Source organism: Zingiber officinale, chromosome 4B (genome assembly GCF_018446385.1).
Source record: "Zingiber officinale cultivar Zhangliang chromosome 4B, Zo_v1.1, whole genome shotgun sequence".
NCBI lineage: Eukaryota > Viridiplantae > Streptophyta > Magnoliopsida > Zingiberales > Zingiberaceae > Zingiber > Zingiber officinale.
Window position 1 is genome coordinate 127,435,692 of NC_055993.1, and position 72,089 is coordinate 127,507,780.

Genomic DNA, 72,089 nt, shown 5'->3' on the forward strand with positions numbered 1-72,089 from the left:
AGAAATGACTTGATTTCGTGCAGTATACCTTTATTATCACTCGTAAGCAATATATCATCCACATACAGAACAATTATAACAAACTTGCTCGTATTAAACTTGACATATATGTACTGATCAACGGGGATAACCATTTGATCAAATTTTTTTTACCATTGTCAGGATGCCTGTTTTAAACTATAAATGAACTTATTTAATTTACAAATTAGGTGCTTTGAGTCCTTACCCTCAAAGTTCTCTGGTTGTGCCATATATATAGATTCTTCTATGTCTCCACTGAGAAATGCAGTCTTTACGTCCATTTGATGTAGCTCCAAATCATAATGAGCTATAAGTGTCATGATTATCCTAAGGGAGTTTTTCATCGACACAGGTGAGAAAGTCTTCTTGTAATCAATGTCTTCCTTCTGAGTGTATCCCTTGTCAACAAGATGAACCTTATACTTTTTGATATTGCCCCTTGAATCCTGCTTGATTTTAAATATTCATTTGCATCTAACGGGCTTCTTACCTTCAGATAATTCAACAAGTTTTCAAACGTCATTGTCTACCATAAACTTCAACTCTTCTTGCATGACATTAATCCACCTTTCAGGATTAGAGCATTGTTTGACTTCTTCATAAGATACATGAACAGTTTCAAACCCTATGTCAAAATCATACTCTTGAAGATAAACATAATCATGAGAATTCATGGTTCTCCATTCCCTTGTAGATCGCCTTAAAGACACTTGCGTTTGAGGTAGTTGAGATACTTGCTCATCAATATGATATAATATCTCAATTTAGTGGTAGACTCCTCTAATTGCATTGGAGATGTCATGAGAGTATCTTGATTCACTACACTCACTAGATGTGCAATATCCATAATGTGCGGTATGGTAACTAAACTACTGATCGTACTAATAGTGACCACAAGAGGATCACCAACGCTTTCCTTAAAACATACTTCATTGGCGTTTTCCATTTCAAAGAAGGATTTCTTAGAGGGATCGTAAAATTTATACCCACTTGATTTCTCAGAGTAACCCACAAAATTACAGCTAACTATTTGTGAATTCAATTTACTTTCGTTAGGCCTGTATGGCCTAGCCTCAATGGAAAAATCCTAGACCTGTAAATGTTTAATGCTAGGTTGTCTATCTATCTACATCTTGAATGAGATTTTAATTACTGTCTTAATGGTACTCTATTGAATAGGTAAACTATAGTTTTGAATGTCTCACCCTATAAAGACTTTGGTAGAGAAATGCAAGCTGATTATTCTTAACATAAATATATGTCTACCAATACAAAATACACTAAACCTACTTAAAATATCTTCTTTTGGGCCGATATAATAGTTCAACTTAGTAGTATGTTATATTGATAAATCCAAGAAAACACTAGGAACTTAAGCCTAGCAGATAATTACTTAATGAACCTTAATAATTCTAAATTAGGCTTATCAATCGATTGATATCATATGACAATAATTTAGTTTTACCCAATTGATTTAAAAGTCTACTATATACGACATTATCATATATAGAGTATGCCCAAAAGAAGCTAAAGTTTTCTTTTTAAATTCTATAATTTAATCATTATTTAATACTAATTAATTCATTGATGGATCACTATTTAATATTTAATTCTACATGAAAATCCCATCGATTGGAAGGAATTTTAATCGCCAAAAATAATGAACACAATATATGGGAATCGATTAAGTCATCACGATTTGGTCTAAAATTAGGTTAATCGTGGCGGTTCTTCTCGAAGACAACAGTGGTTCACCACTGTTCTTCGTGTTCATCATGAAATACTTGAACTGTTAGGACCAGTTGAGTTAGAGGAGGGTGAATCGCTTCGATTTTTTGATTATTTTGATTGCGCAGCGAAAACTTAGAAGCAATGCTAACTCCTTGTGTTTACTTGGTATCTACCTCTTTGAGGTGGCTAATCCAAGGATCCGACCCTCTCTTATACATACACTATGAAAGAACTCCTTCTCAAAAATAATCTAAAGGTGGAAAAGCTTCGTACAAACTCACACATGAAGAAATACAAGAATAAGAAGATGAGAAGCTAATGCAAATGAAAGCTTACAAGATTACAATAATGAAACCCTAGCTTGCTCTCTTCTTGCTTGGAAACACCTCTTGATTAACTTGGAAATGTAGCACTTCACTCTAAGTCTCTAAGAACTAGCTATGTGTAGTTGAGAAATTGTGAGCGAGAGAGGTATAAAATAATGCTTGCGTCAACCCTTTTCTAAGGCTCTTCGACCACCTTTGAATCACTTAAGATTCTCCTTAAGCAATTACCACCTCTACAACCTACTCAGAATGACTATATTTTTAAACTTAAGTGACTACCTCAATCACTTAAGTCATGTTAAATCGATTTGCCAGATCGATTCAACGTCATTCTGTGCTTTCGCGAAAAACAGCTCTTAAGCGATCACCCTGATCACTTACCATGTTTCAAATAGAAAGTTTCGTAAGCGATTGCTCCAATCGCTTATGATGTCCCAATCGATTACAGTAATCAATTTGGAAACCTTTTGTTTCGAACAGAAGGTTTCTTAAGTGATTGTCTTAATTGTTTAAGATTTGTTGAATCCTTAACCTAAGGGATTCAACACCTCATTGGTTGATCTGACTATAAGCTCTCAAGTGACTAAGCATAGTGCTTAATCGCTTAAGGTCTACCAAATCGATTGTCATAATCGATTTAGCAGCCCTAGCTCCTAACTAGAGTCTTAGGGTTCCTTACCCAACATCTGATCAACCGTGACCTATTGGGATTCCTCATCGCCTAGCATCCGGTCACCCTTGATCTAATGGGACTTCTCTACCAAGTGTTTGGTCAATCCTTTGTCCCACTTGGACTTTTCTCTTCGTTCCAAGTGTTCCGTCAACCTTTGACCCACTTGGACTTATTATCTCGTGTCAAGTATCTGGTCAACCTTTGAACCACTTGGACTTTTCAATCACCAGGTGTCTGGTCAATCGCTGACCTACTTGGACTTTCCAATCACTAGGTGTTTGGTCAATCGCTGACCCATCTAGACTCTCCATTGTTTGACTTTACTCACCAGAGCTTCCTATCTATCTAGTTTCACTCACCAGGATTTTCTCACTGCTCGACTTCGCTCACCGAGACTTCCCAATTATCCGACTTCACTCATCAGGACTTTCCAACTGACCGACTTCACTCACCAGGACTTTCCACACTGCCCGACTTTATTCACCGGGACTTTCCATCTGTCTGGCTACACTCAGTAGGACTTTTCATCTGCTTAGTTTCACTCACCAATACTTTCTTCATTGCCCGACTTCACTCAACGAGACTTCTCACAACCTAACTTCACTCACTAGAATTTTCCCACTACCTGACTTCACTCACCAGGGCTTCCTAATTTCTGCTTTACTCACCAGGACTTTCTCACTGTCCAACTTCACTCACCGAGACTTTTCACACTAAGTGTCCGGTCAACATTGACCCACTTAGTTTTTGTTCTTCTGTCAACCATCCTATTGGGCTTGCTCTTGCCTAACCTCCAGTTAGGACTTTCCCAGTCAAGTATTCAATCAACCTTGACTTCCTTGACTACTCTCTCACTTCAAACTGGCCAACCTTTGACCAGAGGAAACTTGCACTAACATTCTCCCTAATAAACAATTGCACATACAATCTCTATATATTGTCAAACATCAAAACTCAAGCTCGAGCCAAATTGGTCAACTTTGACCTAGAGACAATTGTACCAACATGAACAACATGAAAGATCAAATCTTTCTTAGGTTTTCTTATCAAAAAATTTCGACGATCAAACATGGTTCATACAAAAACAACTGTACCTAGCATGAACACAACAAATCGAAGAAAAACCTAAACTGTATTGCTATAAAATTGAAGAAATAGAGCCTTTTCTCTGATACCAATTGATAGAACTCGTGTTTTCTTTTAACCGCATGAATTATAGGAATGAAATAAGAACTCAAATAGAGAAAACACAAGACATGATCTAGTTTCATCGAAAGCATGACACAAGAAAGTAAATACATAAACTATAAATTACAAATAACTTGAGTGCATGCAGCGAAATTGTCATTGTTCTTCGTGTAGTTCTTGTCAATTCGGCGATCCTACGAAAGAAGAAGGAGAAGAAAGGTTAATCTTCCGAAAGAGTTAGGATTGACGATGCTAAAAACTTTCTTGACAATGGGGGACAAAGAGTATGTCAAGATTATCCTAAACCCTTGGAGACCTCCTCCAATCCGTTATCAGCCCATAAATGATAACGGCTTGCGGCTAAGGGTTTCTACACATTGAATCCATATTCAATAACCCGAAACTCAATAAGCATAAGTTAGATCACTTTAAAAAGTTTAAATTGTATTAACATGTTCAACTTACATATAGATCCTCCTAATAGGGATAATAAAATCTAACATTGAAAACATACACAAATCTTTGTCGATGTGTTTGAATTTTCATGTTAAAACCCTTGGGTGCTCGACATACAACTCTCAACAAGAAAAAGAGGAGGGGATCGGGAGGGTTGTAAGTCCACATCGAAAACATAGTAACTTCACCTAGTCACCAGCTAGACCTTATCAGCCAAATCATCTCAGACCCAAAGTCGAATATTCGAGTGCGGTTGTTGACATCCTAAATAACCTCGCATACCATCTGCAAGCTCTTTTAGGGTGCGTTTGGTTCAAGTTATCATGTATAACCTTGGTTATGTGATTACCAGAAAATCACATAACCAATATTATGGGGAATAAAATATAACCAAATATTGTTTGGTTCAATGTAGGTAATGTAACAAAAACTTATTTGTTTGAAGATTTTAATGAATAACCTAGTTTAATATTTTACTATATTACCCTCAGTTACAAAACCAACTATACTTAACTATACGTTTTTTTTTACTTTTTTTTTCACGTTTTTCTTTATTTAAATATATATATATTATTTTTTTATTTTGTTTTTTTTTATATTTTATATTTTATATTTTTTCCATTTTTTTATTTTTAAGGTTTTTTTACTTTTTTTTTATTTTAAAGTTTTTAAAAAAAATTTAATTTTTTTACGTTTTTTTTTGTTTTTTTCAAATTTTAATGTTTTTTTTACATTTTTTAATTTTTTAAGTTTTTATATATTTTTTAAAATTTTTTATGTTTTTTTACATTTTTCTATTTTTTTTTTGTTTTTTAACGTTTTTTTATTTTTAGTTTTTAAATTTTTTACGTTTTTATTTTTTATGTTTTTATTTTTTATGTTTTTAATTTTTTTTCTCATTTTTTTAATGTTTTTTTCTATTTTTTTAATGTTTTTCTATTTTTTATGATTTTTTATTTTTTATGGTTTTTTTTATTTTTTATAGTTTTTTTATTTTTTTTTAATTTATAATTTTATTTTTTATATTTTTCTTTTTTTTCTTTATGCTTTTCTTTTTTGCCACATTTTTCTCTTTCCAAGGGTATTTTGGGTAAAAAAAATTGTTAATCCCGGAATCAAGAAAAATCTTAGTTTTTAAGATTTTTCGATTCCTGGTTGCATACCTCTTTTGTTGACGTGTCGGACATGAAACATAAAATTATCAATTACCTAAATCAAATATGATTTTAGCCTTGGATAGATAACCAAAATTATCCAAAATAATCCCTAATCAAACACATCCTCAATGTTTTTATTCGACGTCAAAATATATTTATCGATACCAAACGTGATGTTTCAAAAATTCAATTGTTCGTGAGGCCTATCATATCGATGGAGGACATTCAAAAATTCAGGGCAGCACTCGACCGTCGCGAAACCATGCCAACGTCCTCGTCACGTGCCCCTCGGCAATAAACCAAACGAAAACCATGCCAACGAATATTTTCAGTTATTCTAATTCATTATGAATATATGCAAATAATATCTTTATTTTGGGTTAAATCTTGAGGCAGTATTAATTGCGGTTAATATTTATTATTAATATTGCTAATTAACTGATTCAAATATTTATTACATTTTTCGTGTTTAATAATAATTAAATAAACATAGTAACTTTTTTTTGTGCTATAAATATTATCCCTCGTTCGGGATAAGATTTGAATAAGTCTCGGCTAACACTTTAAAATACAAAGAGAGGCAAATAAGATTTGATTAAGTCTTAGCAGTTTAAGGTATAAAGAGAGGCAAACGTTCTATTCTTTGATTCATTGATTTCTCTGGCGATGGAGGATGATGGTGGGATCCCGCTGGATACGGCGCGAGCAGAGCGACCGGTGTGGCTGTTGAAGTGTCCGCCGGCGGCGTCGAGGGCATTGCAGTCGGCCGCCTCCGGCTCCGTCTCCTCCACCTCCCCCAACCCCGTCGTCGCCAAGATCGTCCACACCATCGATCTCTGCAACCTCGACGATCCCTCATCCGAACAGGTAATCGCATTTTCTCTTTAATTATGTATCTCTTCTTCCTGCTTCTTTTTCTCGTTCGTTCAATTGCCTAGCTTGCCGCCTGGGATTAGGGTTAATATTTTTCCAATTTACAGTTTACCTTGGAAATGGTTCCAAATGATTCTGGTAATGCGCCGAGGAGTTATAAACTGAATGCGTCCAAAGATTTTGTTCCGATGTCTACTTTTTCTGAGTCTAATCAAGGTAAGCATGTCTTTTCATTTCTTTTTGTCGGGACTAAAATTGGGCATAAAAACACTGACTTCAAGTGCTCTAATGCCTTTTAGAATTAACTATTAGCCAAACTTTGGCAATTAGTGAAGCATGTTTACACATGTTTTTTTTGGTGAAGTCTAATCACAAAAGTAATTGTTAATGTAGGAAAGCTCTCGGTGGAGGGGAAGGTAAAGTATAAATTTGACATGGAGCCTCAAAATTTCAGGGATTATAGTAAAATATGTCGCGAAAGAACGAACAAGTCTATGATTAAGACCAGAAAAGTCCAGGTTGATTTTATTTTTTGCTTTGTCAACTTATTTTATTACTTCTTCTTTGTTCTATGTCCAAAGTTAAATCCTTATTATTATTTTTTCCTTCCATAATTTTAGGTTATCGATGATGATCATGGAGGGCTTATGAGGCCGATGCCTGGCATGGTTGGCCTAATTTCATCTGGTTCAAAGGTGATAGTTTTTTATCTGTGTAGCAATTCATATCAATTGCCATTTAATTAGTTGTCAATTGACTTAGGGAGTGTTTGGTTAGATGATGGGAATGATTATGGATATGGATTTGATAGTAGGGTGGAATAGGAATAGGAATGGAAATGAAACCCATCAAGTTATATGGGTTTGGTTGATTCCCATAAATCTGATAATCATTCCCAAAATGTGACTCCCAAACCCACAATCCAAACATTATCTTTTACTATCATTCCATTCCCTCATTCCCAAACTCATCAACCAAACACCCCCTTAGTGATAATTGTTCATATTCAATTGTCATTTGATGTTTTGACAGGACAAGAAAAAAGTAACCCCATCTAAAGGATCGGATGCAAAGAGGACCCGCAGGGACAAAGGCGAAATGTTGAACATTCTCTTTAAACTGTTTGAAAGACAACCAAATTGGGCGCTGAAGCAATTGGTCCAAGAGACTGACCAACCTGAGGTACTACTAGCTACTTCAATAATGCTGATTTTTTCTGCTCGGTTTTTCTTAGTTGAAAATTTTATTTTGAACAGCAATTCCTAAAAGAGATATTAAACGAGATTTGTGTGTACAACAAGAGAGGACCGAATCAAGGAACCCACGAGCTCAAAGCGGAATACAAGAATTTTGGGGGAACCAACAATGAATGATGTGGAAGGTAAGAAGTTTTGTTCTTCATGTTTTTTCTTCTTTTGCTCAAGCAAACATCAGTTTGTATCTATGCACTTTATGGATTCCCTCGTGTTTAGATAGATAACAACACATGCCGGTTTAAAGAAGAAGATCCACGTGACAATTTTTTAGAAGAAACTAAATAGAAAAATAGGGGTAAACGTGTCGTTGGCTATGCTTTGTGTTTATTTTGAAGCATCAACATCTTTAATTTCATCTTCGATTTAATCAAAATTTATTTATTTATTTTCAATTAAAGTGACAACCGTAAGCATAAAGCTGACCGACTTTTGCTGTTTTAATTTGTGCAGCTCTCCACTGTCATTCCAAAGTTGCACCTGCTACTGCTAGACTGCTTTCGCTCTTTAAGAACAAGACCACCCAGCCTCTCTGCAAGCTACAAAATAGAAGTGCAATGTTTATGTATAGTTCTTTTAATAATGGTGCTCGTATGATTTCAAATTGTGTTTTTTTAAACATTGATTCATGGGATTTGAATTTTGCATTTTGATAGAAAATTTTTAGATTGCTTCCATAGTACTTTTCTTTTTTTAAGAATTTTCAACTGATGTGGCATGCTAAAATTTTCCTTGTCTTTTGTTTAACTTATAAGAGCAGATAACTGTAATAATTTTTCTCCCATCTACATAATTCAAAACTCAAGGAAAAATATTGAGTAGGTCGAGAGGATTCAGTAGGTAAAAGAAGGCTAGCTGGATGTTAAGCAAAAGATAGAAGCCCGTACCCAAGTGATAACGGTTAAGATAGCTTAAGGAGGATTATATCCTTGCAATGAAAATTTCTTTTGATAGGGACTATCTGGGGTGACAGTCAAAATTAGAGATGTAGTCAGGGTGTACGTACTCAGACAGACCACTTACCTTTGGGACTTAACTTCATACTCTTCGAGAACAAGTCTCCCAGGATACAGTACCCTAAAGCTGGTCGGACTTTCCAAGACTTAGCTCCCCACTTTTTAAGGGCAAGTCTTTAAGTATATAATCGGTCGAATCACCCTAGACTTAGCTCCCCACTCTTTAAGAGCAAACCTCTTAAAATATAGTCGGTCGATCCCAGCGCCTGTCGGACCTTTGAGACTTAACTTTCCACTTCTCCTGTGTAAGTCTCTCAACATATAGTTGGTCGGCCCCAACGTCGGTCAGACCTTCTAGACTTATCTGCCCACTTCTCTTGTGCCAGTCTCTTAGTATATAGCTGGTCGGCTATAGCGCTGGTTGGACCTTTGCGATTTAACTCTCCACTTCTCATGTGCAAGTCTCTTAGTATATAGCTGGTCGACCCCAGTGTCGGTCGAACTTTTGAGACTTAGCTCCCCACTTCTCCTATTCAAGTCTCTCAGGATATAGTCAGTTGGCCCCAGAGTGGTTCGGACTTTCGGGGCTTAGCTCCCCACTTCTCATGTGCAAGTCTTACAGCATACAACCGGTCGGCTACAGGGCCGATCAGATTTTCTCCAGGAGATAGCAATGTTAGAGAGTTGTAACATCCTGGCAGACAATAACAGTTACTCATCAAAGAATATTCTGCTATCTTGGCATATGCACGCAATGGAACCTTGTCCTAAGGGTGATCATACCTCTTCCTTTACTTGACATATTCTGACACTAGACATTCTATAACGCCTCATCATTGCAGAGCTTATGAGGGTCAGTATAAAAGGGGTACTCTCCGTTGGCCAGATATGCAATACTACACACACATACACTTATCTACTTTACTATTCTACTGTTAATCTTTTGCTCCATTTTTTGCTACAGTTTTGACTTAAGCGTCGGAGTGTCTGCGCCAGTGACCCTTTCCCTGGTTCTCGTTCTAATATTTCCATTTACTCTCTCTGGTATTACTATAAAAAAATCAGGAATACCGACGGGTATACAGACAAAATCTATATTCTATTGGCAATACTTTTGTTTTTCTGATGGAAGAAAGATTCCATCAAAAAATACCGACGGAATTCTAATTCCGTCGGAAACCCCATTTTGTTTAGTGTTTTTGTCCCGGGGTTACCGAAGGAATTCTAATTCTGTCAAAAAGCCCACTTTGGGGTTACCAACGAAATTAAGATTCTGTTGGTAATGCTGGCATAAAAACAACCTCAGGCTCTTCGCATTTTTCCATGCGCAGCAGCCCTTCTCTCCCGTTTTTCTTGATCGTCAATAAACACTCCTCTCCCTACCTTTCTCTCCCTCTTTCTGATACAAACGGCCTCTGTGGCGGCTGTGGTGGCCGCCAGCTGCCTGCTGGCTGCTGTGTCGACCGCCAGCACCTACTGTGCTGGAAGCTATGCTGGCAGCTGTGCCAACCACCAACACATGCTGTGTTTGTCGGCCTGTGCCGGCCGGCAGCAGTAGTTCCTGCTATGAACTTTTCATTTTTATGATAAATTTAAGTAGAATTATTTTTATTATGTAAACAGATAGCATTTGCTGCTCTTCTTTGGTTGAACTATACATCTTCAAGTATAATTTAGTAAATTGTACTTTATGTTATTTAACATGGTTCAATTTAGGTATATGTTATGTTAGTATGTTAATCTATAACATAATATAGTCTTTTTATTTGTTTTGTGTTAGTATGTTAATCTAAGCTAATTTTTAATTCTCAGTTTATTAGTTTTAGGTGAAAATGTCTATAAACAAAGTTTGGATGTACAATCGATTACAAAATCGATTTATTAGAGATGATTTTATTGTTGAAGTTGAAGAGTTTGTGAACTTTGCTAAGAGTCATCCAGAATGTATGAATGATGTTGAGTTACGATGTCTGTATAATCATTTGAAATATAGGAATAGAACCTTCCATGATGAGAATACTGTGAAAGAACATATATGTAGAAATATTTTTTTGCCAAATTACTACAATTGGTATTGTCACGGAAAGCCTTATTTGTATAAATCAATTGAGCCTTCTGGTGGTTCATCATCTGTCACAACTTTTATTGTGCCTGAATTATCAACTAATGATATTGCAATATAATCAATGGTTCATGATGTGATGAATGTTGCAATTGATTATTCCAATATAGATAAAACATCAACACATGAATATCTACAACTATATAAAACATTAAAGGTTAGTAAAAGAGAAGTGTGGGAAGACATTCCCTCTGGTCATTCCTAACTATCAGCTACTGTAAGGTTATTGAATATGAAAGCAAAACATCATTTTTCAGAAAGATATTATGATGACATATGCCAATTGATGTCAGAATTGTTTTCTGCTGATAGCATAATGACTGATAATTTTTACAGTACAAAGACATTGGTTAAAGGTTTATGTTTGCCTGTAGAGAAGATTGATTGTTTTATAAACAACTGCATGATATTTTAGAATGAAGACAACAATATGAGTGAATGTAAAATCTGTACACACCCTCGTTATAAGTATGGTACTCGCATACCAAGGCAGAAGAAGAAAAAAATTGCTTAGAAAATGATGTATTATTTTTCGTTAATTGCTAGACTTCAACGTTTGTATGCATCTGCTGCTACAGCTTGCCACATAATCTGGCATTATGAGCATGAGCATGATGGAGGTATAATGTATCATCTGTATGATTCTCCTGCATGGAAATATCTTGATGTTGTTTTTCCCTCTTTTGCAATGGAACCACGTAATGTGAGATTGAGACTTTTTGTAGATGGATTTTAGCCATTTGGTCAGTCAGGCAATAATATTCATCTTGGCTAGTTATATTTGTAAGTACCCTGTGGAGGTTTTGATGTGATCAACCAAGTCAAGTTAGGTCCTGTTGTCTTTTGATGTCTTGTGTCTTAGTGAGCAGAAACTTAGGAGCACAGGAAGTCGAGCGAAAAATGTAACTAGCGAGAAGGATGACATGGGAGAGAATCGATGGGTTCGGTGCGTCCGAGAGACAAGGCGCTGTGAAAGAGTACACTAGTGGACGAGAAGGAAGAATGCGACATTTCCGAAGGACTAGAAGCTGAAGTGGAAGATTGCTTGAGGAAAAGGTCGGAAGATGGGCTCGGGTGAGCCCAATTACCAAATGATCGAAATCACCCAGGCGAAGCGGAGCCAGAGTGGAAGCTCGGATAAAAAGTCAACTTGCTATTGACTTTGGTCAGGGTGCCTGGAGCTATTCCAAGCTCCCGGAGTTCAGGTGCTCGGAGCTGGTCGGGGTGCCTGGACCACTTTTGGCGCCCTCGACAGCGGATCAAGTTTAATAGGGTCTGAGCACCTGGAGCGAGTCCAAGCACCTAGAGCGGGTCCAGGCGTCCGGACCAGAAAACTTATCCCAAAGTCAAGTCGTCACGATCCGTTACGATGCAGATAAACTTTTATCCATGCCCAGGTGCCCAGTTCCCTTCCAAGTGCCCGGAGCAGGGATGTAAATACAACCTTGATCTCAGTAGTTTACAACAACACTTGTAAACAAGTTTTCTTTCCGTTCTACTACTCTTGTGAGTTGTCAACGTTGTAAGAGGCTACTCCGCCCAAAAGAGATTTTAGTAAGCTTCATTTGTCTTGGATTAGCAATCCTCTGATTAGTTGTCAACGTTGTAAAAGGCTACTCTGCCTAAAAGAGATTTTAGTGAGCTTTATTTGTCTTGGATTAGCAATCCTCTAATTGCAAACCAAGTAAATCTTTCTTTCCTCTATCTCTATTTTATGAATTTATTTTCTGTTATTATACAAGTGTTTATCTAACTTAGTTTGAAAAGTCGAGAAAAGATATTCATTTATTTTTCAGGACTATTCACCCCCCTCTAACTGGCCTCCAGGGGACCAACAAGTGGTATCAGAGCAAGGATGCTTCAAAAGGACTAACCGCCAACCGAAGCAAAGAAATCAATGGTCGGACCAAGCCTTATCCCGCCAAAATTTGAGGGGGAGTTCCCACACTGGAAATGTCGAATGGAGGTATTCCTATGAACTGATTTTTAAATTCTTTTAATAATAAAATATGACTTTGTAGTTCCTAAGGATCAGCAAGGTGAAGAAAAAGAGGAGTACCTTTGGACGAAGATGGAACAAAGTGATTTCGTCGCCAATATCAGAGCAGAATATCGCCTAATAAGTGTATTACCACCTCAAGAAGTAAATCGCATCGGAAGCTACACATCGACCAAAGATGTCTGGGAGAAATTCGTGGAACTCCATGAAGGCACATCCGAAGCGAAGCTCGCATAACGGGACATTCTTCGGAACAAGCTAACGAACATTCATCTAGAAAAAGGTGAGAAAGTAACCAAATTATACGCGAAGATCAAGGAGCTGATCACTAGACTGGTCAACCTCGGCAAAATACTAACCAACCGGGACTTAGTACACTATGCACTTAACGCTTTTCTCAGGACTCCAGAATGGACTTCGATCATAGACACCTACTACATCTCGAAGGACCTAGAGGTTAAGTACCCTAAATGAACTTTTTTCGACTTTGGAATTACTTGAAACTCGATGTGTAGGTACAACAAAAGTGTCAAGCCAGAACTTGGCACTAAGAGCCACTAAGAAGGATGAACCTGAGTTTGACTCAGATCTAGAAGCTGACCAAGAAGCTTATATGGTAAGGATGTTTAGGAAGTTTTTTAAATCTAATAAATTTAAAGAAATGCATAATAGAAAAATTCTAAGAAATAAAAGAAAGGTTCGATGCTACTAGTGTCAAAAAGAAGGACACATAAAGGAGGACTACCCAGATCTCAAAAAGGAAAAAGACAAGGGGCCAAGCAAAACAAGCACAAGAATCTCAAGGTCATTTGGGACGAAAGCTCATCCGAGTCAAAAATAGAAGCATACGCTAGACTAGCACTGATGACTAGTCACGAAGAACAAAGCACCACAGAAGCCAGCATCGATGAAGGGGGAGAAACATCAGATGAATGTAGTAAGCAGGGGGAGAATCAAGCTTCATATTCGACATGGTAAGTGAGGTATGACTCTTACCTCCTAATCAAATGTATTTTAATATAAAATCCATATCTAAATTAATGTGCAAATTGAAAACTAAAAATGATAAATTAAAAAATAAAAATTTAGAAAAAAAAATCTCAACAAAATCATGCTTAATAGAGGATTTTGATAAATTAAAAATTAAAAATGCTAACTTGAAAGGAAAAAATTTAAAATTTATAAAAGTCTGTATGTTCAAATTTTACTACTTTAAATTCTAGAAATTATCAAGGATTAAGTTGGTATTATAGATTCAACAAAGGTCAAATCAGATAAATAATAAAAAGGTTTATTCCTAAAGAGTACTTGATAAATCCAGTAATAAAGAAATTATATTGGGTTTCAAAATTATGCTTAGATTAAGTTTTTATGCATGTCTTACTTTTAAATTAACTTAAATTGACTAACATTCTAAATAAATCGTTTTGTTTAATTTCTGCTCCAAATTAATTGGACATTAATTTTTTTAGAAAAAATAACTTCATTCTTTATCTATAGAATTTTTTTTTTATCAATTTCTGTTCATTATATTATTTCTTATAAAATTTCTAACAAAATTAGTATTTTTTTAATTTAATTTTTTTCTTTGCAGAGTTATTATGAAAAAGTTATTTTTTATCCATGCCTAGGTGCCCAATTCCCTTCCAAGTGCCCGAAGCAAGGATGTAAATACAGCCTTTATCTTAGTAGCTTACAACAATACTTGTAAACAAGTTTTCTTTCTGTTTTACTACTCTTGTGAATTGTCAACGTTGTAAAAGGCTACTCCTCCCAAAAGAGATTTTAGTAAGATTCATTTGTCTTAGATTAGCAATGCTCTGATTAGTTGTCAACGTTGTAAGAGGCTACTCTGCCCAAAAGAGATTTTAGTGAGCTTTATTTGTCTTGGATTAGCAATCCTCTAATTGTAAACCAAGTAAATCTTTCTTTCCGCTATCTCTATTTTATGAATTTATTTTCTGTTATTATACAAGTATTTATCTAACTTAGTTTGAAAAGTCGAGAAAAGATATTCATTTATTTTTCAAGACTATTCACCCCCCGGAAGCAAACTTTATCCCTATCACCGCATTGCCACATGGAGCACCCCGGTTGGCTCGGCTACTCACATTCAGGGCGCCCTGAAGGTATCCGGGTGCCTCAAACCTCCTATATAAGGAGGGTGAAGGCTAGAGCAAAACAACAATGAAACAACTTACAATCTGCTCTCCTGTGCTCCTACGACGCTGCGAAATCTCTCCGACAAAGTGCTGTTTCTTTTTCTATCTTTTTTATTGTCGATTTTGTTTTCTCTATATAATTCCTGTACTTCAATTCTGTAATTATTCTTCGAATTATTAGTGATTGTCCAACGAAAGCACTCAACGAGTGCGTGCCTTAGAGTAAGAGTCGCCGAAGGCTCCAAACCAAGTAAAACAACTTGTGTTAGCGATGCTCTGTCTTTTCATTTATTCTTTTCCGCTGTGTACTCTTACTCGATTTTTTTTTAAATTGTTATTCACCCCCCTCTAGCGAAACTCATCGATCCAACAAGTGGTATCAGAGCAGGTACCGCTCTGATTTGGTGCAACCACCAATCAGACAAAGGGGGGGTCTTTTTAAAGAACAATTAGATATTTTTGTTCTTAAAATATATTTTTACGCCTTTCATTTTTTTCCTCCAAAAATATTTTTGAAAAATTCATTTTCATTTTTTCACCGTTGGTTAATATTAATAAAATATCGCATTTACCAAAATTTGAAATAATATTTTTTATTAATATTTTATTAACATTTTATTAGTATTTTATTATTATTTTTAATTAGTGAAATATTATATTGTTTCTCCAGTACTGCTAATCCAAGACCAATTATTGAGATTTTTTTTGTTTGTTTCCTTGTGTGCAAGACCAATGTCTCTTCTAGAAGGATGGAGAATCCACAAACTATCTCCATATGCGATGTACGAGAGACATGAATTCAATTTGTGGAGGATGGAGATGGAAAACTTCATTTTCATGAATGACTTTGATAGTGGCTTGGCATTGAGAATATCAACACAAAACTCAAAAGCAAACCAAAAGGTAATAAAATTATTTTCAGATTTATTACCTAACAAAGTTAATTGCAGGATAGGAAAAGTCAAGGATGCCCATGACTTTTGGACCTGTCTGACCAAGTTTCACAAGGAACCGTTGGAGGTAGACAATCAAGTCAAAATTGAATTCGGACTCGAGTCAGATTCAACGGAAAAACCTATTGAATTAAGGGTTGCACTCAAGGTTAGTAATATTTACCAAAATACCCCTACTAATAGTAGTTTAAATAATATGCATGTTAATTTGGATATTTCTGAAAATTTATGTGAAAATAGTATAGATGACAATACTTGCAAAAATACCCCTAGGATATTTTCTGATAAAACAAATCTAATTAATTTAGTGAATATAGAAAATATGAAAATAGTTAATAAACAAAAAAATTCAAATTTAAACCTAAACAAATCTGAAAATTCAAATGATAAAGATGACAAGGTCAATATTGATCTAGATAAAATTAATAAATTTCTTAATAAATTATTTAATAATCTAGACAATATCAATTTAGAAAATCCTATCCAAACCCAAGATAATTTAATTAGCAAAAATTAAATTTTAATGATAAGATTAATCTAATAAATTCCACTAATCATATCAACTTAAAAGGCGAAGAAAATACAAGGATAAGATGAAACACTTTTTAAAATCAAAACTAAATTAAATAAACTTAAAATTAAATGTCAAAATAACATATTAAACAAAGATAATCTAGAAAATTTAAAATTAATAATTAATAAAAGGTTAAAAGATAAATCTTTAAATAAATATAATTCAAACAATTTAATTAATTTAAATTTAAAAATTAATAAAAATTTAAACTTTAAAAATAAGCTATTAAATAAAGATAATTTAATTAACTTAATAAAATTAAAATTGAATGAAAATTTAAACATTAAATACACTCCTTTAAAGAAGGACAATTTGACCAATTTAATTAATTCAAAATTAAAACTTAAAACTTAAATTAAATTAAAACTTAAATTAATTCAAAAGTAAAAAACTTAAATTTAAATTTACAAATAAAATCTTAACTAAAACTAAAACCTAAATCGGATCAATAATTCAGGGGGAGATTCCAGAATAGCTGACACCTCCAAAACTAATCTACCCAACAGGGTATCCAAAACTAACCTACCCGGCAGAGTAATTAGGATTAGAGTAAAAAAGGATAATAGTTTAACTTGACCAATGGTACTGGTGATGTTTTGGATGATAGTACGTTAGGGAAGCTTTGTCTATGCATGTCTAGGAAGATATGACTTTGACCTGGTGCATTTGGTTTAGTGGAACTAACCGAAACTACCCTTTACGGATCCTAACCAGTTAGACCAAGGTTTTGTATTAAGTCCAGTGGATAGGACTATTTGGAAAACCTCGAAGACATGGTTAATATAATGATATCCAAGTGACTCATCATAGCCCAGAAGTTTATCCAAAGAATGACTATTTGTTGAACCCAAAACTAAACCTGAATAAAAAACAAAGTTAAATCAAACCCTAAAAATTGAACTTAACTTCATCTCACAAAAATTATAGGCTTCCCTGATTGAAAACATAGATCGGGTGAGATGACTAAGTACATCGAATTGAATCGAATCGACACAAATCGAATTGAATAAATCTAATTAAAATTAAAGCAAATTTAATTAAAATTAACTTAAATCAAATCAAATTAAAATAAGCTAAAGAAAATTTAATTATTTTGAATTAAAATTTCTATTAGAAATCTTTTTAACTTAAAACTTAATTTAAAAAATTACTTAAAAATTAATTTTAAAATCCTTTTAAAAATAATTTTAAAAATCCTTTTAAAAATTAATTTAAAAATCCTTTTAAAACTTATTTCAAAAAATCCTTTTAAAAATTAATTTAAAAATTATTTTAAAAATTAATTTAAAAATATTTTAAAAATACTTTTAAAAATATATAAAAATATTTTAAAAAATCCGTTTAAAAATATTTTAAAATCCTTCTAAAAATTAATTTAAAAATCCTTTTAAAAATAAATTTAAAAATCCTTTTAAAAATTAATTTAAAAATACTTTTAAAACATATTTAAAAATCCTTTTAAAAATTAATTTAAAATTCTTTAAAAAACTATTTAAAAATATTTAAAAAATTAATTTAAAAATTATTCTAAAAATGCTTTTAAAATTCTTTTAAAAAATCTATCTAAAAGTTCTTTAATTTTTTTTAAAAATTATTTTTTAAAAAAATTAAATTTATTTTTAAAAATATTTAAAAATTATTTAAAATTTTCTTTTAAAAAATGTTTAAAAATTATTTTAAAAATTATTTAAAAATTCTTTTAAAAAATATATCTAAAAGTTCTTTAAAAAATTCTTAAAATTTTTCAAAAATAATTGAAAAATAATTTTGAAAAACATTTTTAAAATAATTTTAAAATTATTCTAAAATTAGTTTAAAAATATTTTTATAATTATTTAAAAATCATTTTAAATATTATTTAAAAATTCTTCTAAAAATATTTTAAAAATTATTTAAAAATCATTTTAAAAATTAATTAAAATAATTAAAAAACCATTTTAAAAATTATTTAAAATCTTTTAAAAATTATTTTAAAATAATTTTAAAAATTATTTAAAAATTCCTTGAAAAATCTTTAAAAAACTATTTAAAAATTATTTAAAATATTTTAAAAATTATTTTAAAATCATTTTAAAAATTATTTAAAAATCATTTTAAAAATTATTTAAAATCTTTTAAAAATTATTCAAAATCTTTTAAAAATTATTTAAAATCTTTTAAAAATTATTCGAAATTATTTTAACATTATTTTAAAAATGATTTAAAAATAATATTAAAAATTATTCAAATGTTCTTTTAAAAATCTTTTGAAAAATATTTAAAAATAATTTTAAAAATTATTTTAAAATTCTTTTAAAATCTTTAAAAACTCTTTTAGATATTATTTAAAAATAAATTTAAAAATTATTCAAAAATTCTTTTAAAACTCTTTTAAAAATTATTTAAAAATTATTTTAAAAATTATTTTAAAAATTCTTTAAAAATTCTTTAAAAATTATTTTTTTTAAGAAAATTCATTTTAAAAAATGTTTAAAACTTTAAAAACAATTAAAAATTCTTTTGAAAATTATTTAAATTTTTATTCAAAAATTCTTTTAAAAATATGTTTAAAATTTCTTTTAAAAATATTTTTATAACTTAAAAAAAATTAAAAATTATTTTAAAAAAAATAGATTAGCTTAAAAATTATTTAAAAATTAATTTGAATTTAAAATTACTTTTTGAAATAATTTAATTTAAAAATTATTTTAACTTAAAAATTATTTTTCAACTTAAAAATTATTTAAATTAATGTAACTTAAAAATTAATTTAACTTAAAAATTCTTTTAACTTACAAATTATTTTAAACTTAAAAATTATTTTAATTAATTTAACTTAAAAATTATTTTAAATGTTTTTAAATTTAATTTTTTTTTAAAATCTTTTTAAACTTAAAATTATTTTTAATCTTTTTAACTTAAAAATATTCTAAAAATTATTTTAGAATTTTAAAAATTAACTTAAGAATTATCATAAATATTATTTCAAATATTATTTTAAAAATTGTTTTTAAAATTATCTTAAAAATGATTTGAGAAATTATTTTAAAAATTAACTTAAAAATGATCTAAACTAAAAACTAATTTAAAAATTATTTGAAACTAACTTAATCAACACTAAAACTAAAGTTAAAAATCAAATTTAAAATCAACTTATCTAAAAATTAAATTAAATTAATTCTGATTAAATTAAAGTTAAAATTTACTAAACTAAATTAAACTAATTAAATTATGTGAAACTTGAAACTTAAATTAAGTTAAAAATTAAACTTTAAACTTAAAATAAAACTTAAATTTAAAATTAAATTTAAACTTTAAAATTAAATTTTATTTAAGTTAAACTTAAACTAAACCGAAACTTAAAGTTAAATTAAACTTAAAATTAAAATTAAAATTAATTCTAAGTCTATGTTACATAAACGTAATTTAACAACTTAAAATTAACAACTTATTTAATTTGCTTAATTCCTAATTTTTTTTTTTTTTAAAAATTAACAGATTAATTAATCTACTAATTTATACAACTTCAAATTAAAACTAACTACAAACTTAATTAACCCTACTTAAATTAAAGAATGATGAACCAAAGAATGAGATCGTTTGCCTCTCTTTATACCTTAAAGTGCTAGGACTTAATCAAATCTTATCGCCCGAACGAGGGACAAAGGGGAAGGCGTCACATTCGGTATCTTAACATTTATAGCGCAAAAAAAGTTACTATGTTTATTTAATTATAATTAAACATGAAAAATGTAATAAATATTTAAATCAGTTAATTTGCAATATTAATAATAAATATTAACTGCAATTAACATTGCCTCAAGATTTAACCCAAAATAAAGATATTATTTGCATATATTCATAATGAATTAGAATAACTGAAAATATTCGTTGGCATGGTTTCCGTTTGGTTTAACCCTCCCGATCCCCTCCATATATATATATAACACTCCATACTTTTCAAAAATCATTACGACTTAACATATTTTAAAAAATTATTTTGTTATTTAGTAAACATTTTAAAACTTAAGTTGATAAGGTCTTCTTAAAAGGTTTCGGTGCACAATCACTTTCAAATTTTTTAAATGTTTAGGAAACTCACCTTCAAACTTTGTGTTCTTTTAATTTGGATCAACCCCCTAGACACATAAGAAGTTTTACTTGTGGTTAACAAGAAGTCCTATGAATGTATCAAGTTAAGGGGGAGCCCTGATTGAAAAAGTAAAAGTAATCTTTTACAAAATCTCTCTTACAAATTTTCATGATCTTTTACAAAATCTCTATTTACTTTTCAATTTTTTTGTGAAAACACATTTCAAAAAAAAAATATACTTAAACTTTCAAAAGTTATTAAATATGTTAAAATATTACATTGAAAGGTGTTTTTACAAAAACTTTGGAAAGTTTTTTTCGCACATTATTGGTGCAAAACCTAATAGAAACTAACCTTAAATTTATATTCTTTTGATGTGTGCCAAAGGGGGAGAGTGATATCTTAAGTTAGAAAAATCTTAAGTTAGAAAAGTTAAAACATTCCTAACTTCTCTCAAAATTTTTTGAATTTCTCAAATCTTGAGAATTAACCCTTAAAAGACCCAAGTCTAACTTAAGAAAATTGTCAAACACCAAAAAGGAGGAGATTGTTGGTGCAATCGACCTCTAGGGTTTCGATGTTTGACAATATGACCAAGGGTTGACCCAAACAGGACTTGATGTTTGGGAGAGATAAGTCTAGTCAAGATTGGAAGACTAGCAAAGGTAAGTCCTAACCAAAGGTTAGACAAAGTCGAAGTCCCGGTGAGTGAAGCTAGGCCCTAGTGAGTGAAGCTAGGTGGTGGAAGTCCCGGTGAGTGAAGCAGAGCCCTAGTGAGTGAAGCTAGGTGGTGGAAGTCTCGATGACTGAAGCCGGGCCCTGGTGAGTGAAGCTAGGTGGTGGAAGTCTCGATGACTGAAGCCGGGCCCTGGTGAGTGAAGCTAGGTGGAGGAAGTCCTGGTGAGTGAAGCCAGACTATGGAAGTCTTAGTAACTGAAGCTAGGCAACCCTAGGAGGTAATCCAAGTTATACTTGAATTCTATTAATACTGTGCTAACTCAGTGTTGCAGGGAAGCTCAGCTAGGTCGACGGGCTGACCAAGTAGCTGACACGAAGTCCAGACGGGTCGAAGGGCTGATCGGACGTCTGGCAGGTAAGTTAAGGTAAGTCACTGGAGGGAAGTGACTGTGAGGGCGCGTTCCCGGGAAGGGAACATTAGGCGTCGATCCGACTTAGATTCATTTCAGAAATCTAAGTTGAGATCGTGACTAGATTCCGGTCTCGAGGAGACGGAATCTAATTACTACTTTATTCTTTAACTGAGTTAACACTTTGTTTTGCAGGATAGTTTGCATTTTACCTCGGACTAACTCTTTTTTACAGGTTGCTGAAAAGTGAAGGTCCGGGCACCCGGAAGGAATCTGGGCGCCCTGAAGTGATCCGGGCGATCGGAAGAAAACTTTATCCCTATCACCGCATCGCCAGGTGTGGCACCCCGGTTGGCTCGGCTACGTCACATTCAGGACGCCCTGAAGATATCTGGGCGCCTCGAACCTCCTATATAAGGAGGGTGAAGGCTTGAGCAGAACAACAACGAAACAACTTACAATTTGCTCTCCTGTGCTCCTGCAACGCTGTAAAAACTCTCCGACAAAGTGTTGTTTCTTTTTCTATCTTTTTATTGTCGGTTTTGTTTTCTCTATATAATTCCTGTACTTCAATACTGTAATTATTCTTTGAATTATTAGTGATTGCCCAACGAAAGCACTCAACGAGTGCGGGACTTGGAGTAGGAGACGCCGAAGGCTCCGAACCAAGTAAAACAACTTGTGTTAGCGTTGCTCTATCTTTTTGTTTATTCTTTTCTGTTGCGTATTCTTACTCGATTTTTTTAAATCACTATTCACCCCCCCTCTAGCGAAACTCATCGATCCAACATTGTTATCTTTTGATGTCTTATGTCTAAGTATGTAGGAACTTAGGAGTACAGGAAGTTGAGTGAAAGATGCAGCTGGCAAAAAGAATGACACGGGAGAAGGTCGACGGGCTCGATGCGTTCGAGGGATGAGGCACTGCAAAAGAGTATGCTGGCGAATGAGAAGGAAGCGCGCGGTGTTTCGGAGAGACAACAAGTCGAAGCAGAAGATTGCTCAAGGAGAAGGCCGGAGGATGAGTTCAGGTGAACCTAATTCTAGATGACCAAAATCATCCCGGCGAAGCAGAGCCAGAGCGGAAGCCCGGACAAAAAGTCAACTTGCTGTTGACTTTGGTCCGGGCACCTGGACCACTTTTGGTGCCTAGGGCACCCTCGACTACGAATCAAGTTTAACAGGGTCTAGGTGCCCAGAGCAAGTTTAGGCGCCCAGACCAGAAAACTTATCCCAAAGCTGAGCTGTCGCGATACGTTACAACACAGATAAACTTTTATCCACGCCTAGGTGCCTAGAGCCTTTCCAGGCGCCCAGAGCAGGGCTATAAATACAGCCTTGATCTCAGTAGTTTATAACAACACTTGTAAATGAGTTTCCTTTCTGTTATACTACTCTTGTGAGCTATTAACGTTGTAAGAGGCTACTCCGCGTAAAGGAGATTTTAGTGAGCTTCATTTGTCTTGGATTAGCAATCCTCTGATTGCAAACTAAGTAAATCTTTCTTGCCTTTGTCTTTATTTTATGAATTTATTTTCTATTATTATTACAAGTGATTGCCTAATTTAGTTTGAAAAGTCGAGAAAGGGTGTTCATTTATTTTTCAGGGCTATTCACCCTCCTATAGTCGGCCACTAGAGGACCAAAAATATTAACACCGCACAATTTATGGTCATGGATGTGCATAAAAGATGAATTTATATTTCTTACAGTACTTATTCCTGGTCCAACCAATCCCAAAGAGAAGATAGATGTTTTCTTGCAATCTCTGGTAACCATGGGGAGGAATATAGGGGATGGTCCTGGCCACTTGGTATAATCATGTGCAAGGAGTCGGGAACTTCATATTTGAAACGAATGTGGTCTAAGTCTAGCTTGTTGAACTCCAAGGTAATCATAGTATACCACACGCCAGAAATATTCATGGTTGATGTGAGGAGTAGGATCCAAGGAGTACTAGGAAATGAGGCGAGAACCTATAGAAACTTACAGGAATGAAGGATTAGTTGGCATCATGGAGCAAGAGGAACATAATAAGATGAAAGGCAATCGCTAGGGCTTTTTAAAGAAACAACCCTACAAACCTCTTTAAAATGGACCATTTGCTTGTTTAGGCTAATTACAATCACTATCTGATTAGAAGAGAAAGAGATTCTTAGACATACGAAAAGTCATGCTAGTTGTCACGTCTAAAAAAATGAAGTTGATAAACACATGACAATAGTAGAGAAAGTGTAAGTACCTCGTGGTATTTTTGATGTGATCAATCAAGTCAAGTTAGATCCTGTTGTCTTTTAATACCTATATTTAAGTGTATAGGAACTTAGGAGCAAAAGAAGTCGAGCGAAAGACGCAGCTAACGAGAAGGATGACACGGAAGAGAGTCGACGGGCTAGGTGCGTCCGAAGAATGAGACGCTACGGAAGAGTACGTTGGTGGACGAGAAGGAAGTGCACAGAGGTTCCGAGGGATGAGAGACCAGAGTTGAAGGTTGCTCAAAAGAATAGAAAAATGGATTCAGGTGAGCCCTATTTCAAATGGCCGAAATCATTCAAGCGAGTGGAGCCGGAGCAGAAGACTCAGACTGAAATTAACTTACTGTTGACTTTGGTCTGAGCACCTAGAGCAATTCCAAGTGTTCGGACCTGGTCCAGACACCCGGACTAAAAAATTTATTACCAAACTAAGCTGTCATGATCCGTTACGATAATGATAAAATTCTATCCACACCCAGGTGCCCGGAACCCTTCCAAGCGCCCGTAGCAGGATTATAAATATAGCCCTGACCTCAGTAGCTAAATACAACACTTGTAAACAATTCTTCTTTTTTTTTTTAGTTCTATAACTGAGTGCTTTAATTGATGTAAGAGGCTTTTCCACCTGAAAGAGATTGGATAGTGAGCTTTCAACGTCTTGAATTAGTAATCCCCTGATTGCAAACCAAGTAAAAGATCAGTCTCTTCTTTTTTCCTTTAATTAGTTTCTTTTTATTCAAGTGTTAATTTTAATCAAGCTGTAAAGTTTGAGAAATGCTTTGTTTGTTTATTATTGTGCAGGGTAATTCGCCCCCCTCTTGTCAGCCGCAAGGTACCTACAAGTGGTATCAGAGAAAGAACATTTCAGAAGGACTAATCGCTGACCGAAGCACAAGAGATGGTCTAACCGAACATCTACCCACCTAAGTTCGATGGGGAGTTCATCATTTGGAAAAGAAATATGGAAGTATTCTTCAAAATGAATTTTGATTTATTACTAATATTAAAGTATGATTTTGTAGCACCCAAGGACAAAGAAGAATATCAATGAACCAAGAAGGAGCAAGCAGACTTCGTAGCAAATGGACGAGCCAAATTCCATCTACTGAGCGTGTTACCTCCACAAGAAGTTAACAGAATCAACACCTACAAATCAGTAAAGGAACTTTATGAGAAGTTCCTAGAGCTACACGAAGGTATGTCCGAAGCCAAACTCGAGAGACGGGACCTGCTCTGAAATCATATCTTCAACCTCCAATTGGAAGAAGGTGAAACCATCACACAAATCCACTCAAGGATCAAGGAACTCATCACTGAACTGACAAATCTCAAAGAAAAGGTAATCAACCAAGATTTACTAAGGTACGCGCTTAATGCATTTCCTACGACTCCCAAATGGTCAATCCTAGTAGATGTTTATTTCATCTCTAGGGACTTAGAGGTAAGTGAGTTAGGGGAGTTATTTTCGACATTTGAAATTCATGAATCTAGAAATGCAGATCTAAAATCGAAGATGAAGCAAAATATTGCCCTAAAGGCAAAAAGAGATGAACCAGAATCCAAAACTTCTCCCGATGATGATGAAACGACGTTTATGGTAAGGAAATTTAAAAACTTATTTAAAACTAATAACTTTAATCAGGTGCAAGGTAAAAGATGGAAAAGAAAGGTAAAATGCTACCACTGCAATGAAGAAGGACACGTGAAAGACAACTGCCCAAAATTGAAACAAGGAATAGGACAAGGAAAGAGATCAACCCAGAAAAGGCATAAGAACCTAAAGACGACATGGGACGAAACTTCATTAGAATCAGAAATCGAAGCATATGTCAGAGTTACGCTGATGGCAAGTCACCTAGAAGAAGAAGACGAAGCAAGATCTTTCACAATAAACATCGAGGGCATCGATGAAGGGGGAGCAACGTCAGAAGAGAGCATCTCATTAGGGGGACTCTTAGATAATGAGATCGACAAGGTAAGTCATAATCTCTACCGTCTGATAAGTCATTTAAATTTATAAAAATCCTGTCTAAAACTTCCTGTAAATTAGAAATTGAGAATAAAAAATTATTAAAAGAAAATAATGATTTAAAAGGAACCCTAGTAACATTTTGTCAATTGGAAGATTTCGATAAACTAAAAATAGAAAATGAAAACTTAAAAGAACAAGTACAAAATTTAAAAAATTATGCATGTTCAAATATTATTCCTTCAAATTTTAGAAATTTTCAGGGAATCAATTGGCATCTTATATTTCATAAGGACCAAATTAGAAAATTGTTAACAAAATATATCCCTAGGAAATTTTTAATTGACCCTGTAGGAAAGAACCTATATTTGGTTCCAAAATCAATCTTAAATTAAATTTTTATTCTTGTTATACTTTTAATAGATTTAATTTTGTTGCTTGATTAGAATTATCAAATAAATTATTTTAATTAATTTCTATTAGAAATTAATTAAAATTTAATTTTTCCAAGAAAGAGGATCTCATCATTCATCTACAGAATTTTTTTTTTAAAATTTTTGACTGTTGTATTATTTTTCTATGAATTTTTTAACAAAGTTCATATGCTTTAACTTAAAATTTTTTAAAATTATTTTGTAAACTTATTTTTTGTAAAATTTATTTTCCTACAAAACTTTATCATTTTTTCTATCTAATATTTTTTTTACCGTTGGTGAATTTTCTATGAATTATTTATCCAAATATAAATTTTAATATTAAATTTTTAAAAAAAATCAATTCTTGAAAATTTAATTTTTTATAAAAATTAATGCTCTATTATATTTTTAGAAAATTTTTTATGATTTTTTTTAGCTTGAAAACTATTTTTAATCTTTTTTTTTGAAAATACAATTTTTTGTAGAAAATATTATATTTTTTCTTAAATCAATTTCATAACTTAGTGAATTTTTTTTTACAGCTTTGATTATGTCAGTTTAATGGCTATAAAATTTTTTAGAAGTTTTCCATAATTAAAAATATTTTTCAAATTATTTTTCCAAAAATTGGTTTATAAATTATACAAATCTACATTTTTCAAAATTTATATAATTTTCTGGATGATAGTCATAATAGTATTTTCCCTTAGAATTTGTTTTAGATTTATTTCCAAGTCATTTTAAAGTACTCATATTTTTAATGTGATCAAAGGAGGAGAATTAGATGTTAAGTCTAGGGGAGGGTACAACTTGACTGTTGCATATTTTTTCTAAAATGCAAAATATGTACTTGCTAGTTTTCTATTATTTATTTTTGGTTTACCCTAACTTAACTTGGGTTTGCTCACATCAAAAATGGAGAGATTTTAAATACCCCATGATAGTTTTGATGTGATCAACCAAGTCAAGTTATGTCCTGTTGTCTTTTGATACCTTGTGTCTAAGTGTGCAAGAACTTAGGAGTATAAGAAGTCAAGCGAAAGAATCAACTAGTGAGAAGGATGGCAAAGGAGAGAGTCGATGGGCTTGGTGCGTCTGAGGGACGAGGCGTTCCGGAAGAGTACGCTAGCTAACAAGAAGGAAGCGCACGGCGGTTCTGAGGGACGAGAAGCCGAAGTAAAAGGTTGCTTGAGAAGGCCAAAAGATGAGTTCGGGTGAGCCCTATTCCAGATGACCGAAATCACCCAAGTAGGCGAACCCGGAGCCGAAGACCTGGACTGAAAGTCAACTAACTGTTGATTTTGGTCCGAGCGCTTGGAGCGATTCCAAGCACTCGAACCTAGTCCGGGCGCCCGGACCATGTTTTGGTTCCCAGGGTGCCCTCGAGGGCGCCCTAGATGCGGATTGAGTTTAACAGGGTCCGAGCGACCAAAGCAGGTCCAGTCGCCTGAATCAGAAAGCTTATCGCCGAGCTAAGCTGTCACAATCCGTTGTGATGAGGATAAAATTCTATCCACCCCCAAGCGCCTGGAACCCTTCTAGGCTCCCAGAGTAGGGATATAAATATAGCCCTATACTCAGTATCTAAATACAACACTTGTAAACAATTCTTCTTTTATTTAGTTCTGTAACTAAGTGCTTTAACTATTATAAGAGGCTTCTCCGAGATTGGATAGTGAGCTTTCAACGTCTTGGATTAGCAATCCCTTTATTGCACACAAAGTAAAAGATCTGCCTCTTCTTTCTACCTTTAATTAGAGTTCTTTTCATTCAAATGTTAGTTTTAATCAAACAGTAAAGTTCAAGAAAAGTTTTGTTTGTTTATTATTATGCAAGCCAATTCACCACCCCCCTCTTACTGGTCGTAAGGGACCTACAGAAAGGGCCTTTGTGACAGATGTAATAGGCAAATCATTATCTTGATGAGCCAACACGTGTATCAATAAAAACCTCACTCCTCATTTATGACATCCGATAGTCATCTAAATCCAACCATCCATAGAGTTGGTCAGACCTTGATAGTTAAAGTTAAAAAGAGGTGGTAGTCAAAATCAAGATATATATAGCTGGTCGACTATAGCGTTGATCGGACTTTTGGGTCTCGCTCCCCACTTCTCATGAGCATGGCTCCCAGTATACATCCGGTTAGCCTCAGAGTCAAGCAGACCTTTGGACAGGGTTCCTAATACGCACCCTCAACCAGATCGGATGTACGTCAACCAGGTTCTTAGCGAGACACGGTCTTCCACTTTATTGACGGCTTCATCACTAGATTTATCACTCGAGCTGCAATATTTATTTGTCGCTCAACATATACAACTCGATATCTGCTAAGTACTTATGAAAATTATAGCCTGTTCAGGGTGTGCCGCCACCCGCAAGGGTAGGCTTGGTTTTATTATCCATTAGACATGGAAAGGGACAAAGACTAGGTCATTCCTCTGCATGGTCACACAAGTGCTTCTTGTGTCTTCCTTTCCAGCTCATTCATCAAGTCAGCTTGAGTCTGGTCCTCCTGTTGTGCAACCATGTCGGGGATATGGAGGGAGGCTGGAAATGATTCTAATTCTGTTACCCGCCCCTTTTGTACCACGTTCTCACGGGCCAGATCCACCAAGGCTCGGGATATGTTTATCCAAACTCTCCAAAACTAAAAAGTAGTGTTAGTAGTGTTCTAGTTAAAAGGATAAGCCAACAGAAACTCACCCTGGTTATGTCTTGAGCAAACCCATCTGTCATCCCCATGATGGTGCGGCCTTCAATCCAGGTCATCACTCCCTCCTAGACCTCTATCAATAAACCCTTCAGTTGTATCCCCCCATAGGCCAGAGGTAGATTTGAAGGTGAGGCTGCCCCCTGAGCGGAGGGCACATCGAAGGCAGTCGAAAATTGATAGCGACTCTTCAACTTGTGGGACAGATCAGGCTCAGAGGAATCCCCTGCATGTTAGATGGTCGGAGGAGGGGAGGACACCTAAGGAGTGGAGGTCATAGGGGGCCTACTAAGCTGGGAAACCATCTCCCTTTGGATTGGACTGTGAGTGGACTGGAGGTGTCTGCTCGCAATGGCTTAGAAGTTGATTGCTTAGTGGTAACCAGGCGACGTCTCTTGTGCTTGACCCTCAGGGATGTTTCGGAAGCAAGGGAAGGCATTTCTCCACACTCGTTGTCGTGCCAACATCGCCCGATCAGTAGCTAGAGGCCTCTCCGGAGAGGTCGACCAGATAATCTTCCCTCTCAGCCAAAAGGGCTTGACCTCGCTGATCTAGCTCGGCCTCTTCCACTCGCAGTGTCTCAAAAGCTAGCGTCTTGAATATGGCATCCATTGCACAAAGTAGAAAAGACCTCAGTTAGTGATAGCATAAAAAATAAGATAACCATTTTTACCCAAAGAGATGGGAAAAACAGTTTAGACTGGACTCAGTCAAAACATAAAGAGGCCCTCCTACAGCAGCTGAGGGATGTTGAACTGCAGGCCAGCCAGCTTCTCTAAAGGGGAAACAAGTTCTAGATCATGGTGGTAGTCTCCTAACTCAGGCAAAGGAGGAAGATCCACTTGCCAATTGGTCAGGCAAGACACGGGATCGGACACTTAGATAAAGAAGTAATAGGATTTCCATCCCTTATTAAATGAAGACAGTTTCTTGAAGAAAACTACCTTGGGATGAGATTGAAATAAAAAAATGCCTGGGCTCTGATTTGTTGAGATAGTAAAAATAATGAAAGGTTGGCTAGCTTCTCCTAAGCAGAAACAAATTCAAGATCATGGCTGTAGTCTCCTAACTAGGGAGAGGAGGAAAGATCTGCTTACTAACTATTTAAAAATTAATTTAAAAAATCTTTAAAAATTATTTAAAATATTTAAAAAATTAATTTAAAAATTATTTTAAAAATTCTTATAGAAATTATTTAAAAATTCTTTTAAAAAATCTATCTAAAAGTTCTTTAATTTTTTAAAAAAATTATTTTAAAAATTATTTAAAAATAATTTTTAAAAAATATTTTAAAAATTATTTAAAAATAATTTTTAAAAAATATTTTAAAATTCTTATAAAAAATATTTTAAAATTATTTCAAAAATTATTTAAAAATTCTTTTAAAAAATATATCCAAAAGTTCTTTAAAAAATTCTTAAAATTTTTCAAAAATAATTGAAAAATAATTCTGAAAAATAATTTTAAAATAATTTTAAAAATATTCTAAAATTAGTTTAAAAATATTTTAAAAATTATTTAAAAATCATTTTAAATATTATTTAAAAATTCTTCTAAAAATATTTTAAAAATTATTTAAAAATCATTATAAAAATTATTTAAAATAACTTTAAAACCATTTTAAAAATTATTTAAAATCTTTTGAAAATTATTTTAAAATCATTTTAAAAATTATTTCAAAATTCCTTGAAAAATCTTTTAAAAATTATTTAAAAATTATTTATAATCTCTTAAAAATCATTTTAAAAATTATTTAAAATCTTTTAAAAATTATTTAAAAAATTATTTTAAAAATTATTCAAAATTATTTTAAAATTCTTTTAAAAATATTTTTAAAATGATTTAAAAATAATATTAAAAATTATTCAAATATTCTTTTAAAAATCTTTTAAAAAATATTTAAAAATTATTTTAAAAATTCTTTTAAAATTCATTTAAAATCTTTAAAAACTCTTTTAGAAATTATTTAAAAATTATTCAAAAATTCTTTTAAAATCTTTTAAAACTCTATTAAAAATTATTTAAAAATTATTTTAAAAATTATTTTAAAAATTGTTTAAAAATTCTTTTAAAAATTATTTTTTTTAAAAAAATTCATTTAAAAAATTGTTTAAAACTTTAAAAAAAATTAAAAATTCTTTTGAAAATTATTTAAATTTTTATTTAAAAATTCTTTTAAAAATCTGTTTAAAAGTTCTTTTAAAAATATGTTTAAAACTTTAAAAAAAATTAAAAATTATTTTTAAAAAAAGTTGTTTAACTTAAAAATTAATTTAAATTTAAAATTACTTTTAAAAATAATTTAATTTAAAAATTATTTTTACTTAAAAATTATTTTTAAACTTAAAAATTATTTTAATTAATGTAACTTAAAAATTAATTTAACTTAAAAATTCTTTTAACTTACAAATTATTTTAAACTTAAAAATTATTTTAATTAATTTAACTTAAAAATTATTTTAACTTAAATATTATTTTAACTTAAATATTATTTTAAATGTTTTTAAACTTAAAAATTATTTTAAATCTTTTTAAACTTAAAATTATTTTTAATCTTTTTAACTTAAAAATTATTCTAAAAATTATTTTTGAATTTTAAAAATTAACTTAATAATTATCATAAATATTATTTCAAATATTATTTTAAAAATTGTTTTTAAAATTAACTTAAAAATGATTTGAGAAATTATTTTAAAAATTAACTTAAAAATGATCTGAACTAAAACTAATTTAAAAATTATTTGAAACTAACTTAATCAACACTAAAACTAAAGTTAAAAATCAAATTTAAAATCAACTTAACTAAAAATTAAATTAAATTAAATTTAAAATTTACTAAACTAAATTAAACTAATTAAATTATGTGAAACTTGAAACTTAAATTAAGTTAAAAATTAAACTTTAAACTTAAAATAAAACTTAAATTTAAAATTAAATTTAAACTTTAAAATTAAATTTTATTTAAGTTAAACTTAAACTAAACCAAAACTTAAAGTTAAATTAAAATTAAAATTAAAATTAAAATTAAAATTAATTCTAATTCTATGTTATATAAACGTAATTTCACAACTTAAAATTAAGAACTTATTTAATTTGCTTAATTCCTAATTTTATTTTTTTAAAAAATTAACAGATTAATTAATCTACTAATTTATTCAACTTCAAATTAAAACTAACTACAAACTTAATTAATCCTACTTAAATTAAAGAATGATGAACCAAAGAATGAGATCGTTTGCCTCTCTTTATACCTTAAAGTGCTAAGACTTAATCAAATCTTATCGCCCGAACGAGGGACGAAGGGGAAGGCGTCACATTCGGTATCTTAACATTTATAGCGCAAAAAAAGTTACTATGTTTATTTAATTATAATTAAACACTAAAAATGTAATAAATATTTAAATCAGTTAATTAGCAATATTAATAATAAATACTAACCGCAATTAACATTGCCTCAAGATTTAACCCAAAATAAAGATATTATTTGCATATATTCATAATGAATTAGAATAACTGAAAATATTCGTTGGCATGGTTTCCATTTGGTTTAACCCTCCCGATCCCCTCCATATATATATATATATATATAACACTCCATACTTTTCAAAAATCATTACGACTTAACATGTTTTAAAAAATTATTTTGTTATTTAGTAAACATTTTAAAACTTAAGCTGATAAGGTCTTCTTAAAAGGTTTCGGTGCACAATCACTTTCAAATTTTTTAAATGTTTAGGAAACTCACCTTCAAACTTTGTGTTCTTTTAATTTGGATCAACCCCCTTGACACATAAGAAGTTTTACTTGTGGTTAACAAGAAGTCCTAAGAATGTGTCAAGTTAAGGGGAGCCCTGATTGAAAAAGTAAAAGTAATCTTTTACTAAATCTTTTACAAAATCTCTCTTACAAAATTTTCATGATCTTTTACAAAATCTCTCTTTACTTTTCAATTTTTTTGTGAAAACACATTTCGAAAAAAAATATACTTAAACTTTCAAAAGTTATTAAATATGTTAAAATATTACATTGAAAGGTGTTTTTACAAATACTTTGGAAAGTTTTTTTCGCACATTATTGGTGCAAAACCTAATAGAAACTAATCTTAAGTTTATATTCTTTTGATGTGTACCAAAGGGGGAGAGTGATATCTTAAGTTAGAAAAATCTTAAGTTAGAAAAATTAAAACATTCCTAACTTCTCTCAAAATTTTTTGAATTTCTCAAATCTTGAGAATTAACCCTTAAAAGACCCAAGTCTAACTTAAGAAAATTGTCAAACACCAAAAAGGGGGAGATTGTTGGTGCAATTGACCTCTAGGGTTTCGATGTTTGACAATATGACCAAGGGTTGACCCAAACAGGACTTGATGTTTGGGAGAGAGAAGTCTAGTCAGGACTAGATGACTAGCAAAGGTAAGTCCTGACCAAAGGTTAGGCAAAGTGGAAGTCCCAGTGAGTGAAGCCGGACCCTAGTGAGTGAAGCTAGGTGGTGGAAGTCCCGGTGAGTGAAGCAGGGCCCTAGTGAGAGAAGTTAGGAGGTGAAAGTCCTGGTGAGTGAAGCCAGGTCCTAGTGAGTGAAGCTAGGTGGAGGAAGTCCTGGTGAGTGAAGCCAGGAGATGGAAGTCCTAGTAACTGAAGCTAGGCAACCCTAGGAGGTAATCCTAAGTTATACTTGAATTCTATTAATACTGTGCTAACTCAGTGTTGCAGGGAAGCTCAGCTAGGTCGACGGGCTGACCAAGTAGCTGACACGAAGTCTAGACGGGTCGAAGGGCTGATCGGACGTCTAGCAGGTAAGTTAAGGTATGCCACTGGAGGGAAGTGACTGTGATTATTCTTTGAATTATTAGTGATTGCCCAACGAAAGCACTCAACGAGTGCGGGCCTTGGAGTAGGAGATGCCGAAGGCTCCGAACCAAGTAAAACAACTTGTGTTAGCGTTGCTATATCTTTTTGTTTATTCTTTTCTGTTGCGTATTCTTCACCCCCCCCCTCTAGCGAAACTCATCGATCCAACATTGTTATCTTTTGATGTCTTATGTCTAAGTATGTAGGAACTTAGGAGCACAGGAAGTTGAGTGAAAGATGCAGCTGGCAAAAAGAATGACACGGGAGAAGGTCGACAGGCTCGATGCGTTCGAGGGATGAGGCACTGCAAAAGAGTATGCTGGCGAATGAGAAGTGATCCGGTAGTGAGAACAGGGGACCCCGCCTTGTGGAGTCAACGCCACGTGGAAGTCAAAGTGACAGTTGTCCATCCGGAAAGGGCCAGGTCCGATCGGAAGGCCAACCGGCCGTCCGGTGGAATCGAACGTCCGGAGAGGGATGGGTCCGATCGGCTGGCCGACCGGACGATGTTCGGCTGATGGTTAAAGGCGCCCTCTCGAAATCAGGGTTCCGACGCTCAGTGGAAAAGGTCGCAGGGCCGAGCGGACAGTACGCTCGGCCAAAGCCATAAGATAACATACTGCTAATAGTCTCCACAAAGCACGTGATGGAGAATCTCCCCAAGTAAACCACCGCATATGTCCGGCCGGATGTTGAGGGAGCTGTCCGCCCGGATGCCAGATCTGGAGCAAAGGGGAAAAGGACAAGGGAGGTCTTTTTCTGACAGCAGGTATGTTTCACGTGTAGGCCATGCTCCAAATCTTGTGACAGGGGATTCCGCTGTCCCATCGAGGACGTGCTGAGACTGTAGCAGTATGGGTTAGGGAAGCTCACTGAGAAGCCCTTACTGGGGTATGGGCCATGGACATGTGTACACCTCGGTAGGTGTACACTCACTTCTTCGCTGCCCTATATAAATGCCCTCATTCTTCGCCGGAGGTACGCGTTTTACAAGTTTGGAGCCACTTTCTTTACCACTTGCTTGCCTGACTTGAGCGTCGGAGGGTCGCCGTCGGGAACCCCTTCCTAGCCCGACTTCTGTGCAGGGTCGCCGGAGCTTCATACGACCAGTCGAAGACCCACATCAGCAACCCGAGAGCGCCACGTGCCCAGCGTCCGTTGAGTCAGCCGTTCGGACAGGATCAATTTGGCGCCGTCTGTGGGAACGCTCCTGCATCCGATCGGCAGCAATGGACGAGGCTGGACGACAACACGTGGTGACGCTCTCGAACGAGGAACTCGACGCTCTGATCGAGATAAGGGCCGCCAAGCTCGCGGAGCAAAAACAGAAAGCCACAGCCGAGCGGCCGGAGCAGCAAGCAACATCAGCGTCTGGTGGTCGAGCGGAAGCACCACCGGCCACCGTTGCATTTCATCGAGCCCTATTCCGCACCCCTGAAGCAGTACCAGCTCATAGAGATAGGGGATCTTCTTCGGATGAAATGCCTAGAAGGGATGACAGAAAGGGGAAAGCCCCCCGAGCGGACGCATCACCCGAGAAGATTAATCGCCAATTTTCAGAGGCTATTCTGCAAGATCCTCTGCTGAAGCACTATGTGCCTCCGACGATCGGCGAGTATAATGGTACAACCGACTCAGATGATCATCTGGGTAAGTTCGATAATACAGCTACTCTCCATTAATACACGGATGAAGTAAAGTGCCGAGTTTTCCTTACCACTCTCTCGGGATCGGCTCAACGGTGGTTTCAGAGGTTGCCGGACGGATCCATCACAAGCTTCATGGACTTCCGAACGGCCTTCCTCCACCATTTTGCAAGCAGCCGACGTTATCAGAAAACGAGCGTGAGCCTGTTCGTCATCAAGCAAGAAGCTCGTGAATCGCTCCGAGCTTACATCCAGCGGTTCAACAAAGTGGCGATGGATATTCCAACGGCCACTTCGGAAACCATGATGAATGCCTTCACACAAGGCCTAGTGGATGGGGATTTTTTCCGATCACTCATCCGAAAGCCGCCCCGAGATTACGATCATATGCTACACCGGGCTAACGAATACATCAACGTAGAAGAAGCGCAAGCGGCCAGGAAAAAAGAAACTCCAACCGAGCGGGCTCCTCCTGCCGAGCGGAAACCGCACGCCGCTCATCCGCCGCCTAGAGGACCAAGGGCCGAAGCAATCCGATCCCCCCACACCAGGTCCCATGTGCAAGAGGTAGCTGCCGCTCGGCCCAAACCAAAGAAGAGATGGACCCCGATGTTCTGCTCCTTCCACTGGACGGATACGCACAACACAAGGGATTGTCGAAGTCTTCCCTTTGTGGCTCATCCTGTGCCTCGGAATGTCGGACGACGGTCTCCCTCAGTCGACAGGCGACAAAGAACTCATGAAGCCGATCGGACGTGAGCCGATAGGCCACAGCAACAGACTCCCGATCGGCATCGTTCTCCAAGGCAGGAGAATCGCCGAGCGTCGAGAGAACGGTCTCGACCGTCCGCTCGGGAAGAGGAAAATAGAAGCAATACTTCCCGAGGCGAGATCAACGTTATTGCTAGCGGGCCGACTGGAGGAGACTCCAACCGAGCTAGAAAGGTGAGCATCCGACAGCTCCAGATTCATGCGGTCGTCTGTAGCCGAGAACGAGCGGAAGGACCCGAAATTAGTTTCGGGCCCGGGGACTTGGAAGGAGTTGAAGTACCCCACGACGATGCTCTGCTCATCAAAGCGGTAATAGCCAATTACACTATTCACTGCGTATTTGTTGACACAGGGAGCTCAGTTAACATCATATTCAAGAAGGCGTTCGATCAGCTGCAAATTGATCGAGCCGAGCTGTTACCCATGACAACTCCGCTCTACGGGTTTACGGGCAACGAAGTTCAGCCGGTCGGACAGATCCGGCTGGCTACCTCGCTGGGGGAAGAGCCGCTCAGGAGGACAAGGACAACAAACTTCGTGGTGGTCGACTCTCCCTCGTCCTACAACATCATTTTGGGACGACCGGCGCTCAGCGAATTCCGAGCGGTCGTCTCAACCTTCCATCAGAAGATCAAGTTCCCCGTGGAGGACAAAGTGGGAGAAGTACGGGGAGATCAGCTAGCAGCTCGGCGATGCTACATCGAGATGGTCCGAGCAGAAGCCAATTCCGCTCGGAAGGCGCCCCGGATCGAGGTAAACGCCATCACTGAAAAGCCACCCTCTTTAATTTATGAAGAAAAAGAGGAAGTGCAGATTCACCCAACCCGATCTGAGGCCACGACTTTTATTGCATCTGATCTGGAGGAGAAGCAGAAAGAGGAGCTGATCCAATGCCTCCGGAGAAATCATGATGTCTTTGTCTAGTCGACACATGAGCTACCCGGAATTTCACCAAGTATTGCGCAGCATGAGCTCCACGTCCGACCGGACGCTCGGCCAGTCAAGCAGAGAAAAAGGGACTTCAGCGCCGAGCAGAATTCCATCATCCGAGCAGAGGTGGAAAAACTTCTGGAGGCCGGCCATATACGCGAGGTGCAGTTCCCGAGCTGGTTGGCTAACGTAGTATTAGTCTCCAAGCCAGGCAACAAGTGGAGAGTGTGCATAGATTTTCGGGATCTCAACAAAGCTTGCCCGAAAGATTTTTATCCTTTGCCCCGGATAGATCAGCTGGTGGACTCTACGGCCGGCTGCGAATTAATCTGCATGCTCGACGCCTACCAGGGCTATCACCAAGTGCCGCTCGCCTGTGAAGACCAAGAAAAAGTCAGCTTCATGACAGCCGACGGCACTTATTGCTATAATGTGATGCCGTTCGGATTGAAGAATGCGGGGGCCACATATCAGCTCTTGATGAATAAAGTATTCAGAGAGCAGATCGGGCGGAATCTGGAAGTTTATGTGGACGACATTCTCATTAAGTCCGTCCGAGCGGCCGATCTCTTCAAGGACATGGAAGAAACCTTCCGAACGCTGCGCAAATATGGAGTCAAGCTAAATCCCTAGAAGTGCCTGTTCGGAGCAAAAGGAGGGCGTTTCTTGGGGTACATAGTGACCGAGCGGGGCATCGAAGCAAATCCCAGCAAGGTGAAAGCTTTGCAAGATATGTCGCCTCCAAAAATTACAAGAGAAGTGCAACGTTTGACCGATCGGATAACCGCTCTGTCCAGATTCATCTCCAAAACCGCCGACCGGAGCCTTCCTTTTTTCAAGATCTTACGCAAGGCTACAAAATTTCACTGGGATGAAGAATGCGATCAGGCGTTCGAAGATTTAAAGGCATATCTGAATTCGCTCCCGGTATTAGCCAAGCCGGCTATTGGTGAACCACTTTGTATTTATCTATCCTCGACCGAGCAGGCAATCGGCTCAGCACTGGTGAGGGCGAGCGGAGAGGAGCCTGTGTATTTCCTTAGTCACATTTTAAAAGATGCTGAATCTCGCTACACGGGGCTCAAGAAATTAGCCTTCGCTCTGGTCCTCGCCGCTAGGCGTCTTCGTCCATACTTCCTGGCGCATACCATCATTGTCAAAACAAATAGCCCGCTCGGTCGTGTGTTACTAAACCCAGAAGCGTCCGGGCGGCTCATCAAGTGGACGACAGAATTAAGTGAGTTCGACATCCAATACCATCCCCGCTCGGCGATCAAAGCGCAATCCTTGGTCGATTTCGTGACTGAGGTGCAAAGGCCGGAGCCGGAAGCTATGTGGAGAATATATGTGGATGGGTCGTCCACTCGGCTCGGGAGCGGGATTGGAATATTGTTGCTCTCCCCTCAAGAAGAAAAGATGAACTTATCCGTCCGGCTGGATTATAAAGCTACCAACAATGAAGCAGAATATGAGGCCCTCATAGCTGGCTTGCAGGCTGCCCGGCATGTGGGAGCCGGTCGGTTAACGCTTCATTCGGGCAGCAGCTCTCTGGTACCTTCGAAATCAATAGTGCTCGGCTCAAGCTCTACGCTGAAGCCTTCGAGAAGCTCAAAGCCGATTTTAGAGAAGTTATTGTCCAGAAGATACCCCGAGCAGAAAATCAAGCAGCTGATGAGTTAGCCAAACTCGCGAGCTCAATAACGCCGGTCGCCATTCAGCAGCCAATTGAAAAAGTACTGTTGGTGGCACACGTCGACCGGATGGAAGGCCTCACATTTCCAAGCGACTGGCGGACACCCATCATAGAGTTCCTCCGCTCGGGCCCCACACCATCCAATGAGTATGAAGCCCAGCTGCTAAGGAGGAGAGCCGGTCGGTTCACACTCATCGGCGATCAGCTTTACAAAAAGGCTTTCTCACGCCCATTGTTGAAATGCGTGAGCTCGGAGGACTCGGCTTACATCCTCCAAGAAGTACATCAAGGATCATGCGGAGGACATCCGGGCGGACGAGCATTAGCTAAGAAGATCCTGCTAGCTGGATACTTTTGGCCGACTTTACAAGCAGACGCCGCTCAGACCGTGTCGACGTGCCTTTCATGCCAGAAGTACCATAACTTCAACCACCGACCGGCAGAGGAAATGAAGGCATCTACAGTCTCATGTCCGTTCGACAAGTGGGGAATGGATATCGTTGGTCCATTTCCTATGGCGACTGGACAGTGGAAATTTTTACTGGTGACGGTCGATTATTTTTCCAAGTGGATGGAGGCCGAGCCGCTGGCAAAGATCACCGAACAAATAGTCAAAAAACTCATCTGGCAACACATCATCTGTCGGTTCGGCATCCCTCGCCGATTGGTTTCCGATAATGGGCGGCAGTTCACAGGGAAGGTGCTGGAGGATTGGTGCAAAAGCTACAGCATCGAGCAACACTTCACGTCCGTGGCTTATCCCCAAAGCAACGGTCAAGCCGAAGTAGCCAATCGGGAAATTCTTCGTATTCTGCGCGCTCGGCTCGACCATTTGGGAGGAAGTTGGCTGGATAAAGTGTCGGGCGTCTTGTGGGCTATCCGGACGACTCCGAAGGAAGGGACAGGCGTCACACCGTTCTATTTGGTGTATGGCGGCGAGGCGGTTATTCCGGTTGAAGTCGGCGTCGAGTCCGTCCGGATCCAGAGCTATGATGATGACAACGCCGAGCGGAGGAACATGGAGCTGGATTTGGTCGACGAGGAGCGAGCCAAGGCGTCCGTTCGGCTGATGGCATACCGGCAGCGGATGAAGCAGAACTACAACTACCGCATAATCCCCAGATCATTCCAGGTCGGCGATCTCGTCTGGAAGAAGGTCAAGCCAGTCGGCGACGTCGGCAAGCTTGAAGCTCCTTGGGCGGGTCCCTTCAAGGTTATTGAAAAACTCCACTCGGGCGCTTACTTCTTGGATGATGAAGACGGGCGGCAGCTGGATCGACCGTGGAGTGCAAATCATCTCCAGCCTTATCGAGCGGGGTGAAAGGTGCACAAATGTAAATCATTTTTGTATATGCTAGTCGCCCGTGTCCTTGTATCGAAGTTAGCCGTAAAGGCCGTCGAGCTCCGATGTTAAATATCGAGAGACGAGCCAGCGTCTATAAACGTCCGAGCGAAAGACCGTCGAGCTCCGACGTTAAATATCGAGAGACGAGCCGGCGTCTATAAACGTCCGAGCGGAAGACCGTCGAGCTCCCACGTTAAATATCGAGAGACAAGCCGGCGTCTATAAACGTCCGAGCGGAAGATCGTCGAGCTCCGACGTTAAATATCGAGAGACGAGCCGGCGTCTATAAACATCCGAGCGGAAGGCCGTCGAGCTCCGACGTTAAATATCGAGACGAGCCGCGTTTATAAACCGCCGGACGGAAGACCGCCGAGACGTGAAATATCGAGACGAGCGGCGTCTATAAACGTCCAAGCGGAAGACCGCCGAGCTCGACGTTAAATATCGAGACGAGCCGACGCCTATAAACGTCCGAGCGGAAGACCGCCGAGCTCCGACGTTAAATATCGAGACGAGCCGGCGTCTATAAACGCCCGAGCGGAAGACCGTCGAGCTCCAACGTTAAATATCGAGAGACGAGCCGGCGTCTATAAACGTCCGAGCGGAAGACCGTCGAGCTCCGACGTTAAATATCGAGAGACGAGCCGGCGTCTATAAACGTTCGAGCGGAAGACCGTCGAGCTCCGACGTTAAATATCGAGAGATGAGCCGGCGTTTATAAACGTCCGAGCGGAAGACCGTCGAGCTCCGACGTTAAATATCGAGAGACGAGCCAGCGTCTATAAACGTCCGAGCGGATTATAGCAATAAAAAGTATGGCAAATGTCCCGAGGTACGCGATTTCGATACCGTTCGACCGTCTCCACGCTCCGATTGGCCCAGTATCCAAAGGTACTTGACATCTTGAAAACGAGCTCTAACATCTTGAAAGAGGGACATGGTATATTTCGCCGAGCGAGAGCACGATAAGTAATAATGGGCGAGCGGATAAACACACAATTTAGTTATGTAAAGAGGCAGCAAATACAAGGAAAACATTGCATTAAGGTTAAAACTTTAGGCCGAGCGGCCTAATTACAAAAAGAGATGACATCCAGTCGAGTGGCCCAATTACAGAAACTACTCAATATAATCATAAAGGGTCTTGGGGATGTTATCCAGAAGAGCCACCTGGTCGCCGGCCGGAATAGAGGCGGACTCGGGGAGAAGGCCCTTCGACTTCAGATAAGTCATGGTGGCGGTCATGGCCAACTCAAAGGCGGTGTAGATCCGCTCGCAGATTTTCTCCGAGAATTCGGGCGAGCGGATATAGCCCTGTCTTAAAGCTGCAACCCGACTCGGCTCGGCCTCCTGGTACTCTTTGAATGCCAGTTGAGCTGCAGAGAGGGATTCCTGCAAAGCGGTCAGCTCGTCCTTGTGCTTGGTTGCGTTGGCCGAGCGGTTCACTTTCTCTTGGCCGAGCTGCTCCATCAACTCCTTGACCTTCAGCTCCAAGCCTCGAGCCTCCACATTCTTCTTCTCCAAGTCAGAAATGGCCGTATTCTTCCGAGTGGTTGCCAGGGTAAATTTTTGGTCGAGCAACTTGACTTGTCGCTCAAGCTCGGCCAAATGATGAGCCTGGTCGGCTGTTCTCTTCTGTTCGGCCGCCAGTAGATCTTGGGCCTTCTTCAGCTCCTTCTGCAGATCGGAATATGAAGGGCCCTGAAGGCCGGACGGACCAACCGCTGCCTTCAGTTGTCGCAGCTCTTCATCCACTAAGGCCAAGCGATTGGAAATCGCAATTTCTTCTACCCATCTCTGACGGGAAGAATTAGAAGCTGTTAGTGGCCAATCGGAAGGAAGGAAGACAAAACTTGGTAGATTACAAACTTACCCCCGTGGCCTGCTGCATATGGCTGTTAGCCAAATTCCCGATGGGGATCAGGGCGACGCGTGCCCGAGCGTCGGCCCACATCTCAGCGAGAGGCCCCTTCAGGGTGATAGTGTGCGCGGGCGCAGTCGGTTGATCGGCCTCTGGCAGCAGCTCTTAGTCGGGAGATGAAGAGTGACCCGAATGGTACGACCATGGGGATCAGAAGCCGGCGCAGAAAACTGCGAATGAATGGTCGAGCGTTGGACTGGTGGCGATCGGGCGGAAGGGTGCTGACCGGATAGCCTCGATTGGCGTAGCCGGCTCGTCCCATTCAGAAGGCCTCCGGTCGGACGAAATGGCTTCGACCTCTGGCGCCTTGCCTCGAGCGGTGGCAGTGGCCCCCTCGGAGGGCTCGACAGCTGAGGTAGCCGAGCGTAGGGGAGTCTCCACTCGACGCCTCTTTTGTAAGGGCTGCTCCTCCTCCCGAGCGGAACCTTCCTCGGGGGCAGTTCCTCTTGAGGGGGTGGCGCCGCTAGCCACATTTTGTTGGGAAGCTTGAGCGGCCGACTCAGCCTGAGTCCCGCTCTCTGGATACCCAGTGCTTCCATTTCTTTGGCGGCCGTGGCTTCTAACGCGGCCGCCCTTCTCTTCAAAACGCCGGCCATCACCGAATCCATGACGATGTCCACTGCAAAAGAAAGAAAAGAAATCAGTTAGCGATCAAAGCAAATGCCCAAGTAAAGTTCTTACCGAAGCTGGTCGGAAGAGGAGTCCGTATAGGACTCAGACCGAAGATGTACATCACTCCTTCATGAAGAAGCTTATTGATGTCGAGTCGCAGACCGGCTAGTATGTTTGCAGCATGGAGGTAGTCCGGTCGGGTCTTGAATTTCTTCAACTCGGGAGTGGGGGGCAAGTTGACTTGCCACTTTGTTGGGAAGGTGGCCTGATCGGACATACGGATGTAGAAAAAATAATCCTTCCAATGTTTATTGGAAGTAGGAAGTTTGTTGAAAAAGACCAAGCCGGGCCGAGCTTGGAACATGAAGGAGCCCGGCTCGGCTTGCTTGGGGTAATAGAAATAAAAGAAGACCTCCGGTCGGAGGGGGATGTTGTGAATCTTGAACAAAACGACAACACCGCAGAGGAGACGGAAGGTATTGGGTACTAAACTGCCGAGCGGCACACCGAAAGATTACAGACATCTATTATGAAAGGATGTACAGGAAAATGAAGACCGACGGTAAACTGGTCTCGGAAGACACAGAAAGCTCCGCGCGGCGGCCTGTGAGGCCGAGCGGAAGGACCAGCTAAACGAATTTCGAAATCCTCTGGGATTTCGAAATTGTCTGTCAAAATATCAAAGTCCCGCTGTTCGAATCGGGACTGCATGGTGGTGTACCATGGGCCGAGCGACTGATCTTCGGGATTGGAAGAGCTAGCCATGGGCCGAGCGGAAGGAATCAAAAGGCAAAAAGGCAGGAGAAAAACAACAGCAAACAAAAGGAGGTTTCAAAGATCGAAACTGAGAAAGAAATGCGGAGGAAACACCGGAAAGGAGGAAGGAAAGATATAAAACCTTGCTGCGGGGAAAGGGATCAAGGAAAAGGCGCCGGAGAGCGTCGGAGAGCAGAAACAGGATCGCCGGAGCTCCAAAGCGTAGGGGGCACTGGTTGAAATCGTGGAGGCAAGTGAGGGAGAGAAGGAAACGAAGAATTTATAGGGTGAAGGCCGGGCGGCCTCCACCGTTGGATCCAGGTCACGGGAATCAAAGCATGCATCGAGCCGTCCATTTCGAATCGCTTCGATCACATCAAAACACCATGCCACCGCCGCCGTACGCCGATGGCAGTGCTCCACGTGGCATTCAATCATTCGGAACATTTAATGAAAGCATGCTCAACCTTAATGTCGAAGATTAGCGCAGAACACGAGGAGATCCGGTGAATGCCATTGTTGATTCGTTTAAGGCTACCTCTATGGTTGGTCGAGCGGAGGATACCAGCATGGAGGAGCCGCTCGGCCAGATTCGTAGTCCAGTCAGTCGGACTATTCGCCTCCTTCGACTAGACTTGAAGGGGAGGCAAGTGATCCGGTAGTGAGAATAGGGGACCCCGCCCTGTGGAGTCAACGCCACGTGGAAGTCAAAGTGACAGTTGTCCATCCGGAAAGGGCCGGGTCCGACTGGACGGCCGACCGGCCGTCCGGTGGAATCGAACGTCCGAAGAGGGATGGGTCCGATCGGCTGGCCGACAAGACGATGTTCGGCTGATGGTTAAAGGCGCCCTGTCGAAATCAGGGTTCCGACGCTCAATGGAAAAGGTCGCAGGGCCGAGCGGACGGTACGCTCGGCCAAAGCCATAAGGTAACATACTGCTAATAGTCTCCACAAAGCACGTGACGGAGAATCTCCCCATGTAAATCACCGCATATGTCCGGTCGGATGTTGAGGGAGCTGTCCGCCCGGACGCCAGATCTGGAGCAAAGGGGAAAAGGACAAGGGAGGTCTTTTTCTGACAGCAGGTATGTTTCACGTGTAGGCCATGCTCCAAATCTTGTGACAGGGGATTCCGCTGTCCCATCGAGGACGTGCTGAGACTGTAGCAGTATGGGTTAGGTAAGCTCACTGACAAACCCTTACTGGGGTATGGGCCATGGACACGTGTACACTCACTTCTTCGCTGCCCTATATAAAGGCCCTCATTCTTCGCCGGAGGTACGCGTTCTACAAGCTTGGAGCCACTTTATTTACCACTTGCTTGCCTGACTTGAGCGTCGGAGGGTCGCCGCCGGGAACCCCTTCCCGGCCTGACTTCTGTGCAGGGTCGCCGGAGCTTCATACGACCAGTCGAAGACCCACATCAGCAACCGGAGAGCGCCACGTGCCCAGCGTCCGTTGAGTCAGCCGTTCGGACAGGATCAAGAAGGAAGCGCGCGGTGTTTCCGAGAGACGACAAGTCGGAGCGGAAGATTTCTCAAGGAGAAGGCCGGAGGATGAGTTCAGGTGAGCCTAATTCCAGATGACCGAAATCATTTAGGAGAAGTAGAGCCAGAGCGGAAGCCCGGACAAAAAGTCAACTTGCTGTTGACTTTGGTCCGGGCACCTAGACCACTTTTGGTGCCTAGGGCACCCTCGACTGCGAATCAAGTTTAACAGGGTCAAGGTACCTAGAGCAAGTCTAGGCACCCAGACCAGAAAACTTATCCCAAAGTTGAGCTGTCGCGATCCGTTACAACACAGATAAACTTTTATCCATACCTAGGTGCCTAGAGCCCTTCCAGGCGCCTGGAGCAGGGCTATAAATACAGCCTTGATCTCCGTAGTTTATAACAACACTTGTAAATGAGTTTCCTTTCTGTTATACTACTCTTGTGAGCTATCAACGTTGTAAGATGCTACTCCGCCTAAAGGAGATTTTAGTGAGCTTCCTTTGTCTTGGATTAGCAATCCTCTGATTGCAAACTAAGTAAATCTTTCTTGCCTCTGTCTTTATTTTATGAATTTATTTTCTATTATTATTACAAGTGATTGCCTAACTTAGTTTGTAAAGTCGAGAAAGGGTGTTCATTTATTTTTCAAGGCTATTCACCCTCCTATAGTCGGCCACTAGGGGACCAAAAATATTAACACCGTATAATTTATTATCATGGATGTGCATAAAAGATGAATTTATATTTCTTACAGTACTTATTCTTGGTCCAACCAATCCCAAAGAGAAGATAGATATTTTCTTGCAATCTCTGGTAACCATGGGGAGGAATATAGGGGATGGTCCTGGCCACTTGGTATAATCATGTGGAAGGAGTCGGGAACTTCATATGTGAAACGAATGTGGTCTATGTCTAGCTTGTTGAACTCCAAGGTAATCATAGTATACCACACGCCAGAAATATTCATTGTTGATGTGAGGAATAGGATCCAAGGAGTACTAGGAAATGAGGAGAGAACCTATAGAAACTTACAGGAATGAAGGATTAGTTGGCATCATGGAGCATGAGGAACTTAATAAGATGAAAGGCAATCGCTAGGGCTTTTTAAAGAAAAACCCTACAAACCTCTTTAAAATGGACCATTTGCTTGTTTAGGAAAAAATATAGGCTAATTACAATCACTATCTGATTAGAAGAGAAAGAGATTCTTAGACATACGAAAAGTCATGCTAGTTGTCACGTCTAAAAAAATGAGGTTCATAAACACATGACAATAGTAGAGAAAGTGTAAGTACCTCGTGGTATTTTTGATGTGATCAATCAAGTCAAGTTAGATCCTGTTGTCGTTTAATACCTATATCTAAGTGTATAGGAACTTAGGAGCAAAAGAAGTCGAGCGAAAGACGCAGCTAACGAGAAGGATGACACGGAAGAGAGTCGACGGGCTAGGTGCGTCCGAAGAATGAGATGCTACAGAAGAGTACGTTGGTGGACGAGAAGGAAGCGCACAGAGGTTCCGAGGGATGAGAGACCAGAGTTGAAGGTTGCTCAAAAAGACAGAAAAATGGGTTCAGGTGAGCCCTATTTCGAATGGCCAAAATCATCAAGCGAGTGGAGCCGGAGCAGAAGACTCAGACTGAAATTAACTTACTGTTGACTTTGGTCTGAGCACCTGGAGCAATTCCAAGCGTTCAGACCTGGTCCAGACGCCCGGACTAAAAAATTTATTACCAAACTAAGCTGTCGTGATCCGTTACGATAATGATAAAATTCTATCCACACCCAGGTGCCCGGAACCCTTCCAAGCGCCCGTAGCAGGATTATAAATATAGCCCTGACCTCAGTAGCTAAATACAACACTTGTAAACAATTCTTTTTTTTTTTTTAGTTCTATAACTGAGTGCTTTAATTGATGTAAAAGGCTTTTCCACCTGAAGGAGATTGGATAGTGAGCTTTCAACGTCTTGAATTAGTAATCCCCTGATTGCAAACCAAGTAAAAGATCAGTCTCTTCTTTTTTCCTTTAATTAGTTTCTTTTTATTCAAGTGTTAATTTTGATCAAGCTGTAAAGTTTGAGAAATGTTTTGTTTGTTTATTATTGTGCAGGGTAATTTGCCCCCCTCTTGTCGGCCGCAAGGTACCTACAAGTGGTATCAGAGAAAGAACGCTTCAGAAGGACTAACCGCTGACTGAAGCACAAGAGATGGTCTAACCGAACATCTACCCGCCTAAGTTCGATGGGGAGTTCATCATTTGGAAAAGAAATATGGAAGTATTCTTCAAAATGAATTTTGATTTATTACTAATATTAAAGTATGATTTTGTAGCACCCAAGGACAAAGAAGAATATCAATGGACCAAGAAGGAGCAAGCAGACATCGTAGCAAATGGACGAGCCAAATTCCATCTACTGAGCGTGTTACCTCCACAAGAAGTTAACAGAATCAACACCTACGAATCAGTAAAGGAACTTTATGAGAAGTTCCTAGAGCTACACGAAGGTATGTCCGAAACCAAACTCGAGAGACGGGACCTGCTCTGAAATCATATCTGCAATCTCCAATTGGAAGAAGGTGAAACCATCATACATATCCACTCAAGGATCAAGGAACTCATCACCGAACTGACAAATCTCAGAGAAAAGGTAATCAACCAAGATTTACTAAGGTACGCGCTTAATGCATTTCCTAGGACTCCCAAATGGTCAATCCTAGTAGATGTTTATTTCATCTCTAGGGACTTAGAGGTAAGTGAGTTAGGGGAGTTATTTTCGACATTTGAAATTCATGAATCTAGAAATGCAGATCTAAAATCGAAGATGAAGCAGAATATTGCCCTAAAGGCAAAAACAGATGAACCAGAATCCAAAACTTCTCCCGATAATGATGAAACGACGTTCATGGTAAGGAAATTTAAAAACTTATTTAAAACTAATAAGTTTAATCAGGTGCAAGGTAAAAGATGGAAAAGAAAGGTAAAATGCTACCACTGCAATGAAGAAGGGCACGTGAAAGACAACTGCCCAAAATTGAAACAAGGAATAGGACAAGGAAAGAGATCAGCCCAGAAAAGGCATAAGAACCTAAAGACGACATGGGACGAAACTTCATTAGAATCAGAAATTGAAGCATATGTCAGATTTACGCTGATGGCAAGTCACCTAGAAGAAGAAGACGAAGCAAGATCTTTCGCAATAAACATCGAGGGCATCGATGAAGGGGGAGCAACGTCAGAAGAGAGCATCTCTACAGGGGGACTCTCAGATAATGAGATCGACAAGGTAAGTCATAATCTCTACCGTCTGATAAGTCATTTAAATTTATAAAAATCCTGTCTAAAACTTCCTGTAAATTAGAAATTGAGAATAAAAAATTATTAAAAGAAAATAATGATTTAAAAGGAACCCTAGTAACATTTTGTCAATTGGAAGATTTCGATAAACTAAAAATAGAAAATGAAAACTCAAAAGAACAAGTACAAAATTTAAAAAATTATGCATGTTCAAATATTATTCCTTCAAATTTTAGAAATTTTCAGGGAATCAATTGGCATCTTATATTTAATAAGGACCAAATTATAAAATTGTTAACAAAATATATCCTTAGGAAATTTTTAATTGATCTTGTAGGAAAGAACCTATATTTGGTTTCAAAATCAATCTTAAATTAAATTTTTATTCTTGTTATACTTTTGATAGATTTAATTTTGTTGCTTGATTAGAATTATCAAATAAATTATTTTATATAATTTCTATTAGAAATTAATTAAAATTTAATTTTTCCAAGAAAGAGGATCTCATCATTCATCTACAGAATTTTTTTTTAAATTTTTTGACCGTTGTATTATTTTTCTATGAATTTTTTAACAAAATTCATATGCTTTAACTTAAAATTTTTTAAAATTATTTTGTAAAGTTATTTTTTGTAAAATTTATTTTCCTACCAAACTTTATCATTTTTCCTATCTAAAATTTATTTTACCTTTGGTGAATTTTCTATGAATTATTTATCCAAATATAAATTTTAATATTAAATTTTTTTAAAAATTCAATTCTTGAAAATTTAATTTTTTATAAAATTAATGCTCTATTATATTTTTAGAAAATTTTTTATGATTTTTTTAGCTTGAAAACTATTTTTAATCTTTTTTTTTTAAATACAATTTTTTTTTTTTTTGTAGAAAATGTTATATTTTTTCTTAAATCAATTTCATAACTTAGTGAATTTTATTTACAGCTTTGATTATGTCGGTTTAATCGCTATAAAATTTTTTAGAAGTTTTCCATAATTAAAAATATTTTTCAAATTATTTTTCCAAAAATTGGTTTATAAATTATACAAATCTACATTTTTCAAAATTTATATAATTTTCTGGATGATAGTCATAATAGTATTTTCTCTTAGAATTTGTTTTAGATTTATTTCCAAGTCATTTTAAAGTACTCATATTTTTAATGTGATCAAAGGAGGAGAATTAGATGTTAAGTCTAGGGGAGGGTACAACTTGACTGTTGCATATTTTTTCTAAAATGCAAAATATGTACTTGCTAGTTTTCTATTATTTATTTTTGGTTTACCCTAACTTAACTTGGGTTTGCTCACATCAAACATGGAGAGATTTTAAATACCCCATGATAGTTTTGATGTGATCAACCAAGTCAAGTTATGTCCTGTTGTCTTTTGATACCTTGTGTCTAAGTGTGCAAGAACTTAGGAGGATAAGAAGTCAAGCGAAAGAATCAACTAGTGAGAATGATGGCAAAGGAGAGAGTCGATGAGCTTGGTGCGTCTGAGGGACGAGGCGCTCCGGAAGAGTACGCTAGCTAACAAGAAGGAAGCACGCGACGGTTCTGAGGGACGAGAAGCCGAAGTAAAAGGTTGCTTGAGAAGGCCAAAAGATGAGTTCGGGTGAGCCCTATTCCAGATGATCGAAATCACCCAAGTAGGCAAAGCCGGAGCCGAAGACCTGGACTTAAAGTCAACTTACTGTTGATTTTGGTCCGAGCGCTTGGAGCGATTCCAAGCACTCGAACCTAGTCCGGGCGCCCGGACCATGTTTTAGTTCCCAGGGTGCCCTCGAGGACATAAAAATCCGAAATCGGAGTCTAGCTCTGATACTAAAAATTGTCACGCCCCAGGTAGTCCCTGCCCGAAGAAATTTCGGCAGCATCTCCCCTGTACGGGTGACAATATGAATCCAGAATACATATATCTATACCTCTGCCACACTCGGTCGGAACAATACACACAAATAGTAAACAATCCACACAGTTATATTCAACATTTCTACACAGATATAATATGAACAATCCACGCAGTTATATAAAGAAAAGATGATATAGAAATCAAGGAAGATATACGTACATATCCTACTCCACTACAACGAAGAAACGAAATCCACGAAGTAATGAAATATTCGCAGCGGAAAACAAAGTAACAAACCCGAATGTTCGATATAAAGTCCACAATACAAACCCACATCACAAGTATACGTATAAGAGCGAATACAGAAAACGATATCTAGAAATCCTCGCGATAATGGGGCTAGCGACTGAAATATCTCTCGACGGCCTCAACCTGAAAAATAGTAACAACGGGGTGAGTTCAAAGAACTCAGCAGGTAATCCAATAGATATGTATAGCAACATATAACTACTAGCAACATCCTATGGTACAGTACACTAAACCATAGAGCCTACAGTACAGTCTCCTAACAGTATAACAAATATGCATAGCTGAGATAAACTGTAATAACCAGCAATAGGCATAAAGTACAGTCTATAGCAAGAATAATAAGAAAATGCATAATCGAAAAATCAGAATCACCGCGAGGTTGGGCAACCGATCGCCTACATACGAGATAAAAATAGTCGAGCAAAAGCATGTATCCTCAGATGATGCCAATCATACGAATCACCAAAACGCATCAATCATAACGAATGCAATCCATGCATGCATATAAGATGGTCACCCCTGACGCCAGTCTATATCTCACACACAATGGTGAGACCGAGTGAGTAGGTCTGTGACACCTCGCACTGCCCTCAAGAGTGACCGAGTGGACGAGACTGTCGAGTACACCTATCCTCCTACCTCGACATAGTGAGGAGCGCAATGCCTCATATCCCTAGACACAACGACGGGAGGGACCCCGTTCGCTACCACGCATACACTACCTATGAGCGAACCAATGAGCACTACAGAAACCTACCATACACACTTATGCCGTGCCACTACCCACGCAGGGTCACGCCAGAGGTCCACGAGCCACCGACGAGCTCAACAACAACGGAGTCGCTAATCGCCCAGATGCAATCATGCGATATGGTGCGTGCAGCTTCATACCTGAACATATCCTCCTCTATATGTGTAGATGCCAAACAGACAAACACATATATAACAATGATAATAAGGAGCATAAACCCAATATCACATATCCAGCATGTATAACAACTAATCCAGTATAGTGAAGCACTATAAATATCCATATCCACGAACATATATACACATGGTAAGAAGTAAAGGTATACCAGCCTAATGTATAGTAGATAACAGTAGAAGCATGTAGCAGGTATCAACTAAACTAAATCCAGGAAAATACTAACTACCATCACTAGTAAGTATATATAAACTGCACATATCATAAGACACTATCAAAAGATAAGTCAAAGGGTACCCGCCTCAAATAGAAGGTACAATCAATCCAAATCCGAAGTCGAGACGCCCGTCTCGAATCAGAGTCATGTGTCAACAAAAAATATATATATTTTATTTAGCTAAATCAAATGAATAGCTAAATAAAATCACTAAAACTAAATTAGGACAAAACCCTAATCACATCAATCACAACGTACCTAATTAATCTAACGGTCAATTAGGGTTAGTTACCTAATCCCTAATCATCAATTAGATTAGAAATCCCATCTTAGATTAAATCCAATAGTTGACTAGAGTTAATTGTCTTAACCCTAATCATTCCATCAATTTAATCTAAGCAATTAAATCTAATCACAATCAACATAACCCTACTTCAAATCTACACATCATGTATCAACTAATCATGGATTAATCAAATGTATTCCTAATTCAATATAATCTACAACCAAGATCAATTACCTATATTCAACTAAACAATCACACTTAACCTAATTCATCTAGAATAATTCACCTACAACATGAAACAATTACCCTACACATACCTCAAACTCACAACCGAACAAGATGCTGGAACAAAGAACACTGAGGTAGGGGTGGCTGCCGAACCAAACTGAGCTGCTGCTGGAGCTAAGGAGAATTCACAGAACACAATCATGCTGAAATCCCTCCCTACTCAATCGATCCAAGGTGACATCAAGAACACCAAAGAACAGATCTCATCACCTACTAGAATCAACCAGATTAAAACAACATCAAGGAATGGAGATCACTAATCAATCAACAACCTAATCTTACCTCACTGATCCCCAATGTCTCCAATCCGTGACCTAAATCCGCAACCAAGAAATAGGAAGATCAAGAACCGAGAAGGGTCAGTGAACCGAAAAGAAGATCTAGACCTATATCACGAACAGGGTATACACTTACCTTCCAGATTCGGCTAGGGCACGACTTTGTTGTCATGACAACGGATCGTTGCCAACCGAAGAGATCTAGGGCACGGTTGCATAAGGAAAAAGGGATCGGATGAAGCTAGCCCCTCACTCAAACCTCCGAAAGAAAACCCTCGCCGGCGATCGGGTGGATCTCGCTCGATCAGTGGCGTCGGCAGGTAGGCATCAATAGGTATCACCTGAGCTGGAGCTCGGAGAGAAAAGCACCGGTTGGACTTGAGCTCAATGGGAGTCGATGCCGGTAGAGAAGATCACCGGAGCTGGAGCCTTGCTCCCATTGCCATCGCTCGTCCGCGAGAGAGAACAGAGAAGGAAGAGAGGGGAGATCGGGATCGCATCGGGGCAGAGAGGGAAGGAGAGGAAATAAAATCGGGTTCAGCGTTTTGGGGGAGAAGGAATAAAAGAAAAGGAATATATAATTAAAACTTCTCCTCACTTAAACGGGTATCCTAAACAGGCTTTATTCAAACTCGCCGATTGATCCCCTCAAAACCCTTCGTACGAGCTCCGAAAAATCCCCAGAAAATTTCTAAAAAATCCGAAAAAATTCTATAAGATTATTTCTCAAATAACCCTATTATTTAAATTTTTCGAGATCTCACATCCTCCCCTACTAATAAAAATTTGGTCCCCAAATTTCGCTATAACCAATAGCAAACACTGAAATATAACCATGCAGTATAAATGTTGAAGATACTCTAACCCACATACCTCGAGTAAAAAGATGAGGGTATCGAGCTCGGATCGTATCCTCCAGCTCCCAAGTAGCCTCCGCGTCAGAATGATGCTGCCATCCGACTTTAACCAACGCCTTGTTCAGAGTCGACGCCTCGTGGTCCGTAATCCATACCGAACCTCCTCGTAAGTGACGCCGATCAATAAGAACGGATACATCCGATGTAACACGTGGACGGACACGATCTCCTCAAAGATAAATACAGGAATACATCGTGGATGCCGCCTAGAGATGGTAAGAAGCGCCAAACCAGTAAGCTATCGCCCAATCCTCTCCAAGATCCGAACGACCCAATATATCGTGGAGCTAACTTACCTCAAGACCAAATCTCTTCACCCCTTTCGGGTGAAACTCTCAAAAATATATGATCACCAATAGAGAACCTGTGGGTCTCCGTCACGATCAACATAACTCTTCCGACGGCCCCGAGCCTCGACATCCTCCGTCTGATAAGGCGAACTAACTCAGATTCTCACGAGCTCTCGAGGTCCTACTAATCGAGCCTCCCAACCTCTTCCTGCAGGATGGGTGTCCAAAAGGCCTACCATACAACACCTCAAATGGTGCCATCTAGATAGCCGAATGATAATCGTTGTCAGAGGCTAACTCCACTAATGATGGTGGTCCTCCCAATCGCTCAAGTCCATGACACAAGACCTCGCAAGTCGCCCAATGTCCGAATAGTCCGCCCGATCGCCCATCCGCTCTGGATGGAATGCCGCATTAAACGGGTTGTGTGCCCAAGGCCCGCCGCATCGCCGAATCGGACGTGAACCGTGGGTCTCTATCTCGATATGATGCTCAAAGGAACACCATGTAATCTAATAATCTCACGACAAGATAACTCGCTAATCGATCCAGAATCGCTAAAAAGTGTGCGGATTTGGTTAATCGATCAACGATTACCCAAATCGCATCATGGCCTCGCCGAGTCCTAGGTGCCCTACCACAAAATCCATAGTAATACGCCTCACTTCCACTGAATAGGATCCTCAAGTAAACCAACAGTCTCCGTGCTCACCTTCACCAGCAGACAAGACATCTAGCTACAAAATACGCGATGTATTTCTTCATGTCGCTCCACCAATAGAACGCCTCAAATCGCGATACATACGAGTCCCACCGGTGGATAGCAAATCTAGAACGATGAGCCTCCTGAAGTACTCCATGACCGGGTGAGACCGAGGTACACATAATCTACCTCGAAATAAACAATACCTCGCTATCTCGTAAACTCCCGTCCTAAGCTATCCGTCGCTAATGAATCAGAATGCCGATCTCCTGGCCCGGGCCTCTCAATCCTCATCCCGATCGACGATCGAGCAACCATGGTAACAAGAATACCTCGCTCTGTCGGCCCAACTCGGAGAATCCTCGAATCAAGTCCGTGACTAAAACTCGATGACAAGCTAAAGTCCCTCTCGACTTCCTACTGATCAACAACCACATTAGCTTTACCCGATGGTAGCTAATAGTATAATCATAATCCTTCAGACTCCATCCATCTCCTCCGCGAGATTGAGTTCCTTCTATGTGAAAATATATTCGAGACTCTTATGATCGAAGAATCTCAAAAGTAATACCATAAAGATGATGTCGCAAAATCTTCAAAGCAAAGATAATAGCGGCTAGCTCTAATCATGTACTGGGTAGTTCTTCTCATGCTCCTTCAACTAACGAGAAGCATAAGAGACTACCCTACTGTCGCATCAATACAATACCAAGCCCCAAGAGACGCGTCAGATAAAGTATAAACCGGCCATCACCGTAAGGTAAAACCAAGATCCGATACTAATCTCCGCCTCACCTCGAAGTCGGTCTCGCAAGCCTCGACCACTCAACTTCACGCCTTTCCTAGTCGACGTGTCAACGACATAGCAATGCCGGAGAAACCCTCAACGAATCGTCGATAATATCCACCAAGCCCAAGCATGGTTCTAGATCGGCTGCTCCCAGCTGGTGATAGCCTCGATCTTCTGAGGATCTACTGAAATACCTCGGCTAGAAACCACATGTCCTAGAAAACCAACTGAGGAAAGCCAAAATGCACACTTGCTGAACTTCGCATACAGATGATGTCGTCGAAGAGTCTCCAAGACTATACGAAGGTGCTGCGCATGTTCCTCCTCGGAACGTGAATAGATCAATATGTCATCTATAAACACAATCACAAACTGATCTAGATACTCCAGAAAGATACGGTTCATCAGATCCATGAATACTACAGGAGCATTGGTAAGCCCAAATAGCATTACCAAAACTCATAATATCCGTATCTGGTGCGAAATGCTGTCTTCTGAATATCCGAATCTCTAACTCTCAGCTGATGATATCCAGACCGCAGATCAATCTTAGAATACACTGATGTATCTCTAAGCTGATCAAATAAATCCTCAATCCGTGGCAAGGGGTACTTATTTCTGATAGTCACTACATTCAGCTGCTTATAATCGATGCACAACCTCAGAGTACCATCCCCGTGCATGCCATATGCAACTTCTGCAGGGGAGTTGTCCTCTGTTGACGATGCGAAGATTGGCCTTTCGGCCCTCCTCACTAAGTCTCAGACTGACCAAATGGTCCTCCCGAAACAGAAACTCCGAAAGCTACATGCTGAGCTTTCAGCGAGCAGTCTCAGCTCAAATGTCCAGGCAGTTTGCAATAATAGCAAACTGACTGTCCCAGAGTACATGCAGAGATGATGTGATCTCGGGATCCGCATCTGGTGCAAAAAGAGTCACCAGTGGACTGTTTCCGGTTCTGCTGAGCAGACCGGGAACGTCCTGATGCAGAGCGTCCTGACTTCTGGGGTCGGCCAAATGACCCAGAAGTACCCTGATCCGTCTGAGTACGACTGCTCTGCTGCTGTCCAGTAGTCTGTGACTACTGGATCTGTCCCGAAGTTCGGTCAGACTGCTTCCTCTTCTTATCAGCATTTACTCTCTGATGAGTAGACTCAATCATAAGAGCTCTATCCAATGTCTCGATGTATGATGAATTCCCAAAATCGGCAATCTTCACCTGAAGATGCCCGTCCAGTCCCTGGACAAACTGGAGCATACGAGATCTGTCCTCGGCAACCAACTCAGGACAGAATCTAGCCAACATATTAAATTCAGCATTATACTCCATCATTGAGCGGTTATTCTGCCGAAGACTCAGAAAATCCTGCCGACGTGTCATCTGATATCTCCGGATAAAATACTGACTCTCGAATGCCTCCCTAAATCTCGTCCAGGTAATATGCTGGTCGCCTATAATGGAGCGCTGTGTGTCCCACCAGATCTCTGCCTCATCTCGTACCTCAAGTACGCAGTAGTAGGCACGACAGGAGGGGGTGTCGCGTATACTGAAGGTGATACCACTAGTTGTACAGTCGAGGTATGTACCTCTGAAGTCGGAACTATCGGGGCCTGATAAGTAGATGTACCCACAATGTCCAGAGGAGTTTACCCCTGATGGACAGGCTCAACCCTAGCAGACCTCTCTGAAGACTCTGTCTCAGGAGAATCTATCGGCCTCTTACGTGGCCGCCCACGTCTCGATACCGGAACACGTGTAGGTATCATATCTGAAAACAAAATGTTACCCAGATATCACTACAGGTATGAAAACTATAAAATTACCTAATTTACCTATTTGCCGTCTGGAGATGTCCTGTCACTGCTTAGCCCCAAATAGAACCTCGTCAAAATACCTCGGAATTCCGAAACGAGAAAATCGACGAAATCCGTACAAATCCAAAAATATCCAGATACGCTCGCAAACTCCAGGACATAAAAATCCGAAATCGGAGCCTAGCTCTGATACCAAAAATTGTCACGCCCCAGGTAGTCCCTGTTCGAAGAAATTTCAAAGATCTCCTCCCACGGTGACAATATGAATCCGTAATACATATATCTATACCCCTACCACACAATAATACACACAAATAGTAAACAATCAACGCAGCTTATATTCAACATTTCTACACGGATATAATACGAACAATCCACGCAGCTTATATAAAGAAAAGATGATATAGAATCAACGAAGATATACGACACATCCTACTCCACTACAACGAAGAAACGAAATCCACTAAGTAATGAAATATTCGCAATGGAAAACAAAGTAACAAACCCGAATGTTCGATATAAAGTCCACAATACAAACCCACATCACAAGTATACGATAAGAGCGAATACGTAAAACGATATCTAGAAATCCGCGATAATGGGCTAGCGATCGAATATCTCCCACTACCTCAACCTCGAAAAATAAGAATAACGGGTGAGTTCAAAGAACTCACAGTAATCCAATGATACGATGAACATATAACTACTTAGCAACATCCTGCACAAGACACTAAACCATGAGCCTACAAGATGCCTCCTAACAAGATAATGATAGTCGAGATAAACAGAATAACCAAAGAATAGCATAAAGTACACCTATAGCAAGAATAATAAGAAATGCATAACTAAAGTAAACTGTTCTACCCAGTTTGACACATCGTCTACCACCACAAAAATAGTGAGCAAAAGTACGTATCCTGTATGCATGTCAATCATACGCAATCACCAAAATACATCAATCATAACGAATGCAATCCGTGCATATGATGCAATACGATATGGTCACCCCGTCAATCAGTCAGTATCTCACACACAATGGTGAGACCGAGTGGGTAGGGTCGTGACACCGTGCACTCGCCATCACCGCCTCTGAAGAGTGACCGAGATCTGTCGGAGTACACCTATCCTCCTACCTCGGACATAGTGTGGGAGCGCAATGCTCTTATCTCCCGGTACACAACGACGGGGAGGGACCCCGTCTGCTACCACGCTGCATCACTACCCATGAGCACCCAAATTGAGCACTACAGAGCAACCTACCATACACACCCTAGTGCTGTGCCACTACCCATGTAGTGGTCACGCTGTGTGCAGGCCCATGTAGCTCAACAATAATGGAGTCGTCAATCGCCCAGCATGCAATCATGTGATATGGTGCATGCGACTACAGTATGTCATACCTGAACATATCCTCCTCTATATGTGTAGATGCCAAACAGACAAACACATATATAACAATGATAATAAAGAGCATAAACCGAACATCACATAACCAACATGTATAACAACTAATCCAGTATAGTGAAGCACTATAAATATCCATATCCACGAACATATATACACATGGTAAGAAGTAAAGGTATACCAGCCTATGTATAGTAGATAACAGTAGAAACATGTAGCCAACTAAACTAAATCCAGGAAAATACTAACTACCAACACTAGTAAGTATATATAAACTGCACATATCATAAGATACTATCAAAAGATAAGTCAAAGGGTACCCGCCTCAAATAGAAGGTACAAATCACGCAATCCAAAGTCGACATCGAGACGCCGTCTCGAATCAGAGTCCTGTGTCAAACCAACAATATATATAGATTTTATCTAGCTAAATCAAATGAATAGCTAAATAAAACCCCTAAAACTAAATTAGGGCAAAACCCTAATCACATCAATCACAACGTACCTAATTAATTTAACGGTCAATTAGGGTTAGTTACCTAATCCCTAATCACCAATTAGATTAGAAATCCCATCTTAGATTAAATCCAATAGTTGACTAGGGTTAATTGTCTTAACCCTAATCATTCCATCAATTTAATCTAAGCAATTAAATCTAATCACAATCAACATAACCCTACTTCAAATCTACACATCATGTATCAACTAATCATGGATTAATCAAATGTATTCCTAATTCAATATAATCTACAACCAAGATCAATTACCTATATTCAACTAAACAATCACACTTAACCTAATTCATCTAGAATAATTCACCTACAATATGAAACAATTACCCTACACATACCTCAAACTCACAACCGAACAAGATGCTGGAACAAAGAACACTGAGGTAGGGGTGGCTGCCGAACCAAACTGAGCTGCTGCTGGAGCTAAGGAGAATTCACAGAACACAATCCTGCTGAAATCCCTCCCTACTCAATCGATCCAAGGTGACATCAAGAACACCAAAGAACAGATCTCATCACCTACTAGAATCAACCAGATTGAAACAACATCAAGGAATGGAGATCACTAATCAATCAACAACCTAATCTTACCTCACTGATCCCCAATGTCTCCAATCCGTGACCTAAATCCGCAGCCAAGAAATAGGAAGATCAAGAACTGAGAAGGGTCAGTGAATCGAAAAGAAGATCTAGACCTATATCACGAACAGGGTATACACTTACCTTCCAGATTCGGCTAGGGCACGACTTTGTTGTCACGACAACGGATTGGTGCCAACCGAAGAGATCTAGGGCACGGTTGCACAAGGAAAAGGGATCGGATGAAGCTAGCCCCTCTCTCAAACCTCCGAAAGAAAACCCTCGTCGGCGATCGGGTGGATCTCGCTCGATCAGTGGCGTCGGCAGGTAGGCATCAATAGGTATCACCGGAGCTGGAGCTCGGAGAGAAAAGCACCGGTTGGACTTGAGCTCAATGGGAGTCGATGCCGGTAGAGAAGATCACCGGAGCTGGAGCCTTGCTCTCATTGCCGTCGCTCGTCCGCGAGAGAGAACAGAGAAGGAAGAGAGGGGAGATCGGGATCGCATCGGGGCAGAGAGGGAAGGAGAGGAAATAAAATCGGGTTCGGCGTTTTGGGGGAGAAGGAATAAAAGAAAAGGAATATATAATTAAAACTTCTCCTCACTTAAACGGGTATCCTAAATAAGCTTTATCCGAACCCGCCGATCGATCCCCTCAAAACCCTTCGTATGAGCTCCGAAAAATCCCCAGAAAATTTCTAAAAAATTCGAAAAAATTCTATAAGGTTATTTCTCAAATAACCATATTATTTAAATTTTTCGAGATCTCACACTCTTTAAAATGGACCATTTGCTTGTTTAGGAAAAAATATAGGCTAATTACAATCACTATCTGATTAGAAGAGAAAGAGATTCTTAGACATACGAAAAGTCATGCTAGTTGTCACGTCTAAAAAAATGAGGTTGGTAAACACATGACAATAGTAGAGAAAGTGTAAGTACCTCGTGGTATTTTTGATGTGATCAATCAAGTCAAGTTAGATCCTGTTGTCTTTTAATACCTATATCTAAGTGTATAGGAACTTAGGAGCAAAAGAAGTCGAGCGAAAGACGCAGCTAACGAGAAGGATGACACGGAAGAGAGTCGACGGGCTAGGTGCGTCCGAAGAATGAGACGCTATAGAAGAGTACGTTGGTGGACGAGAAGAAAGCGCACAGAGGTTCCGAGGGATGAGAGACCAGAGTTGAAGGTTGCTCAAAAAGACAGAAAAATAAGTTCAGGTGAGCCCTATTTCGAATGGCCAAAATCATCAAGCGAGTGGAGCCAGAGCAGAAGACTCAGACTGAAATTAACTTACTGTTGACTTTGGTCCGAGCACCTGGAGCAATTCCAAGCGTTCATACCTGGTCCAGACGCCCGTACTAAAAAATTTATTACCAAACTAAGCTGTCGTGATCCGTTACGATAATGATAAAATTCTATCCACACCCAGGTGCCCGGAACCCTTCCAAGCGCCCATAGCAGGATTATAAATATAGCCCTGACCTCAGTAGCTAAATACAACACTTGTAAACAATTCTTTTTTTTTTTTTAGTTCTATAACTGAGTGCTTTAATTGATGTAAGAGGCTTTTCCACCTGAAGGAGATTGGATAGTGAGCTTTCAACGTCTTGAATTAGTAATCCCCTGATTGCAAACCAAGTAAAAGATCAGTCTCTTCTTTTTTCCTTTAATTAGTTTCTTTTTATTCAAGTGTTAATTTTGATCAAGCTGTAAAGTTTGAGAAATGTTTTGTTTGTTTATTATTGTGCAGGGTAATTCGCCCCCCTCTTGTCGGCCGCAAGGTACCTACAAGTGGTATCAGAGAAAGAACACTTCAGAAGGACTAACCGCTGACCGAAGCACAAGAGATGGTCTAACCGAACATCTACCCGCCTAAGTTCGATGGGGAGTTCATCATTTGGAAAAGAAATATGGAAGTATTCTTCAAAATGAATTTTGATTTATTACTAATATTAAAGTATGGTTTTGTAGCACCCAAGGACAAAAAAGAATATCAATGGACCAAGAAGGAGCAAGCAGACTTCGTAGCAAATGGACGAGCCAAATTCCATCTACTGAGCGTGTTACCTCCACAAGAAGTTAACAGAATCAACACCTACGAATCAGTAAAGGAACTTTATGAGAAGTTCCTAGAGCTACATGAAGGTATGTCCGAAGCCAAACTCGAGAGACGGGACCTGCTCTGAAATCATATCTACAATCTCCAATTGGAAGAAGGTGAAACCATCATACATATCCACTCAAGGATCAAGGAACTCATCACCGAACTGACAAATCTCAGAGAAAAGGTAATCAACCAAGATTTACTAAGGTACGCGCTTAATGCATTTCCTAGGACTCCCAAATGGTCAATCCTAGTAGATGTTTATTTCATCTCTAGGGACTTAGAGGTAAGTGAGTTAGGGGAGTTATTTTCGACATTTGAAATTCATGAATCTAGAAATGCAGATCTAAAATCGAAGATGAAGCTGCCCTAAAAGCAAAAACAGATGAACCAGAATCCAAAACTTCTCCCGATAATGATGAAACGACGTTCATGGTAAGGAAATTTAAAAACTTATTTAAAACTAATAAGTTTAATCAGGTGCAAGGTAAAAGATGGAAAAGAAAGGTAAAATGATACCACTGCAATGAAGAAGGGCACGTGAAAGACAACTACCCAAAATTGAAACAAGGAATAGGACAAGGAAAGAGATCAGCCTAGAAAAGGCATAAGAACCTAAAGACGACATGGGACGAAACTTCATTAGAATCAGAAATCGAAGCATATGTCAGATTTACGCTGATGGCAAGTCACCTAGAAGAAGAAGACGAAGCAAGATCTTTCGCAATAAACATCGAGGGCATCGATGAAGGGGGAGCAACGTCAGAAGAGAGCATCTCTACAGGGGGACTCTCAGATAATGAGATCGACAAGGTAAGTCATAATTTCTACCGTCTGATAAGTCATTTAAATTTATAAAAATCCTGTCTAAAACTTCCTGTAAATTAGAAATTGAGAATAAAAAATTATTAAAAGAAAATAATGATTTAAAAGGAACCCTAGTAACATTTTGTCAATTGGAAGATTTCGATAAACTAAAAATAGAAAATGAAAACTTAAAAGAACAAGTACAAAATTTAAAAAATTATGCATGTTCAAATATTATTCCTTCAAATTTTAGAAATTTTCAGGGAATCAATTGGCATCTTATATTTCATAAGGACCAAATTAGAAAATTGTTAACAAAATATATCCTCAGGAAATTTTTAATTGATCTTGTAGGAAAGAACCTATATTTGGTTTCAAAATCAATCTTAAATTAAATTTTTATTCTTGTTATACTTTTGATAGATTTAATTTTGTTGCTTGATTAGAATTATCAGATAAATTATTTTATATAATTTCTATTAGAAATTAATTAAAATTTAATTTTTCCAAGAAAGAGGATCTCATCATTCATCTACAGAAATTTTTTTTAAATTTTTTGACCGTTGTATTATTTTTCTATGAATTTTTTAACAAAATTCATATGCTTTAACTTAAAATTTTTTAAAATTATTTTGTAAAGTTATTTTTTGTAAAATTTATTTTCCTACCAAACTTTATCTTTAATATTAAATTTTTTTAAAAATTCAATTCTTGAAAATTTAATTTTTTATAAAAATTAATGCTCTATTATATTTTTAGAAAATTTTTTATGATTTTTTTTAGCTTGAAAACTATTTTTAATCTTTTTTTTTTCTGAAAATACAATTTTTTTGTAGAAAATGTTATATTTTTTCTTAAATCAATTTCATAACTTAGTGAATTTTATTTACAACTTTGATTATGTCGGTTTAATCGCTATAAAAATTTTTAGAAGTTTTCCATAATTAAAAATATTTTTCAAATTATTTTTCCAAAAATTGGTTTATAAATTATACAAATCTACATTTTTCAAAATTTATATAATTTTCTGGATGATAGTCATAATAGTATTTTCCCTTAGAATTTGTTTTATATTTATTTCCAAGTCATTTTAAAGTACTCATATTTTTAATGTGATCAAAGGAGGAGAATTAGATGTTAAGTCTAGGGGAGGGTACAACTTGACTGTTGCATATTTTTTCTAAAATGCAAAATATGTACTTGCTAGTTTTCTATTATTTATTTTTGGTTTACCCTAACTTAACTTGGGTTTGCTCACATAAAAAATGGAGAGATTTTAAATACCCCATGATAGTTTTGATGTGATCAACCAAGTCAAGTTATGTCCTGTTGTCTTTTGATACCTTGTGTCTAAGTGTGCAAGAACTTAGGAGGATAAGAAGTCAAGCGAAAGAATCAACTAGTGAGAAGGATGGTAAAGGAGAGAGTCGATGGGCTTGGTGCGTCTGAGGGACGAGGCACTCCGGAAGAGTACGCTAGCTAACAAGAAGGAAGCGCGCGACGGTTCTGAGGGACGAGAAGCCGAAGTAAAAGGTTGCTTGAGAAGGCCAAAAGATGAGTTCGGGTGAGCCCTATTCCAGATGATCGAAATCACCCAAGTAGGCAAAGCCGGAGCCGAAGACCTGGACTGAAGTCAACTTACTGTTGATTTTGGTCCGAGCGCTTGGAGCGATTCCAAGCACTCGAACCTAGTCTGGCGCCCAGACCATGTTTTGGTTCCCAGGGTGCCCTCGAGGGCGCCCTAGATGCGGATTGAGTTTAACAGGGTCCGAGCGACCAAAGCAAGTTTAGTCTCCTGAATCAGAAAACTTATCGCCGAGCTAAGTTGTCACAATCCGTTGTGATGAGGATAAAATTCTATCCACACCCAAGCGCCTGGAACCCTTCTAGGCTCCCAGAGTAGGGATATAAATATATCCCTGTACTCAGTATCTAAATACAACACTTGTAAATAATTCTTCTTTTATTTAATTCTGTAACTAAGTGCTTTAACTACTATAAGAGGCTTCTCCGAGATTGGATAGTGAGCTTTCAACGTCTTGGATTAGCAATCCCTTTATTGCAAACAAAGTAAAAGATCTGCCTCTTCTTTCTACCTTTAATTAGAGTTCTTTTCATTCAAATGTTAGTTTTAATCAAACAGTAAAGTTCAAGAAAGGTTTTGTTTGTTTATTATTATGCAAGCCAATTCCCCCCCCCCCCCCCCCTCTTACTGGTCGTAAGGGACCTACAGAAAGGGCCTTTGTGACAGATGTAATAGGCAAATCATTATCTTGATGAGCCAACATGTGTATCAATAAAAACCTCACTCCTCATTTATGACATCCGATAGTCATCTAAATCCAACCATCCCTAGAGTTGGTCAGACCTTGATAGTTAAAGTTAAAAAGAGGTGGTAGTCAAAATCAAGATATATATAGCTGGTCGACTATAGCGTTGATCGGACTTTTGGGTCTCGCTCCCCACTTCTCATGAGCATGGCTCCCAGTATACATCCGGTTAGCCTCAGAGTCAAGCAGACCTTTGGATAGGGTTCCTAATGTTAGGATCGATGATCGCGGCTAGAGAGGGGGGGGGTGAATAGCCGCCCCAAATCGTTCGTTTCTTTCTACAAATCAAGGTTAGCGCAGCGGAAAATAAAACAAAGAAACAAAGACAAGAAGATCAAACCTCAACACGCGTCGATGTAACGAGGTTCGGAGATATACTCCTACTCCTCGGCGTGTCCGTAAGGTGGACGAAGCCTATCAATCCGTCGGTGGATGAGTCCCCGGAGAACCGGCTAATACATATACTCCTTCTGGGTGGAGAAACCTCGCCACAATCTTTCTTGCACCAGCAAGAATAGGAGTACAAGAATACACAAGAAGAAGCAACAATATGAATGTAAAAACAAACAATCTTGCCTTCTCGTCGACTGGATGAAGCAGCAGCTTCTCGGATCCAACCACAACTGAAACAGCAACTGATCAGTTGGTCCCAGCCGAGTGGAAGCTCACCAAAAGCTTCAGGAACGAAGAGCTCAGCAAAGCTCGCAGAAGAACTTGCAGCAGCAAGAAGAAACAGAGAGGAGGAAGAAGAGGAGTTATAGTCAGCAACGCTCGATCTCTTCTTATAACCTCTGATATCCTGAGCCAACCTGCGAACCTGCAAGCAAAAAGAACAGAACACAGAAGCCCGAAATAACCTAGCCGTTGTCACTCACAAAGGCTAGTCCTGGACCGATCAGGCTCCAACCTGATCGGTCCACACTATCCCTGATCGGTCTTGGTGACCGATCAGGCTAAGCCTGGACCGATCAGGCTATGTCCTGACCGGTCCAGGAGGAGTCTGATCGGTCCCTTGGACCGATCAGCCTTTCTCCTTCTTCTCTTCTGTTTGCTTCCTGATCGGTCTTCAGACCGATCAGATAATCCACAGAAGCATTCTGTTTGATTACTGATCGGTCACCAGACCGATCAGCCGTATCACTGGATCGGTCCCCAGATCGAACCAGAGCTTGGTTTTTGCCCAAACCAAGTCTCAAACCTTCCAAACCAACATCCGGTCAACCTTGACCTGTTGGTACATCATGCTTAGCATCCGGTCACTCCCTTGACCTGCTAAGACTCCCCACCAAGTGTCCGGTCAATCCCTTTGACCCACTTGGACTTTTCTCTTCGTGTCAAGTATCCGGTCACTCCCTTAACCTACTTGACCTTCTCAACACCAGATGTTCGATCACCCTTGATCCATCTGGATTTTCCCTTGCCCGGCTTCACTCACCAAGACTTTCACCTAGCTTCACTCACTAGGGTTTTCACCTGGCTTCACTCACTAGGATTTCCAATCTGCCCGGCTTCACTCACCAGGACTTTCCAATCTGCCTGGCTTCACTCATCAGGACTTTCCCACTGCCTGGCTTCACTCACCAGGACTTTCTCCAACTGTCTGGCTTCACTCACCAGGATTTCCTGACTGCCTGGCTTCACTCACCAGAACTTTCCGAACTGCCTGGCTTCACTCACTAGGACTTTTCGAACTGCCTGGTTTCACTCACCAGGTCTTTCCGAACTGCCTAACATCCCAGTTAGGACTTTTCCCATGCCAAGCTCCCTGCTTGGAATTTTCCCGTGCCAAGCTCCCTGCTTGGACTTTTCCGAGTCAGGTCAACTCACCTCGGGTCAACCAGGTCAACCTTGATCACGGGTTGCACCCACAATCTCCCAAGCTTGTTCTCGTCAAACATCAAAATACAACTCGAGTCAAGTCAACTCGAGTCTGGTCAACCAGGTCAACCTTGACCTAAGGTTGCACCAACAATCTCCCATCATGTTCTCGTCAAACATCAAAATATAACTCGAGTCAGGTCAACTCGAGTCGGGTCAACCAGGTCAACCTTGACCTAAGGTTGCACCAACACCTAATACGCACCCTCAACCAGACCGGATGTACGTCAACCAGGTTCTTAGCGAGACACTGTCTTCCACTTTATTGACGACTTCATCACTAGATTTATCACTCGAGCTACAATATTTATTTGTCGCTCAACATATACAACTCGATATCTGCTAAGTACTTATGAAAATTACAGCCTGTTCAGGGTGTGCCGCCACCCGCAAGGGTAGGCTTGGTTTTATTATCCATTCGATATGGAAAGGGACAAAGACTAGGTCATTCCTCTGCATGGTCACACAAGTGCTTCTTGTGTCTTCCTTTCCAGCTCATTCATCAAGTCAGCTTGAGCCTGGTCCTCCTGTTGTGCAACCATGTCGGGGATATGGAGGGAGGCTGGAAATGATTCTAATTATGTTACCCGCCCCTTTTGTACCATGTTCTCATGGGCCAGATCCACCAAGGCTCGGGATATGTTCATCCAAACTCTCCAAAACTAAAAAGTAGTGTTAGTAGTGTTCTAGTTAAAAGGATAAGCCAACAGAATCTCACCCTGGTTATGTCTTGAGCAAACCCATCTGTCATCCCCATGATGGTGCGGCCTTCAATCCAGGTCATCACTCCCTCCTAGACCTCTATCAATAAACCCTTCAGTTGTATCCCCCCATAGGCCAGAGGTAGATTTGAAGGTGAGGCTGCCCCCTGAGCGGAGGGCACATCGAAGGCAGTCGAAAATTGATAGCGACTCTTCAACTTGTGGGACAGATCAGGCTCAGAGGAATCCCCTGCATGTTAGATGGTCGGAGGAGGGGAGGACACCTAAGGAGTGGAGGTTATAGGGGGCCTACTAAGCTGGGAAACTATCTCCCTTTGGATTGGACTGTGAGTGGACTGGAGGTGTCTGCTCGCAATGGCTTAGAAGTTGATTGCTTAGTGGTAACCAAGCGGCGTCTCTTGTGCTTGACCCTCAGGGATGTTTCGGAAGCAAGGGAAGGCATTTCTCCACACTCGTTGTCGTACCAACATCGCCCGATCAGCAGCTAGAGGCCTCTCCGGAGAGGTCGGCCAGATAATCTTCCCTCTCAGCCAAAAGGGCTTGACCTCGCTGATCTAGCTCGGCCTCTTCCTCTCGCAGTGTCTCAAAAGCTAGCGTCTTGAATATGGCATCCATTGCACAAAATAGAAAAGACCTCAGTTAGTGATAGCATAAAAAATAAGTTAACCATTTTTACCCAAAGAGATGGGAAAAACAGTTTAGACTGGACTCAATCAAAACATAAAGAGGCCCTCCTACAGCAGCTGAGGGATGTTGAACTGTAGGCCAGCCAGCTTCTCTAAAGGGGAAACAAGTTCTAGATCGTGGTGGTAGTCTCCTAACTCAGGCAAAGGAGAAAGATCCACTTGCCAATTGGTCAGGCAAGACACAGGGTCGGGCACTTAGATAAAGAATTAATAGGATTTCCATCCCTTATTAAACGAAGACAGTTTCTTGAAGAAAACTACCTTGGGATGAGATTGAAATAAAAAAAAATGCTTGGGCTCTGATTTGTTGAGATAGTAAAAATAATGAAAGGCTGGCTAGCTTCTCCTAAGCAGAAACAAATTCAAGATCATGGCTGTAGTCTCCTAACTAGGGAGAGGAGGAAAGATCTGCTTGCCAACTAGTTGGGCAAAACACGAGGTCAGACACTTGGATAAAGAAGTCATGAGATTTTCATCCCTTATTAGATGAAAGCAGTTTCTTGAAGAAACTTCTTTAGGATGAGATTGAAACGAAAAAACCTTGGGTTCTAATTTTATAGGATAATAAAACTAATGAAATGTATGAGGGGTCAAGGGGATATCATATAGACAGAACAGGATTGTCATTCCACACATTGAGCGGAAGACGTTGGGAGCAACACACATTGCTGGAGTGGAATATGGAAGTATTCACTTATTTTAGATAGAAAGGAAAGAATAGGGAAGCGCGAACCAGCTTGAAGATAATCCTTGAAGAAGGCAACGTGGCATGAGGGAGGACAATAGAGACTATATTAGGGACCAGGAATAAGAATATGTAAGTTTTTTAGGATTTGAAGGGATAGACGGATCACCTCATGATCACTGTTGTCGAAATTAGAATGAATAAACGTAAATAAAAAAAGAATACATAAGTTTTTTAGGGGGTGAAGGTTTCTTGGGTCATGGATGAACAAAGGAGAAATGAAAGAAAAGCACTTACTAATGAAGATCGCAAAAAATCGAATGTAGTCGAGGGAAATCACTGAAAAGAAAATCGAAGATGACAAGACACGAATGGATTACGGCCTAAGACGCATAGGGTTTTTTTGACATGAGCTCTGAGAACTCTTTAACGCCCAACCGTCCAATAAAAATGACCAAATTGGTTGCAACCATCATATCAGGGGGTTACCAGTCCACATGAAAAGGCATGCATCAGGTATCGCATTGGAGAATGAAGAGTTGGTGTAACACATGGCGCTTGCCCATGAAACGACATTTATAATGGACGAGATAACCAAATCATTTCACCGATACGTCCTCACATGCATCACGGTCGCCTTGCCTTGCGTATCACATGTTTGATAAGAATTTTTTCAAGAAAGACAAAGGATGACATCGAGGGATGATGAGCATTGTCAATAGTCGTTCGAATGATCAGGCGGTAATAGGACTCGGGTCTAGTCATTGGGTCTTTAACCTCCTTCGAATAGACTTGAAGGGGAGGATACAACATGTTATGGGTGGCCCCGAAAGTAATGTGGGATCGATAGTCAAGATGATATGGCAGTCAAAGTCAAGGGGAGGTGTCAGTCAAAGTCAAGATAAGGTGACAGTCAAAGTCATAGATGCAGTCAGAGTGTACATAGTTGGATAGACCTCTCACCTTCGGGACTTAGCTCCCTACTCTTCAATCGGTCCCAGAGCTAGTTGGACCTTCTGAGACTTAGCTCCCCACTCTTCAAGTGTAAGTCTCTCAGCATGTAGGGGATGAGAGTGATGTATAGGTGCATAGATCCACCTTAGAATGATCTATCTAGTTCGCAACAAATGACTAGCGGTAAAGACACGTCAAATCCGTTTATAGCTGGGGCTTTACCAAAAAGCTCAAGAGGGTGAATAGGTCCACCATAAAAGCCTATCTATTTCCGCACCAAACAGCTGGCGGTAAGGACAACATTAAATCTGTTTATAGCTGGGGATTTGCCAAAAAACCTATGAGGGTGTGTAGGCCCACCATAAAGGCCTAGCTAGCCCGCAGTAAATGGCTCGCGGTAAAGACACATCAAATCCGTTGATAGTTGGTCACTTGCTTAAAGTGACTTCATGTGGTTTTGAGGTGATAGTGGCAACCCGAGGCTCATGGGCTGGGAGAGACTGACAGAGATCACTTGGAGCCACTAATGGCTCCTAGACACAGGACGGTGATACATGATGAGGAGGGTGTGGGGCACCCACTGACGGAGGACACATGATAGAGTATGGACAGTCAGGATGAGACACGACTATATGGGCACAGATCAGGAGGACGAGACACAAGCAGAATGGACACAGATCATGGGCAATGCTAGTTAATACCTCAGCTCAGTAGGTGATACTAAGGATGAGCACGCAACCAGCAAGCACAACAGAGTATGCGAGAGTTGGTACACGAGTGAGCACATATACATGATCATAGCTCCCCTTCCAGATCTGACAGTTCCTCAGACATGACATAAGGGGTCCAGGATCATTTTGTATGATTGTATATTTTTGATGATATATATTTACGTTTTCATCAAAAAAAAAAAATCTCTTAGCATATAGCCGGTTGGCCCCAACACCGGTCGAACCTTAGGGACTTAACTCCCCACTTCTCCTGTGCAAGTCTCTCAGCATATAGTCAGTCGGCCCTAGCGTCAGTCGGACATTCGGGACTTAGCTCCCCACTTCTCTTGTGCAAGTCTCTCAACATATAGCTAATCGGCCCCAACGCCGATCGGACCTTCAGGACTTAGCTCCTCACTTCTCCTATGGAAGTCTCTCTGCATATAGCCGGTCGACCCTAGCGCCGATCAGACCTTCGGGACTTAGCTACCCACTTCTCTTGTGCAAGTCTCTTAGCATATAGTCGGTCAGACCTTCGGGACTTAGCTCCCCACTTCTTCTGTGTAAGTCCCTCAGCATATAGCCGGTCGACCCTAGCCCCAGTCGAACCTTTGGAACTTAACTCTCCATTTCTGTTATACAAGTCTCTCAGTATATAGCCGATCGACATCAGCGTCGGTCAGACCTTCATAACTTAGTTTCCCATTTCTCATTTGCAAGTCTCCCAACATACAATCGGTCTGCTATAGGACCGGTCGAATTTTCTCTAGGAGACAACAATGTCAAAGAATCGTAACAACCTGTCAGAAAATAACAGTTATTCATCAGGGAATATTCTGTTATGCTTATATATACACGCAATGGAACCTTCTCCTGAGAGTGGTCGTACTTCTTCCTTTATTCAACATATTCTGACACCAGATATTCTCTGACGCTTCATCATTGCGGAGGTTATGAGGGTCAATATAAAAAGGAAGGTCCTCTCTATTGGCCAAGTATGCGATAATATGCTCACACACACATATCTACTTTACTGTTCTACTATTTATCTTCTGCTTCATTTTTCGTCACAGTTCTGACTTGAGCGTCAAAATGCCTGTGTGAGGACCCCCTTCTTGGTTCTTACTCTAACGTTTCCATTTGTTCCCTCTGGTGTGCACAGAAATGATCACTTTGTAACGCCCCAGCCCAGGCGAGCCCCACCCGAACCGAACCGGGCACGCCACCAAGCATTGCCCAAGGTCCTTTCAGCATGCTTTATCCTCACTCGCACGCACCCTGGGAAACTTCCCAGGAGGTCATCCATCCTAAGATTTCTCCAAGCCAAGCACGCTTAACTTTGGAGTTCATAAATTTGGGCTTCTGAAAAGGAAGGTGCACCTTGGTGATATGGATAGTACAATGTAACCTTTAAGCCATACTTAACCAGAATCTCAGAACTGGGGTATTACAATCACCCCCACTTAAAGACACAACGTCCTCATTGTGTAACCATGAATCACACACAAACAAATCCCAGAATCTCCCTCGCTAGGTGGTGCCCTGGGTGCTCCTGCCACAGGCGCACTCACGGTCGCAAGGTCGCTCTGATACCATCTGTAACGCCCGGCCCGAGCGGGCCCCACCCGGAACGAACCCGGAACGCCACCATAATTGCCTATCGGGTTGACGACTAGCTCCACAGACCATCGGTGGTTCTTTCACCGTGCTTTGTCCTCACTCGCACGCACCCTGGAAAACTTCCCAGGAGGTCACCCATCCTCAGATTTTTCCAAGCCA

The 72,089-nt window shown here is 39.2% G+C and overlaps 1 long non-coding RNA gene and 1 pseudogene across 1 annotated transcript; one reads left to right on the forward strand and one right to left on the reverse strand.

Annotated features, from left to right (window-relative positions):
- The first annotated feature begins 6,218 nt into the window (after positions 1-6,218).
- On the forward strand, positions 6,219-8,235 carry LOC121978661 (annotated as a pseudogene).
- A 50,043-nt stretch (positions 8,236-58,278) lies between these two features.
- On the reverse strand, positions 58,279-59,981 carry LOC121977938. Its single transcript, XR_006111094.1, has 4 exons — positions 59,575-59,981; positions 59,443-59,474; positions 59,190-59,370; positions 58,279-58,729 (listed from the first exon to the last, which is right to left on the reverse strand). It is a non-coding gene; the product is annotated as an uncharacterized LOC121977938 (long non-coding RNA).
- Positions 59,982-72,089: the final 12,108 nt, after the last annotated feature.